The sequence below is a fragment of the Anguilla rostrata genome, chromosome 1, assembly GCF_018555375.3.
Source record: "Anguilla rostrata isolate EN2019 chromosome 1, ASM1855537v3, whole genome shotgun sequence".
In the NCBI taxonomy this organism is placed as follows: domain Eukaryota; kingdom Metazoa; phylum Chordata; class Actinopteri; order Anguilliformes; family Anguillidae; genus Anguilla; species Anguilla rostrata.
The window spans coordinates 22,019,753-22,091,841 of record NC_057933.1 but is presented as its reverse complement, the minus strand read 5'-3'; the positions used below and the strand labels follow the sequence as shown (position 1 = coordinate 22,091,841).

At 43.7% G+C, this 72,089-nt stretch overlaps 3 protein-coding genes across 3 annotated transcripts in view; 1 reads left to right on the top strand and 2 right to left on the bottom strand.

Moving 5' to 3' along the window:
• The window catches only part of arhgap5 (Rho GTPase activating protein 5), a 64,841-nt gene extending 48,375 nt beyond the window's left edge, over positions 1 to 16,466 (bottom strand). The window contains exons 1-2 of the mRNA XM_064330025.1: positions 16,152 to 16,466; positions 1,648 to 5,569 (exon numbers count right to left, since the gene is read on the bottom strand). Of these exons, the coding sequence (XP_064186095.1) occupies positions 1,648 to 5,355 (3,708 nt within the window). The 5' untranslated portion in view covers positions 5,356 to 5,569; positions 16,152 to 16,466. The remainder of the gene's footprint in view (positions 1 to 1,647; positions 5,570 to 16,151) is intronic.
• Positions 16,467 to 46,349: 29,883 nt separating this feature from the next.
• On the bottom strand, positions 46,350 to 68,954 carry nubpl (nucleotide binding protein-like). The gene is made up of 11 exons (XM_064329957.1): positions 68,814 to 68,954; positions 68,105 to 68,246; positions 66,951 to 66,985; positions 66,514 to 66,604; positions 65,963 to 66,002; positions 65,774 to 65,864; positions 64,899 to 64,992; positions 58,877 to 58,962; positions 52,005 to 52,125; positions 51,054 to 51,136; positions 46,350 to 48,439 (listed from the first exon to the last, which is right to left on the bottom strand). The coding sequence occupies exons 1-11, from the start codon at positions 68,952 to 68,954 to the stop codon at positions 48,377 to 48,379; spliced, it is 987 nt and encodes a 328-aa protein (XP_064186027.1). The 3' UTR covers positions 46,350 to 48,376.
• A 96-nt stretch (positions 68,955 to 69,050) lies between these two features.
• LOC135252167 (D-aminoacyl-tRNA deacylase 2-like) lies at positions 69,051 to 71,865 on the top strand. Its single transcript, XM_064329966.1, has 4 exons — positions 69,051 to 69,188; positions 69,303 to 69,427; positions 69,548 to 69,617; positions 70,343 to 71,865. The coding sequence occupies exons 2-4, from the start codon at positions 69,314 to 69,316 to the stop codon at positions 70,666 to 70,668; spliced, it is 510 nt and encodes a 169-aa protein (XP_064186036.1). The 5' UTR covers positions 69,051 to 69,188; positions 69,303 to 69,313; the 3' UTR covers positions 70,669 to 71,865.
• Positions 71,866 to 72,089: the final 224 nt, after the last annotated feature.

Genomic DNA, 72,089 nt, shown 5'->3' with positions numbered 1-72,089 from the left:
GCCCCGTTACAGAGAATATGAAATTCGGCAGACGCTCGGACGTGACGGCGAGGGAGGGGGGCTAATGGGGGGGGGGGGTCGGGGGAGGAGGCACCCCCAAAAGCAATTCCAAAGACTGCCTAACCTTGGCGTTAGTGCATGGCTGATTTTGTTCTGTTTTTTTTCTTGGTTGGTTTGCCTGCCAATATATTTCCTCAAATATTATTCCATGAGATAGATGTGGTCAGAACCCTTGAAACAATGTTTAAAGCAGAGTTCATGAAAGCAATAAAATAAACATACGACAATACGCGGTTCAGACAACACTTTTGATTCCTGTTCCCAGCAATAAACTGAGGGTGCCAGCCAAGAGAAAGAGAAGGGGAGGGAGTGAGACAAAGTGAGAGAGAGAGGGACAGTGAGTGACCACCCACCCCATATAAACATTGTACATATTTATTGATTTACTTCTGTTGCTGTCAATGCTGTTATTTGTATATATTGTTAAATTTACCATTATTATTTTAATATTATTATTACATATTATACATGTATGCTTTGGCAATAAGTATGTTTGTATTTCATGCCAATAAAGCAACTTTAATTGAAATTGAAATTGAGAGAGAGAGAGAGAGAGAGATCAACTCAGCAAACTGATCAGTGCCTCGGTGCACTTCCTCCATACCCTGGGAACACTGCTTCTAAACGCCTTAAACATCTGGACAGCTGCTGCCAGAGCCACCACACTCCGGGATACCCAGCCATTCCACAACTTTATAAATCTCCCCCCTTCCTCCATTTCTGATGACAGCGAATCCATTACCGACAGAATGCTGTGGATGCATTAACCCAGCACCAGACATAAATTGCCCCCCCCCCCCCCCCCGTTAAAATTGCTGTGGGATTAGCACTAGGGCTCTGAAGGTTTCTCGGGGGGGGAAATAATTGAGGACACGTAGTGGCGCTTTTTGAAATATGGGCGAGCCTTCCAGTCCAGGTGATTGTCATTACCAGTGTTCAAAGTGTCTGCACTCTGCCGGGTGGAGAAAACAGAAACCCAGAGGGCTGCGGTGTCCATTCCTGCTAATGCACTGCCAGAAGCAGGAATGTACCGGGAGTGCAAAGGAGGCCCAGACAGCTATCCAGCTATTTATCAACTGTAAACCGTAATGCTACAGTATAATGCTCACTGATTTAGTGCAGGGTCTAGAGGTTCGCCAAGACGACACCAACCCATCCAAAAGCTTACTAATCTAAAATGCTTAGATAAGCAATTTCTTTCCTGCAACAATAAATATAGTTTCTGTTCCACATTCTTCTCATATTTTCTAATGTCACTTTCAAGAAAAGGGGGAAGCGCAGGGCCATCACGCAGACGTTAGTGCTTGTATATCAGTTACTGAGAATTCCACAAAGCACAGATTTGCCATTTCAATTCTTCGGTGGATTTCAAAGCTTTTTAAATTTCACAAGCTGCACAGAATGTGTTTTGCCATCTGTGTTAAATTATCTCAATCTAAATTACAGTTCTCAGCACTGTGTACCTTTCCTCGGCTGTGCACCATATCCTTCACATTCCCGCATAACGAGGGTGTGAACATAAATAAAGCAAAGATAAAATAACAGAGAGAACAAAGGAGGAGACAAAATTGAGTAAAAATGACTGACCTTTTTGGGTTCCTTTGTCTTTGGTGGCTTCTTCTTCTTCGTCTTCTTGTCGTCCTGCTCGGGATCAGAAGTGATGGCGGGGTTGTCTATCCCTCCCTTCCAGGGGTCGACAGGGGACAGCAGGGGATCTTCCTCACTGCCCCGGTGGCCTCTGCCCTTCTTTTTCTTCTGTAGTGCAGGACCTGACTCATCATCGCTCACGTCCGAGTGGGCTCGCCGGTGGTAAGCTTTAGTCTTGCTGAAGAGGGTCTTGGAGCGGTGCTTGTATTTTGATGGCCTCCTGCCTCCCTGCAACTTGGATATGCGATCAAAGCCATTCTCCTCATCCCCGTGCGGACCGTGCACTCCACCAAACGAATTGCGCATCTTGAGGCGGCTTGGGGTGTCCTCCGGGACTGCGTAAATATCATCGTTGAAGCCCTTAGACTTGAGGAGTGTGTCGGCCGGTTCGGCGTAGTTGTCGGAGGCCTCCACGTCATCACCATGGCCACGTGCCCTTCGGGTGCTCCTCATGCCCGCTTCGATAGTCTTCAGTAGGTTGGGGTCAAGCTTTTTCACATTGGGCTTGGGGAGAACAGGTTTGGGCCTGACGGGAGGCGGCACTTTGTGGTTCCGCTCGTGGTCACCCACTGGTGTGCTGTGGATGGGGTACTCATTCCCTTCCAGATCAATCCGGTACTTTGTGCGTTCGCTCGGTGTGGGCAGAAGCTGCACGTCATCACCAATAGGACTATAGGGAGGCGGGGCCTCTGTGTCATCCTCCGAGTCAGGGTAATATGGGTAGGCAGGCGAGTGGCAGTGAGGAGACTGTGGGAAGACATCTTCACTAGCACAAGTGCCCTCACGGGTGCTGTCAAACATGAAGGAGCCTTCAATACTCAGCTTCTTTTCCAAAACTTCATTGAAAAATGGTGTGAATACCTCTGTCTGTCGGTGGTACTGGGATAGTGAATACAGTGCTGTGAATTTGGCTGTGATCTCTGTGGCAATGTGCTCCCCCTCAGTCATCAGCTCTTTGATGGCATCGTTTTCAAAGAAGTCAGCCTGGCTGTCAGTGATGGCTACCATTTGTACCGGGATGACGTCCTGGACCTCAGCCAAGAAGGCCCTCAACATAGCCATGGAGGACTTGCGCTTAGCTGAGTAGACAAGGATATAGCCATGGACCAGCTCATCTTTCCTGATTCCAATCGATGAGTGGTAGGAGAGGACCGTGACCTGTATCCGCCGGCGGCTGTCCCCAATGATCTTATCCAGGACCAGAGTATTGCTTTGACCAGGCTGGCCAGCACTGCAAGAATGGGAGTCCAGGAAAGGTGACAAAATGAGGTCCACACTGAATGGATCTCCACACATGGCACACATAACAATCCTCAAGTCAGTCTCGGACAAGTCTTTGATGGAGGGTAGAGGGCTCATTACATCAAAGTTGTGCTTAAGTCCCTCTAGTACTCCTCTAAGGGCCTGTTTTATCTGGGATTCATTAAACTTCCGTGGAAAGGTACCCGAGGGTATATCTACAAAGGTACACTGTAGCTTATTAGCTAGCTGTTGGCCCTGATGCCTCAAGATGGGCATGTTTTTGCAAACGCTGTCTCTCTGGTTAGCTAAGATTAAAATAAATGGCAAGGGCGGGGCATATCTGTCCCTCCTGTATTGACTAAGCTCAGCTCGGATCCTCCCCACACAATCACCGATAAAATTTAGGGACTCTATGGAGCTGAAGACACAGAAACAACCGTGAGGTTTGAAGGTCGATGCCCAAGAATGGGTCAAAAGCAACGGTGAATTGACATCAACGGGGAAGAGTTCCAGTTCGTAGATTTTCCCATCCAGCGTGTACTCGTCATCTGTTGACTGCGCTCTGATCTCATTTGCCAGCTCCTGTGCAAGACCTTCTCTGCCCAGGAGACACAGATTGACTTTATCAATGTTGGCACTATGGTGGTACAGATTAGATCGGCCATGGTCCAACTGCACCAGCCTGTTAGCAAGAATCTGCTCCACCTTCATGTCCACGCAGCTTTGGCCGCTAAGACAGGTCTCTTTAGTGGGGTGATAGACAAACCCAATGTGCTTAAGTAAGAGGGACTCTCTATCAGGAGCCAGCTTCTGCAAGGCTCTGTATCTGGGCTCCTCATTGAGCACTGTGTGGATCTCACTCATTTTGTCACAACTGGGGGTGGCATTCAAATCTAGGTCATAAAACAGCTCAGCATGCTCAAAAAGCATTTCCTGAAATTCCTCTTTGGCTCTTTCAACTATTTCCCGTTGGTGCCGACTGTAAACATCCCTGCGATCAGTTTCGCTGATATACTTGTAGGCCTCATCCTCCATGACAAAACACATGACCTCTTCCCAGGGCTGACCAGGGCTGATAAAATGCACCCGTTCCAGGGTCTTCTTGAACTTCTCCTTCATCTCCACCCTCCTTTTCTCAGAGATCAAATGCTGGACATGGTTTTGATAAATCCTCTCGCCTTCAACAGTTCTCAGGAGATCAAAGGGCACTCTTCGGTCATTGACTTTGTCAATGTGGTCCGTCTCGTCCCAGGGGGTGTGCTCCAGATCTACAAACCAGAACTGAAACTCAGCTCTGCTCTTTAGAAGGTTCTGAGCTTCAGACCAGCTCAGCTTCTCGATTTCCTCCAGGTTGTGGAGCAAGTTATTCAGAATTTTTGGCAGGTTGGAAAAATACTCGTCTCTCCTTTTCTTGATATGTTCCTGCTTCAGCTGTTCTATGTGCTTAGAGAAAGTGTTTCTGGCCTTCTTGGTGCCTTCCAAGTTGATGTAGTCCTCATAGTCTGGGTGGTTTTTTAACTTATTACTCACAGCTTTCCAGGTTGTGTGATAATCTTTGACCGTCTGCACAATGAGCTTCTCAAATTTGTCCGTGACTGTAGCCACCAGCTGTCTCTGAATCTTATACGCATCCAAATATGGAATGGTTTTGGGTTTGCCACGCGTTTTATCCATCTGCTGGGTCAGTGCCTGGAAGCACAGGTCCACGTTAATGCAGTACCTGGCAGATGTCTCCACCACTAACAAGTTCTTTTTGTTGGACGCATAGGCCTGGAGGTCCCTCAGATACTGCTCCACACATTCGTCACACTTTGTGGCAGCAATGATGATGGGCTTTTTTGACTTAGACATTTGTGAGTACAAGCTATTGACAAATTTCATCTGGTCATCAAATTTTCTATTGCAGCCCTTGCTGACATCTATGCATAGGACAAAGCCATCAATGTTCAGTTTCCCATCGGGCATCTGCTTCTGTTCAAAGTCCTGCTCCAAGCCCAGCTGGTCTGTGCAAATGTACATCAATTTCTCGGCGGACTGCAGCTTAGAGGCCGCCGCCCGTTTGGTGTAGGGTTGTAGATTTGTGCTCCGATGGGGCAGGAAAGTCTGATCATCGATAAATTCAGTCTGTTCGATGACCTGGATTTTGCATTCCAGGCCATCGTCGCCCCTGTGTTGCACGTCGCCCCAGTACAGGAAGTGGTCATTGTTCACCACACGCCCTCCAAAGTCTATTGTGCTCAACACGGAGGTGTGCTCCAGGTAATAATCGTCCGCCTTGGGACGCACGTACCTGTTGCACAGGCACGATTTGCCCACGCCACAGTTGCCCTTCTCCTTTTCAGTCCCTGAGAGCCCCACCACGCTCACAGCGTACGTCGGGGGGCGGGGTTCCTTGTTCTTTGCCATTATATCCCCCCTCTCATTGCTCTATCACATTCAGCAAAGTATTTTCCAGCAGGGCTATCGTTCTACTCCCATCTGGGCGGGAGAGAAAGGGGGGCTTGGTTAGAAGAGGTGTGCGCCCATGGCTTTCAGTGGACTGGCCGGTTCCCTTCTCTTCCTCTCCGCTGGATCCTCGCGCTGGGTTGGGGGCAGCTGCTACTCCCCTCTTATCACCTTCCTGCAAAACAATGCGAGTTTCATTAGAGATTTTTTAAAAAAGCATGCATCAATTACAGCAATGCATTCAGACAGCCTGCATGTAACCTAATCATGCTGCTTGGGCAGCTCAGACACTGCTTATCAAAGCAAAACATGAATCACTTGCTTATACAAATTATATCTATCTCAACATCCATCCCCTTGTGGCAAGACTGAAATTAAAAACAAGAACAAGAGATCCCGAAAAAAGAGACTCCCTATTGCAACAGCAACCTGATGTTTTAAGTAGCCTCTAAATGTCAAACTCAATAAAGGGAATATGATATTTAATGTAGGGTTATTGGTTCGAACTGAAGAGGGGGAAAAAATAATACATGGTCGGCCAGCTGTAGCATGATTATCCTGAAGGGAATGACATGATGGCTGAGGTTTTAAGTGTGGGCAGGTGTAAGGATATGTGCTAATTGCCCACAGCACTCTGGGGCCTGTGAAAGGCCCCATTGTCTACACAGCGGGTCTGTTCATTTTCTGAGGAAAGGAATACATTTCATGTTTTGTCTCCCTACTAACAGGCACAAGAACCGAGAATTTTATTGAATCCTGACGCAGCAAATATTTTAGCCATTTTGCTGGATCTGTTTTTTTTCAGGCCCAGGAGTACCATCCAGATATGAAATGCCCAGAAATTTAGATTAACTTTTTGTTGAAATTGTTGAAGTACCATTTCATGAAATGTTCAATTGATTTTGTCAGTTTAGTGAAAAAAGAGCTTCAGGGAAAGTAAAACTTGAAGTTGTACATCTAAAACTGGTTGACCACTAGTCCAATCAGACAAATGACACTCAGAAACTAATTCACAAGGCATTAAAATGTATTCAGATCTCCAGTTGGCACCACTAAGCTAGCACAGAAGCAAAGTCACATGTCAGAAATACCTCTGACACCAAGTCCAAATAGCTCAATAACGAAAACGAGAGCATTTAAAAGCACATTGGAACAATGGTTGCAAAGGGTTGGAAAATTTCCAGTGGAAACTTGTGGAAACTTTCCATGGGAAGTTACACTTGGGAATTTTGAAAATTTTGCCCAATTTCAATATAAAATGTTAGTTCATAAGAGTGAATATTCTTTTGGGGGGAAAAAACACAAATAGCCTACATATTTCTGTTAATTCCCATATATTCCTCTTAATTCCTGTTCATTCCCAAGGAAAGTTTCCACCCCTGAATATCCCGAAACTTGGCAAGCCAAGTTACCCAATAAATTATTTTCAATGTGTATTGTCCCCATTAAAAACATTTCATAAAGTTACTGAACATGAAATAAAATTGAACTACAACTTTCTCAGGCATCATAGCAAGTGTAGCACATTTGCAGTTCTGGTTGATTTCTTACCAACTTGTGCAAAAGGACAAGTGTGGAGAAAACCTTGACGTGGAACCATAGAACACATTTCTGTTTTACTGTTGCTCTTTTTGTGCACCTTTGGCACACATGCCAGTTTAAATTTAACCAGAAGTGTACGCATGGACAAAAACAGGAATACATTGGAGGGCATTACTGATAATCTCGGTGCTAATATGCATTTGAGAGGCAATCTGATAGCTTGGGTCAATATGGCCATGTTCTCCCAGATGAGCAAGATAATGTGACATTCATTTTCATCCATTTCTCTGTGTAAATTCAGCAGGGACGGGGATCGGATTGCTCTCATCGGAAAGGTAGCAACCTTTTGCTTCTTCTAGCTCGTCAAATTGTGTAAAATGTGCATCTGCACTTGAAAGACCACCAGTGCAATCTCTTAAATTTAGTTGTGAGGCCATTTTTTTGCCTCATCAGAGCTGATCAGAGTCTTTACCTGGAAGAAATTGCCTAATATTGAAAGGCTGAAAAATAGACTAATTTGATTCAGTGGAAACCATCAAACCACCATGCACCTTTGCCTTGCATGATTCAATATGGTCATCACAGTTTATATAGGCCGAACTATTTTTCTTCAATATTCCTGCATTCACAAACATTACATAGAAGAAAATGGAGAAATTAACCTTAGTTCTGTATTCTTTTTCACTGTCCTTCTCAAACATTATGAAAATAACTGCTAATTAAATCAATGGTTTAATCAGATTACTGCATTGCACTCCAGATTATGCAATATGTAATCCACAGAAAACTGCTCACAAGTTAACCAGTCAAATACTGACCTCTAAATGGCACAAGTCATATGATTTACATCAAACCTATGGGGCTGTGACTGCCAATATTTTAATCCCTCAATAGGCTTCAACATGACGCTGACTGGAGAATCAATACAGCTTTGTACCATTTCATGTGTGAGTGCATGAACATGCGGTTGCAAATGAATGATCACCAATGCAATGGCAATACAAAACCTATGGTATATGATAGCCTCAGAGGGCACAATAAAAGCCATCAGATTGAAGAAAATATTGATGGGTAAAATATCAACTAAACATTACCCTTTAACAAGTCACTGACTTTCACTCATGTAAGGGGTCAACCTGCTTCATGCCTGCGATCATGCCTGAGAATTAAGCATCTAAATCAGCCTAATTTAGTGATTCATCTCAGAAGAAAAACTGAATCAGCACCTTGGCTTGACTTAAATTCAAACCAACTGCAAAGTTTAATATATTTAACTTTTAAGGACCAAAATTTAAGTTTACATTTTTTGATCTTTACATAACATTTTTCATTCATTTAATCCAATGTCCAAGAAGCAATATTCTTAAGCAGTGAAAGTATGCAGAGATGAATGCAAATTATAAAACATTGCTGACTCCACACACAAGGAAAAAATGAATAAGCAAATAACCCAATTCCTTTATTTTCTAAATGTAGCCGAACAGAAGCCAAAAAACAAACTGATTCTATTGTTTTCAAACTATGTATTACTTTCAATTTGAAACAGAAATACCACAAGAAAATACAGTAGTTTGATCTAGACTGCCATGTTGAATACAGACAGGCAAGACATGACTTGTAGATGTTACAATCCATACATGTATCTTACATCACTAGTGATCTTGCCCCAACACTTAAAATTAACTCTCTGCTGTTTAAATGGATGACATCAATGAAATCATTAAATATCCAATTTTTATAGTTTGTTATAAAAGACTGACAAGTGGGCAAAACACACACGCTGCCAAAAAGACAATATAGTCACATAAAACCTGACATGCCGCAAAAAAACTGCAAAGGCCTAGAAGTAACGTGAACTGACACCATTTCAGAGAACATCCAAAAAAGATTTCAATTATCCACTGCACAAACCTCGTACCAGAGTTTCACTAGTGTTAGCACATTAAACTGCAAATGGCTAGCTCACTATTTAATGAATGCAAACTCAGAAGGGTTACAGCTTGGTTAACAGCTTGTTAATGGAGTTAAACTAGTTTGTACAACTCAGACAAAAACTGTGAAATTTCCCAGGACGTAGAGTGTACCATCTATTTTTCTTTGACCCAGTTACAACATCGGAAGAAGGTCTGTCTGTGTTTCACTTTATTCAATTTCACAAAATGTAACAAATGAAATTTACAGCCAATAGCTGCAAATGTGAATTGGTGTACATAACACTCTGTTAAATGAAGTTGCAGTTGCAGCTACATATCTCCAGATTCAAGCCTGTACTGGACTTTTATGTGATGTTCTATGACCAGACAGAACAGACTGTTTCTTATGAAACAGTTCACACAGTTTATCTTAATTCACCTGCCATCCCTACTATTTACACAACCGCACAACTTTAATACCCGCAAGTTTAAAATGTCATAAAAAGTGACTTTCAAAAATATCGACTAAGACAACATTTAACCTTTGCTCAACTAAATTTTGATAACATGGAAAATCAAACATAAAAAAATACAGGTCCAGAGGTTTAAGACTTGGACCAAACCAGTTTTATAGAAAAAGGAGAGAAAAATAACTTTGCCTTGGGACAGACCCAGTTCAGATCCTCCAGCTGATGAGAACAAGCCTCACACAGTCCCAGGTGCATTTGGGTAACATCGTATGGGGCGCACTGCAAACTGGAGTCAGCTATTCAATTAGAACCTTATTAAATTTTAAACACAACAGAAGGCGTCAGATCATTAAGTACTCCCCTCACCGTTTGTGGTTTGTTTATTGAATAGATCCCCTTTCAGAGGAAATGTTAACCTTCTGACATCTTTCTTGAGGGAGTTTTTACTGTGGCTGTGGAGAGGCTGCTTTACCTGCCCTTGAAAACACTTTGTCAAATCCTTTAATAAACCTCCAGCAGCAGCTTTTCTCACCGATAGGTGCTCTGCATAAAAAGGCCCACACTTCATATGCTGCACTGTGTGAGTAAACTGGTTTGGATCAATAGGCCACTGACCAATGTGGGCTTTAGCCAGGAACAGTTTGGAGGCGACCGCGTCCAACAAGAGAACCAGCGTGGCCAGTGGTTGCATCAATCCACGTTAGCGAACTCTCTCATCCGTCTGTGGTGCAGAATAATGAAAAGTGTATACTTCAGCATTCATCTTCTGCTGATGCCCCAGAATTAATTCTCTTTAGTATTCTACTCATCAATTACCCTTCAGAGACCAGTATTTTAAGCTAAAGAATTAATGTGCCCAGAGTTCCAGTCAGACACCCAAAGGGAGGCTGAAACACAGTGGAAGTTAATGAACACCAACTGAAGAGCAGATTCATTCCGTTACATGAAACCCTGTCCTAATGAAATGCCCTGATAATGGGAAGAACGGAATGCAGCTGACATCACCACACGATAATTCACACAGGTTGCAAAACCCAACTGCAATTTAAGCTTAAAAAATGTAGGCCTAATATTCAAAACATCACACCCTCAATGACCTCCTCAAACACATGACATATAGAGTGTCAAGGACTACAATCTGAAATAATAAAATTCTAATAAACTTAAGAATTATTATATGAGAATTATTCTATTAGAAGACAAAAACAAGAATAAACAAGGAAACATAAACCTATGGTCATAAACAGAGGCAATTTACAGTTAAGTGCAAAAAGTGACAGATTTTTGTTGTTTTGGCTCTGTACTCCAGCACAATGGATTTGAAATGAAGCAGAAAATACATTTCTGCACACTTAAAAATTCATCCTGATGCTGCCGTCAGCAGTTGCACCGTCAATGAAGACAGGACAGCCAGCTCCAGTGGAACCATACATGCTGAAGCCATAACGCTATCTCCACCATGATTCACAAATGAGGGGGATGCTTTGGATCATGACTAGTTCCTTTCTTTCTCCACACTTTCCTCTGTCCATCACGATGCTAGAGGTTAATACTCATCTCATCCACACCTAGAATCAACTCTAGCCCCTTTTGTTGGCTTTCTTATGCATGAACTAACAATGCAACGCCACACAGGTGGTAAAGAAACAGCCGAGTAACTGTCAAATTACTTTTGCCGCCATTTTTCTGGGGGACTATGTACCAAAAGGGCTGAAATTCCAACAGATATCACCAAATATGGATGTGAATACACTCAGATTAAAGTTCAGTCTATAATTTAACATCATTTTCATTGTTTTAAAACAACAAAAATTGTGTCACTGTCCCAACACTTCAGCATTTAACTGCATATCCAAGAAAAGTGTAGCCTAATATAAAGGCAAGATTCAAATGTATTGGCACAAAAATATAATATTTTTGTCTTTTTGGCAGGCACATTCACAGAGAAAACACCCATGGGTTAAGCTATGAATCCAGACTGCTTATGCAGCAAAAAAAAAAAGGTTTGCATTGGGTGAATCTCAGATCCACTTTTCAAAATGGCCCAAAAAGATATCACCATTATGACTGAAAATGAAGCTTCCATAGCACGACTACCTTGGAGGCTTCTCTTCCCAACGGCTATGATTTCACTGTTTGTGGTAGCACTGTTTTAAGCCCATTTAAACATACAGCTGTCTAAAAGAACTGAATCTTCCAAATTAATTACCATATTTCTCATTGCGAGAGGGACCCCGGCACTACAGCTCAACACTAGCAGGACCTGGGCTTTACTAACACTGCCCTCAATCGGCATTAAGAAATAACAAAAAACTGCAATGCAGTGATGAGGTTTTTTTTTTTTTTTGCTTTAATCTTCAATTATTTTCAACCCTTCAGACACTGTTGTTAGTGCATTTCAAAGGAATTCGTTCGTGAAATCATTAGGCCTACGTGCAACGTAGTTTCATTTAGAAAATAATTATATTCTTTAAATGACAAGGCTAGCCTTCTTTTTGTTTCTACTTGAGCATATAAATCCTGCATAGTTCTAGAACATTTCACATTTTCTCTATAGCTTTTAGGACCATGAATGGTAAAATCAAAGTCTGAAACCATTCGGCCACAATATTTACTTTCTGCAGGAGCTTAGCCTAAAGGATCCACACAATGTACATTCTCACTACCTTGGCTAATTATTTAACGGGTCCTTGTCGACCAAGATTCAGCAGTAGAATTGGAGAAACATTTCCATCCAACGTTCTTTCACAGCCACCTGGTATGTCAGGCCTGGATTTTGCGGAACTGACGCATCTCTCCTGTGGTTAGGTAATTGGGCTTGAATCCCATCTCCAGTTCGGCAGTAACCCACTCATAAACTGTGTCACCTTCAAAGTACTCTCAGCACCAAACTGCTGCTGGAAGTCAACAGGATGTCGTTTTCTACAATTAGCCACTAGCCACAAAAATAACACATTTGAAATGTGCAAGCGATGCATCTTAAATCCCCGGATGCCAGACGTCAAACGTGCACAATCTTTTCGGAGCCTTTACGCAAGCTGGCATCTACAAGAGGAGAAAATACTCGGCAGGCAACTTTGCACTTCCTCCCACTGTCATGCAGCAAGGGATCACAGCTGCCCCAGTTCCAATTACATCACCAGCAATCAGGAGGAGTGTTCAGCTCTGGGCTAACTGCACTTCAGGAGCATTTTCCAGGTCTTCTGGGTAATGTTTCATATGGCGTTTGAAACATTTTCACATTGCAGATTATGACCAGTGCACCTTTTATCGTCTCTCCTGCACTGAAAACATCCGCACGCATACACGTGTGGACACTGCAAACATTTTTTATATATCTCGCATATAAAATAAATTACCCTTATTCCTAGTAACTTGGATGCACTTTTAACCTATGGAACTTGCCTTATCTCAAAGTCTGACTATGTCCTGATGCATTAACACAAGTGAAGTGCCTTTTTATTCAAAACACCCTGCAATTTAGCAATGTCATAGCATTTCTAAATGCATAAAATGTAATTTCATGATTACAAATCTTGTATGGCTACATTTCCTTTGCTCAGACCCATGCATACCTCTTTATAGTTAGATGCTTAATTCATACTGCGATAAAGAAATCAATGCAGCATGTTATGACCATGAAAACAGCAACAGATACGTGATCATGACCGAAATGCTTCTAATTCCTAGTTTGCTATTAATGGACCCTTGCATGCACACTTGCAATTGCAGAGCAATTTGGCAAATACATTAAATCTAAATCGGAAGCTGCTGAGTATATAAATAACTTTTGTTTTGTGACAAGTGGCACATTGCTTTTTTTTATTTATTAAAAAAAACCTCTTCAACCTCTTCATGAGCATTCAGGTAAGGTCTACATATTCCACAGCTACAGCCATATCAAGATGTCACGTTACAAATATCAATTTTTTCCCCACACGATAGAATCAGTTGTATGTCCAATGCATCCATTTTGTGGTGTTTAAGTCAAGTCAGAGAGCCAATTTCTATTTGTAGTCCTATCAATCAGACATACCACTTGCATTAAACTATGAATAGGCGATCCATACAATACCATGCATGTTTATTGTGTGTAAGAATCATAGAATTATGATGCATATACAGCTGTAGTTAAGGCCACAAATGACCAGTAGGTAGTAATACATTTTATAACATTGTGGCAATGTTAATGCTAGAAGACAGACAGACCTTCCAACAAACGTTTACAAAGCAAAAAGAAATCAAGTGCGAATGGTGATAGCAGGCCAGTGTTTGATATCAAACAAAAAAACAGTGGATTGGCTAGAGCAGCTGCATCGAAGCATGACTTTGATGTCCGCCAGGAGTACATCTTAGTGCAATTTACTGTAATTGGTTTAATGTTGAGACCATTTTAGCGTAACTTGCTGCAATATGTTGAAAATTATCACGCGTAATTATTTTAGCGCCGAAAGTCAGTTTTAAAAGACAACTAGGCAACATGACAGACGAGCCCCTACCCACCTCGTGAAACAAGCAACCGCAGGCCACAAGCCTCACCAACGATTTACATGCCAGGTAAGCGCAAATACAGAAACAGACCAGGGCGGCTAAATCCGAATTCTGCACCAAGTAAACGACGTAGTTTCTGCATTCTATTTGATTTCGGTTGTGTTTCAAAAATCATGTTCTTTCGAAAACGCCGTGATGCTGCTGCTCTAGTCGGTATTTCGAGGTTTTAACGACGGGCATTTTTGCGTCGCGAGATTCCCGTAGGAGAGGTCGACATTCAGGGATATGGACCGCGGTTTTGGTTTACGATTGTATCACGCTCCTTGTGCACTGATCGTGTTTTCACTGAAAAGCACGTTTTCAAATATCGGGTATTTATTTTGCAGGTACTATAATACAATGACAAGCAGACGAAAGAACCCCAAAACCGTGACAAAAGGAGTAATAAACCCTACCACTTTCCCTTTGTGGCATTCTTGCGAAAACAACCTGGATCATTGGGCTTTGCCGAAGACAAAAAGTCGTCAGCCACAAAGCTAATTTATACGCGACAGATACTTCGTATAGTTTGTACATACAACCATTTTGTATATTATTTAAATAATACTGACGTCGTACTCAGTGGTATATTTTCTCCTTGGTGTTCACCTTTGCGAGGCCGAATGTGACCAACTCCGATATGGCTTTCGATTCAGGTTCACTCTTTTCCGGCTTAAATCCCAACTCTGCCCCAATCCTATCAAATCGGACGTAGACATAACATCTTTTCCAATCACCATTGAACTACAGAGGGACATGGTGTACTAAAACACTATTTAAGTAAGAGCAGCGTTCTAGTTATCTATCAAACCATATTGAATGGTTTGCTAGCTAACGAACTGGTGTAGGCGTGTTGGGAATCGGATTTACTAGCACCTAGCTAGACCAGCTAACAGTGATATTCAACTGGTAGCGAATTTTGAAGGAAGTAGTCAGGCGATGTTCATTTTCTTTTGGGAATCTTTCTACGTTAGCTAAAGTATAACTGATAACGTATTGCGATCCCTAATGCTGCATTTCTGATGGTTGTTGTCTTAGCTAGCTAACTTACCTGGCTAGTTTATCTATACTTGCACGCTAGATAGTCCTAATTTACGTAGCCAAGCTACCGATTTACACAGACCTGTGAATTTAAAACTGTTCGGTTTCAATATATCCACTGTGGGGTTCCTCGGCTCTGGTATCAACGTGAGGGTCTGACATAATGCTAGCTAGCTACACAAGAAGCATAACTAGATAGGAGCTACAAGCGACATAGCGCCTGTGAATATAATCTATTTGGAAGTACAATTTCGGAAACAAAATATCACCTGGCTAGCCATCTAACGACAACGTTAGCACCATATACAGTCTCAGTTGCTTTCACATGCGTCTCGAATAAATTGATCAACTGTTCTAGTTGTAGATAACACTGAAACGTTGGCTACACCTTCTACAGCAAAAGCGAGCTATCTTATACCTTCCAGATGTTAGAAGGCGAGCTAGTTACCCCAACGTTGCCACAGCGTTGTTATGGAGGGCACAAATTAATAACTAGCGATGCCGATGTATTTCGCTTGCAATGTTCTTAATCTTAATTTTCTTTATATTTTTCAAATTGTGGTAGCTAGTTGACAGCAAACGCTAGCTAGTACATCAAAACTAAATGAGTTGCCTGGAGCTTGCTGCGAAAAACGACATGAACAAGCCAAATCATTCAAATTGTAGCAACTGACCACCTTTCTTCTCTATAAACAGCCAACGATGGCCAATACTAAACAAATATAAGTTATGACACGTCATTTAAAACGCAGGCTAGTTCAGCAATATTCTGACATTAACGTTACCTTAGTCTACTATGCTAGAAACGAAGCTAGTTTTCCCGCAGCTAAGTTAGCCAGCTAGCCATAGACTGCCCATACGGGAACAGTCTTTTACTGTTAAGTACAATAGTAGAAGATGACTACAAAGCAAACTATTGGTCCGCGTCGAGGTATGCGTTGTCATTAATTACCCCAATCTAGGAAAAAATTGTATTGTGAAACACTCGCTAAATGACGGAGCGGGCCTCACACCATCACCTGCCCGGACAAGGCACAATCCCACCCCCACCCCCGATTCCTTTGGAAATCATAAGGACGCACTTGAACAATACATTCCTGAGAAATATACTGCACAAACCCGGCAGTGGTTTGTGTAAAATGTATATTAAGGACCTTGTCCTCTTGCTCCGACTTGTAAAAGCAAGTAAAACAAGGCACTCTTAGTTATCCTATCCAGAGTACGAAAGTCGGAGCAGTTTACTCCAAATACATTCCCCTACCTAACATGGTTGCTCCCAGCTCCCGACACCACGAAAAAGCGGTAGCATTCTTGTGTCTTCTTTTCAAATTATATTCTCCAGGATTCGATCGCGTCTTGGAAACGGGCGTACTTTTCAACCGTTTGTGCCGCAACCCAACATAAAACAAATCCTCTGAGATTCCAAAAAATGCTGTTTTTATTTATTTTTTCGTGTTTTAGCGTGGTATGTAATCCGAGCCGCGCTCCCTCCCCTCTCACTCCAGTCAGTAATGGCGACGGATGGATCCTGCTCTACTCAGTCACTCTCTCCCCCCGTAACTTTTCCATTCGGCTGTGTGCGGGGGCGCGACGCGCGTGCATATTTGCTGGAATCATGCGCGCACTTGTACTCATCTACTATAATAAGATCGTTATTTAAGGAACGGTTGTAAACGGAAGTTAATTGTATGAAGTTTCATTTAACATGAATAACACAATAGATGGATGCTATGACTTCACAACAGACAACATAATGTTTCTGAGTTTGACTAGCCATTCTCCCACTCTCTCAGTAATATTTTGAATGTAGCCTACTCAATTACTTTTTTGGCAGTAGCCCTTATCCGCGGCCACTCACAGTCATCTGCACAACAGCCATACCACACCTGGAAACCAACCCCTTAAAAAGGGTTACCGGAATTCCCTTATCACTCATTGGCACATATTGTGTTAATTAATATATTTTTAATTACTCAATCAAAAAGAAGAGCAGCTTGGCAAATAAACTGTTTAAATAAAATTTTGATCACATAATTCTTTTTATTTTTTTCAAATTCTGAAATTTGGTGTTTAAGATCAAATTATGGACAAATCTACATAAATAATTCTGTGCAAGTGAAAAATACATTAATATCACTTTTTAATGTCACAACAGACATTATTATACTTGTATAATATTTACGTATTTTAATATAGCCTATATTTTTTTTATTTAGATTTGTATTTTTAGATGTTGTCTGGTAAACAATCATTTTGCTTGATTGTTAACAGGTAACGAGAATAACAATGATGTGATAATGAGTTTTAGGTACAACTGTCCCTACCTTAGACAGGAGCCATCGGGATTTGTTTCATACATATTTTATTGGGCCTCCATCATTTAACTATCTTCTGAAGTCACTCAAATCTCCATTGTCTGTGGTGCTTCCTTTGTAACACCCTACTCCCTTTTCCAAAGGAAAAAGGCAGTATACTGACCTGCAAACATATGTTGCATTTTATTCTGCAAACCGATTACAGAGATTTCCTTCTTCCAGACGTGTTACCGTACCCTACAAACACACAGTTCTACAGACCATTTAAGAACTCCACCCTCAATTTCTTTTACAAGTCATTCATCTTTTCTTTGAGCTTTGATTAATAAACCTAACCTATATCTTGTTGCAATGGCTATATATCTACCCACTGTAGTCACATAAAACATTATTCACAGCAAAAACATTCAGAAATGTACAATAACACATACCATGCCAGTATCAACATGAACTTTATTTGCATCATGCGATAGCTGGTGTCACTGTTGCTCATTACAAGATTTTACATCTGTTCCTTTTAAAACAGTTTAACATGTTTAAGAGGCCAGAAAAGCTCCAGCTCTACCAAATAATGTGAATTATGTGAATCAAAATCTTTCTGCGCTTGGTTACGATTATGAAGGTTTGTCATCACAATTTGTTGTATCATTAGTATTCCAGACTTACACATTCAAAGAACCTACTTTTTATGAACGCAATGGCCTGTCAACAAAATGAGACTGTATAATAGTGATTTTGAGGATATGAGGATCTTGAGGATCATTAAACTGCTACCACCATAGTCTCTGACCCATTTTAATCACTGATTCTGAAGCACTCAGTCTTAGCTGAACACTACTGAAACGAAAATGTGGCTTCAACAATCAACAACTCATGAAATATACTAAATGTGTAAAATATATATTGAAACCTATTAATTTGCCGAATAGAATAATGACCATTGGAATCTTGGATTGAATGGGATACGTTTTCACCAAAGGGTGTAGTTGGAAGGGGAAGTGTGTAATGACCACTGCAATCCTGCTGGTAAGGTTTACATTTATGTCCTCAGATTGATTATTCATTTGTCAGAAGTGATCTCAGCGATATTACATGTCTGTTTCGTTTCATATGACAGATAAATATGTCAGATCATCACCAATGGAGATTAAATAGCTTTCTGGAACAATGCCACAGCAGTTTCCTGTGTCTCACCTCACCCTGAGGCTCTCACTGTCAAGACTCAGCAAGTGGATTTTAAGCAGCTTTACTTAACATCATATGCTAAGCTTCAGAAATCATGTATTTGGGGGGAAGGGGGGGGGGGCAGCACACAGATATTTGACACATTCATTGAATCACACAGATTTGTTCTCTGCAGTCTTTTAGTGTTAAACATACTTCGACAAAGTTACCAGTTTCCACACACTATTTTGAAGCAGCTGATATTCTTATAAAATTACAGCTTAATAGTTCCCACAAAGACGGAAATACATTAATGCACAGCTCTTTAGCCAGAAGCATTCAGAAACATTTCAGAATAGAAACATAAATCGACATACAAGTATCCTCACAGTACAGAGAGGGGAAGTTGACCAGGATTTGACCCCAGCTTGTGCTGTAGACAAATGGTCAATAACATTCAGCAAAACAACAGGATGTCAACAGCTCCTTTAGGCAACATTATACTTTTTGCAAATCAATGAACATGTGACTGCTTCTGAAAAGATCTATAAAGTGGTACATTTTAGTCATAGTTTTCATCTAGGGGATAACATGGATAAATATCAAATATTTGGATATTAAATATTATTATAATAGAATTTTTGGATTGCCTAACAGATTTATACATTGTTGCTTCAGTCTAACTCTATGGCAGTATAATGTTCTCAAGGAATCAGCCTAATCATATGGGGAGCACTCTAGTGCCTTTCCAGTCTTACTTTCTGACCAACAAGCCTCTTCTGTAGATATTTTTATTTTGTGTTGACACAGCCATTAAATTTTAATCTCTCTCTCTCTCTCTCTCTCTCTCTCTCTCTCTCTCTCTCTCTCTCTCTCTCTCTCTCTCTCTCTCTCTCTCCCTCCCTCTCCCTCTCCCTCTCTCTCTCTGTCTAACCAATCAAAACATTGCAAAACAGTAAGATGTGATCAGATCAGTGAGTCACAGATGATGCACGTGAGCTCAGTCCATTTGTGGGTTCTCTTTCCCATAGCTAGTCTGACGATGGCCTCAGTGTTTCTGGGCCCTTCCCAGAAACACCATATGTGAAACAGCAGCAGAGCGCAGCAGGGTTTCCGAGCGCTAGCCCCGTCTCCGGCTCAAATGTTTGTTTTGTGGTTGTTGCAGAGTTGTGGGAATGTTTTCTCCTCGGAAGCCCTTCATCCAGGTATTCAGAATCAGTTGCTTCTTGGGGGGCAGAAGCAGGGACAGCCAGAGGATATTAATCACAGGATGAAGGCCTCCACTCTGTGCAATATAAACAAGGGCCTTGGTCACTGACACCGGCACTTCACTTAAATCTGCTGAGATTCAATTGCAATTCCTCAATAAAAAAGGATGAAAGTCACACTCACTCACACCCATTGAGCCAATTCAAATGTGGAAGTACACCAGATGCCTCACACACACACACACACACACACACACACACACACAGTGCTTTCGTCCTTTAATAAGAGGCCTAACAGGTGGCGCAGCAGATCTATGTGTCCAGAATACTTTTCACAAGCAGTTTAATGTGACTGTACAATGTCTCTCCCATATTTTCAGTATTTGCTGAATGTTGATTTGTTCCTGTATGGAAAGTGATCGTGCGTGTCATGATGAGGATGTGGCTCCCTCAACAGCCTTTTGAACTTTGACCTTGTGTTTGCTCTGGGAGAGAGGACGCGGCGAGGGTGGGGCTGGCAGTACGGCAGATACAGACACAATGGAACTCTGAGCAAACAGAGGTCATCAGCTGACTGAGAAAGGACAGCTCACTGGGGAGGGTTTATCAAGCACAGCTGTACTTTTACAAAGCGAGGGACACACCCAGCATTCTGGCACAAGCATTCTAGGCTTAGGAATATTTCAGTGTACACTCACATGCACACACACGCACACACACACACACACATGCACATGTACACGCACAAACACATTCAATATGAAGTACAGAAACCATTATTAGCAGAAAATATGTAAACAATTACACTGCTCTGCAAACATTCACCATATTGTTTGGTAGGGTTGCCATTAGTCCCATATTAGCCAGGACATTTCTTATTTCATCCAAGACTGGTGCGGCATATGGGATATTGTATCATTTTGAATTTGGCTGCTAACTGTTTAGTAAATGCCATAAATGTAATTGAACCCATAAAATGCCGTAAGTAAATGATTTCCAAAACATTACACATTACGCCACTCCCCACCCAATCATAATGGTTTCTTACAATCCAAGTGAATAAATTGACTTCCTTTTTTCTCCCCCCTTCTTCATTTGTTGTTGATTCACATCAAGTTCCCCTTTAAAGAGACATCCCCCACCCCCCACCAAGCATTTTTGAGGACATTGCCCCTTTTGTTTGGGAATTCCAGTTAATCACAGAAGAAAAAGCTTGCTTTTCAGTTATTTCACTTTCAAATTCAGCCTGACAGTGTATTACTGTATTATCATGTGAGGGGCCTTCACCCAAGGGCCTCTGTCTTCGATGATGACTCAAGGCTTTTTCAGACAGGGTGAAAGAGAAGGCTAGTTTTCTTTTTGGGTTTCAGGGAACTGGTCAAAGTGCAATTCAAAAGCTGTGCTGGATTCATGCCCCTAGACTGGAAAAAAACAGTTGCTACTATGTGACTTGTTACACCTGTGCCTTTTATCTGATGAATTAGGAGTCAAGGTCAGCAGTTCTTGCTGAGCAGTAAAAAATGAAGTGTATTGGCGGTAGTGGCCGTGATGTTGGGGGGAGGGGGGTGGTTAGTTACCTAATCTCACGAAAACCAAAATAAATATGTTGTTCTAATCTGTCTGTACAGTTATAAATGCCCGTCTGTTAGTGCAGAAACAGAGCAGAAGAGAGGCTGAGCTAAATATGAAGCAGAGTAGGTTTCATGTACCAAACTGCTCAACCCACTACCCTTTGTATCTGTTTATTTCTATTATTTTTGTTTGCTTTCTCGTCTGAAGCTGGATATAGCGGCTCCATTGTTCCAGACTCCTTCAGGCACGTCAGTTGAAGAGGTGCAGCGACACCGCTGGAGGTCCTTTCTCCCCCAGAACACACAATAAAAATTTATGCACCATTATATTGATATAGCAATAATGTTCTGCTTCCCAGTTGCATTAGTCAGCATATGCAGACTCTTCCTTTCTATTCAGACTCAGTATGATTATTCATTTTAATTTCCTTTTTAACTTTTGAATTGAATAAAGCACATGTATTTGACCTCTGATTTTTGATCATTTCTGGTGCTGTACACTCAGTGATTTATACAGAGGTAGTGTCACTATGAACAGGGCAGAGGGAAGTGCCGTCAAATCAGATACGCTGCTTGTAACTGAGCCTGTTCTAGGCTTAATAACAGTAAACGAGCAAAACCAATGAGAGCTGTAGCAATTCTCTATCAAAAGCACTTCCTTCGAAAACAACAATTGTCTGACCATATAAATAGCATGTGTTTACTCGAAATCAAGCTGTGGGAGTGTTCTGCGAAGGGACGGAAGAAAAATTTGGAAATGGATAGTGTTTTAATGAATGCAGCACATCCCACACCCCTTCATGAGCGTGGTGCAGCATTATGGACTGGTCCAAGAAATTGCATTTGAGGAGCAAAAGGGCCATTGTTGCAGAACAAAGCAGCAATAGAGTGGTTTAAAGGCTCTTAATACCGAAGAGGAGATCAATGCTAACCGCATGTCATTTTTCTCATAACACAATGCGGGGTCAGCCCAATGAATGTCAGGTCTGAAAAACAGGCCGTCTCCTTCGATTCAAAATTCATAGCGTTCACAAATGTATACGTTTTTAAATTCACAGTCGCTCCAAATGCAGGCCTGGTTTGTGCACGCCCCCCTCCCCCCACCCCTTGGAGTAACAGCTGAGTGTAAAGGTGGCTTCCCAAAAGCATACTATAAAGGAGGCACCCCCCCCCCCCCCAAAAAAAAAATAAATAAATAAATAAATTGCCTGATTCAAAAGAATGTTTGGGTTGAGGAAGTAGATGGCGAAGCGAGAACAGTCCCCACATCTTGGCCCCCCAGTCTGCCACCCCCCCCCCCCCCACAATACAGTGCTCATAGTCACACAAAAACTTTAATGCAGATACCTACTACACACTGCGAGCGGGGAGTAGGAAAAACCACGGCAGTGCGCTGTCATTTCCAATGGCCCGTGCTCCTAAAGTATGTGGAAATTAACAGATAAAGCCGCTTTCCAGATAAGAGCCCAAATCACTCCACTGACCCCGATGGGCTGGAAAACCGCAACAGCAGGGGCAGCAATTTACTGCAGCCGATCTGGGAAACGTGCCCCCACAGACCTCTCGGGCTGCGGCCAAGTCTCCTCCCTCCCTCTCTCCCTCTCTCCCTCTCTCCCTCCCTCCCTCCCTCCCATCGCTCTGCAGGCCGGACTCAAACAACCGGTTCAGAATAAACAGAGGGAGCGCTTTCAACAGCCGCAGCCGACAGAGCAGCAGTGTGCAAGCGGAGCACGCCAAGTTATGAGACTTTGTCACACAGGAATGTGGTGATAAAAAACCCCTTGACAGGAGAGTTGTGTTACTAGCACTTACATGATGCATATCATGCACGCACGTGCCACACACACACACAGACACACACACATACAGTATACACATATATATATATATATATATATATATATATATATATATATATATATATATATATATATATATATATATATATATATATACACACTTAAAAAGAAACAGTCGCACTGCTCTCTTCATTTCCATAACCAAGTTAGCCCCATTCACCTCAACCAGCTAGTGGTCATACCTTGACTTAGTGGACACACTCCAAACACTTCATCTTCAGAGAGTTACAGTTATGCACCCTCCAGGGGAGTAGAAGTGCTCCTAACAGCTTTGTCTGCTTGAAGAACACCAGCTGGGGCAGCTCCATCACCCCCCCCCCCCAACAAGTAAATAATTTTCCCGCCAGAGACCACCCCCTCAGAATTCCCTGGCAGAAGTGAAAGCCTCCTTTCACAGTGCTTGCAGCACAATCAGAGGTTCTCACAACAAAACAAAACGAGAATAAAGTGTTTTTTTTTTATTGTAAAACTTTGAAATTCTGTGAAACTGCAATCAGAGTGCTAGCAGTGGCGGTCACTGCACCCTATGAAACTAAAATAAATTCAGCTATTTGTCTACAATGAGCTATCACAATTCAGCTACAGTGAGCTCCATAATGTTTAGGACAAAGGCATATTTTTTCTTGAGTTGACTCAGTACTCCCCAATTAAAAAAAAAAACAAAAGTACAGCAGTACAAGTACAGATTCTCAGCTTTTATTAAAGGGCATTTTTTTAAAATTGATTTTGGTTTCACCATGTAGAAATTACAGAAATTTTCATCTATAGTTCCCCCACCATTTCAGGGTACCATAATGTTTGGAACAAATGGCTTCACAGGTGTTTCTTAAGTCAGGTGTGTTCATTTGTTTCCTTAGTGCAGGTATATAACAGCTTTCTGCATCTAGCCTTGATTCTAGGCTTTTGATTGTCTTTGTCAACAGAATGACCAGAATTGTGCCAATTTAATTTAAGGTAGCCATTATGAGGCTGAGAAAATAAGAAAGATGGAAAATCTCTACTGTTTATGACTGAAGAGTTCTCACCATAATGAAGAAAAATCCTCATATACCTGTCTGACAGGAGGCAGGTGTGGATGTGTCAGTGACTATTGCCCACAGAAGACTTCACAAACAGAACTACTGAGACTACACAGCAAGATGGAAACCACTAGTTAGCTGCAGAAACAGGATGGCCAGGTTTGCTAAGAAGTTATGTTCCCATAGTTCCTAGCTATGGGAAAGAGAACCCAAAGTGTACAGAAACATCTTATCTGCTCAGGTTAAACCAAATGCCTCCAAACTCATTGGATGATGCTTCTACAGCAAGGCAGTGATCCCAAACATACTGCTAAAGAAATAAACTCAAAACCTGAAAATCTGTATCCATTTGAACATTATGAACTTATAATTATAATGTAATGTAATGTAATAATTAATGCAACTACCCCATAAACTAGCAAGAGTTGAAGATGGCTGCAGTACAGGCCTGGCAGAACATCACCAGAGAATCTATTCAGCACCTGGTGATGTCTATGGGTCACAGACTTCAAGCAGTCATTGCATGCTAAGGATATGTGACAAAGTACAAACCTGACTACTTTAATTCACATTAATATGTCCCAAACATTATGGTGCCCTGAAAATGTATACTTTAACCACATGTGAATTGTTTGATTACAAATTATTTACAAACTAGTGCCCACATGAGTCCATTATTCGGCACTCTTCAAATGTCCTTTGTTGGTAAGAGCTTGTTAGTCTGGGGTGTCTTTGTACATAAGAGGACTGTACAAATGGAAACGTGGATGGTTTCAGGCTATAAGATGCTAATTTTAAATGCATTAACAGAAATTAAGTACAAGTATAAACAACAGCCATGGATTTAACAGCCATAGTTCTTGCTCCCATGTTTGGAATAATAATCCCAATTCATCGGTTAGGGATTTCATAACATTAGAAGAATATGCTTTTATGAATGTCACCATTCTGCTTTATAGCATTGTCAATATTTTGCCTAAGGCCACTTGACCAAACCAGCCATTACTGTTTTATCTCTACTCTCAGGTGAAAGCTATTCTCATCTCCAGTATGTGTCTGAATGCATCTATTAAATCTGTGTTTGCTCCGTTAGAACTAAAGTAATCTGATAAGACAGGAATCGCTTTCCACCTATTTCATATCATGCACACAGGACAAAGGAAAATAGTTGGACATCTAAACTATTACAGTGATGCTATGGCACAATATTATGGAGACATGCCTGGAAGTGATTAAACTGCACTCGGAAGATTTTCAGCTTTGGCCTAAGTGCTATAGTGGACTACTACTAGCATACCCATTCCAACATGTATATGTCTGTATCTTATTTTTGGCTGGACCACAACAGCGGGGCAAGCCCTACAAATGCAAATGTTTGTGACTGAGTGACTGAGTGAGTGATGAAGTTACACCATTGGTCGGCCGAGTTATGTAGTTACACCATTGGTCGGCCGGATCACGTGTGTTAGGTCCAGCCATATACTAGGTTTTAACCTGGTCTTGTTTCTAGTCAGTGGAAACCATGTTGCTAGTACCAGACAATCCATTATACCACAACAGGGCTTTCCTGGGATCCCTAAGGAGAAGTAGACCCAGATCAGCATATTATAAATCATACCCTGAGGACATTCTGGGCCAAACCACTTTAATTACCTACACTCAACTTCTACTGTGCAGAGATGCTCACTTCAGTCAGATGCACTGCAGGACCATATGGTATCTGAGTACCTAGAGATCTGAAAATCAAAACTAGAGTACAGCCCATAGCAATAGGAATACCTGCAAGAGTGAAACAAAGGAAAAGCTCATCAAATGAGCTTGGCGTGCATCTGGGAACAAAATAAATCTTTATCTAACTACAGCATAGGAAACAGTTGACTTCTGATGTGGACAATTTCTTCTGCCTTTATACATCAGCAGACTGCAACTAGGGAATCACATTAAGTGCAGTGATGTCACTTCCTTTCCATGCCTAAAGCTCTAAACATACCAAACTTATACCAAAGTAACTGATAAGACAGTACTTGTAATACTTGGGGTCAAATAACCATTGTGCTATGCTAGGTTAATTAGAACTGATGTCCCTTTCCTGAATCCACAGTGAGCCTGTATAAATAGAGCAAAATAAACATTCCAGAAAGCAAGAATGCAATTTTTTTGCTCTAACCTTTACCACCAGGGTAAATAAATAAGTTAAGGTTCATATACTTCACAGTCTGTCAGCAGTAAATGCAATACTGATTACAATGTGCTGCTAGAAGTCTTTCTGAATGTAGCTCAAAGAGGCCTGTTTCACCATATAATTTACAGCATGCACCTAACCATTTGCTTGTGTTTGTGTTTATGGTTGCTTTGATGGGCTCTTTACCGCAGATAATGGTTGCTTCCGTTCACTTTTGGGGAGCATGCTTTTGGAATTCATCTGATGTGAATTCAATAAACTCATGGTTAAGGAACCTTTCACCAGAGCTTATTTAGATCTCAGAAGTTTTTTTAATTGAGTTAGAACAGAATTCTCTTTTACAGTGATGCTCTGAGGAAAAAATTGCATTATGAATGGAATGGAATTGTGTAACCAATCAGATGTAGGGGATGATTCGGTAGCCAGATGTAGAGAGCCTGTTTTTGTGGGAATTTAGCCAGGATACCAGGGTTAACACCCTTACTCTTTCGGAAAAAAGTGCCTTGAGATCTTAAATGACTGTAGTGTGTTTGGACCTCAGTTTAACATCTCATCCAAGGGGTCAACAAACCTCAAGCTCTAGCTCTAGGCTCAACATTAGTTGAGATGTTCCAGAAGACTTTCAGATCCCAGATCTGTTGTTTTGAGTCATGCATAACAAACATGACAATCTGGATGAAGAACCCACCCACACACTTATTTTCTCCCCTACAGCATTTTGGGTGCAAAGTTAGCTCACTCGCAGCACACATCCCATTCACAGGAAACAAATCCCATGGGTCTCTCTGGACATTCAGTCACAGTTAAGCCACAATGGTTTCTACTCTTTTTGGCTGTCAACAGTAAGTGTTCCTAGCACTCTCCTCTGCTCTGAGGAAGTAGTATTTTCATATTTGCAGAAGTGTTTTCAAAGGGGAAATAAGTCTGAATTTGTGGTGTGCATTTTAATGACTGGGATTCTTTCATAATTTTCTGGTCAGTTTTGCATTTTTCCTTCAGAGTTGTCTGCTCAGAATGCAGTATGGAAAATGGTTCTGAAGCACTAACAATATTTAGTGGACTGCTGTGGTAACACCTATTAGTGCTGTCTCCAAAAACTTATATATAACTTATATAGGGAATACGTATATTCTCTATTCCATAGGGAACATAGAATGTAGCTGCTTATATATGGAGAAGAGCAACAACTGATATTATAATGCTGTCTACGTTGTAATAAGTGATCTAATTACCAGTGGATTCTGTGCTTACTCAGATAAGGGGTATGGGGGATTTGTAATCATTGCCCATTAAACGATTAATAAATGACAAAATTAATAAAATCCTCTATCTCTTAGCTCGAAAAGTAAAAAACTCCTTCATCTCTAACAATTTTCCACTGAAATAAGAAGCCTTATTCCCCTTTGCCATAAACAACTTAAATTATAAATTGGGCACAATTGTGTGAGGAAAGGTTCCTTAAGTTAATATAGCATCATTAGGTGTTATTAAATCACTGAGGTCATAAGATAAACTCACTTCAGGTTTTCTCTTTCATACATCTGGGTGTGCACTTAGACAAAAATAATCCTATTTGTTAGTTTACAACAGACTGAATTGTCATCCTGTCACATCCCAATGGCTCACATGGGTAAACAAAACACATTTTGTTCTTGTTTTTGTCAATTGGTTGGTATAACTGTATTTTATTGTTTTTTTCCAGGAAAAGTTCTCATATTAGTGACATAAACAAGCAAACCAAAACAGAAATACCAACACAAGTACAAATACCTGAAAGGAAACTTAGTTCAACACAGAACAGAGAAATAATGTCAGTCTTAAATGCACATAATTGTACATTTGTAAATGAAATCCCCAAGAGACTAGATTCAGAATTACCTGAAAAATGCACATTCATATTGCAAACCATGACAGCATGATTCTAATTTATTTCTCTCTGATATCCTTCTTCTAAAACACTGAGTCAAAATTTCTGAATTATGTGCATTGAGTCTAGATGGTGTGATGTAGAGCTGGAGAATATAGTCTGCATCTAGAGTGGTTTTTAATAGTGGTCTATGATAAATGGTGGCCATTCATGACTGGAATCATTGTGATTAGGCTTGGTGGTGACTGACCTGAATCACCCTCCTCTTCACTACAAGGCTCTGTGAGTGACAGCCAAGTAGCGGACCTGGCTGAGCTGTTTTCCAGGAGTGAAGTGGAGCACTCCACAGCACTCTGAGTGTGGCGGGGAGGCCAGCAGGGCATTATTACACATAGCATCATCTGAAAAGGGAGGGTTTCAGTGCAACTCAGCACTCAGGATAGCGATTCAGCAAACCTCCCAACCTTACTGCTCACCAGTGACTCGCAGTTGGGTGCCTGCATGAGTTTCAGAGCACATATGTGAGTTTGTAGCCACCCCAAATTGATGGATAGCATGGTAGAAACTGGGCATGCCTGCTGTCCTGAATAGGCATTTCAAATTTGGGTGAAAAATGTGAGTTAAAAAATGCTTTCAGCACTCACATGCTACTCATCGTCATTATAATTATCATTGTCACAAAGCTGCTGTGGTCTTTCGAATGATTCAGCTTCCTCTAGAGCTGAGTTCTGCCACCACATTTAGAGAAATATGATTTGGTCTAAACCAGTTTTCATTTCCTGTAAGATGAATTGCATTATTTATTTATTTTTATCAAAAAGGCTGATCCTGAAGAAAAAAAACATTTCTCTATCCTCCCTCCATAAAGCTCATTATGTGCAGATTTCATTTCTGGCAGAGAGACTTGAGCTAATGCCAGAAAGACATTACACAGTTGGGGGGGGGGAAAACACCCCGAAAGGAACGAATCCCCGCCTGCTTGCCATTGCCCCGTCTGTCATACGCGTAAGTAATTGGCAGCTAAGTTTTAGCGCATGCCGCAAAATGAACCACTCTCGTGGACACCCACAGGGCCTGTTCTCACCAATCAAACAATGCCTCCAGCGATCTCATCCAGCTCTGTGCCACTACCAGATCCATCACAGGCATTTCATTCTTGTCCCTAGCAACCTGCGCCTCAAATGGCTCAAAATAGACTGCTGGATTAGCCCCCCCCACCCCACTCGCCCCCACCACCCTGGCGCCTGAATCTGGAATTGGCAAAAGTGAGTCAGACTGGGGACTGCCGGCAGGCTGAACACCCGAGCCGGCCCTCTCAAGTGAAGGAGATTAAAGAAAGCTTATATGAGGTGTCCCTTGATGCAATTTCCCCAACGTGGCCGTGACTGGCCGCACCAGGCACAGGCAAACCGCTGCTTCCTCCCTCGCTCAGTTGCGGGGAGCACCCTGCTAAATTATTGTCTCTGGAACCCCGCCCGGCAAACGGTTCTCCATCGGTGCCAAAAGGAAGGATTTCAAAAACACGCATTTCCGGCGCTGGGTTTTCAGCAAGGCCAAGTCTATCACTCGAACCCTTATCTCCACGCTTGGCAGAGCAGAAGATTGCCTCTGCACTCTCTGGCAGTTGTCAAGGTTAGCTTCACTTAAGGAAGATGCTGGAATGCTAATGCAGGCTGTAGCCTCTTTTTAGAAGACTGGGAGCAAGTGTTACGAAGGAGGAAAGCTTGTGGGCTCGCAGTCCCCCAGGTAAAGTACCCTGGGGATGGTTGTGAGGGGTTTCATGAAGATGAAGTTTCCGTGCTTTGCAGGTTGACGTTGCTGGGCCTGAAACAAATGGCTACAATTGCTGCCAAGAAGAACAGGTTGAGTGGAGGTCTTGGGGGATAGAAATGGCAGCCTATTATGCACTGCAACCAGACTGAGCAGAGAATTTTCAACCAACATTCTCCTGAAGTCACGTCTAATAAATTCATATTTTTTCTTTATCCTTCAACATAAAAAAAGAATAAATCCATTAAGCAGGGCTAGAAGATCATTTATGTAACACCGTAGCTGTCGTTTTTTGGAAAAAGTTACATGCTAAAAATTCATAAGATTCACCATGACATCAACAACACTGTCACAGAAAGCACCATAAATTGAAATCTACCATTTTCGAAATAATAACCTGCATGGAACCTGCATGATTATGCAAATGATTACATGCAGGGAGATAAAGAAGCTAACGGACCATGAACGGTTGCTTCCTGATGGCGATAGGCGGAGCTTACTGCAGCAAAGGTACCTGAAGAGATCGACCGTAACGCTCTCGAAACACCACCAGGAGAATGCCATTAGTAGAGCACAGCCTGGGTAATCCCATCTCAATGCTGTCACTCGTGGAGACTGGCACGAGCACGCACTCACACACGCTCAAACTCTCACGTTCAGAAAAAAAGCACTATTGGCACGGCAACAATATATATGGCTTGCCACTACAACAAAGCAGACTGCAGTCGACGAGCACAATGCATTAGCTCTGGCCTCAAGCCCTGTGCTGTGTCCAATGTCACACCCAGTCACAGGCGGTGCTGGCACCTCCCTGTCGTCACCGCTTGCCTGGTGACTCATCAGCTGGAGCAATGATCTGGCAGGATCCAGGAAGGTGGTTATATATAGTCTCTCCATCGCAAGGCCAAATCTGATCTGCGGGGAATCAAGCTGAAATCCGCTACGAGGGTTCTCGCTCTGTGCCCCCGATGGCTTTGATCTCCGAATCGTGATATTTGTGTATTCATAATTAGGGGATATCCGCTGACACTAAATATTATGCGAGAGTTCTTTTTTTTTTTTTACCACCAGGCTCACAATAACATGAATAGGTTTTCACTGGAGGCTTCGGTTTGGCAGCAGAATTCAAAGGAACCGTTTTGTTTGGGAGCAGCAGACCTTTATTTGCATCATGAAATATGAAACATGTACTTTACCATGCAAACCACCATTCAATTCCAAACCATATTCTCCTCCAGGTTTCTATTTGTTTTTTTCCCCCCCATTTCCTGCTTGGGTGCGAAGTCAGGTAAACCCTGAACTGCTACCATGAACTCCTGACAGCCGTCTCTGTTTGCGATACATTTTGCAGTTTGCCACGGAGACGTAGCCGAGTACGCGGCGGCAAGTGCGGTGAGCTAAGGGCAGAGACTTCACTACCGATTCCCCCGCAGCCGCGATCTCCGGACCGTGATCACCTGGAAGAAAATGGGCTGTCATCTCCGGTTGGTCGCAACGCGGCCATTTCGCACGCCGAGCAGCCAAGCCGCGCTCCGCCTGTCACGTCCGGGCGTCCTTTCGCCATTCGCCGCTGAGGGCCGTGGCGAGCAGCTTTACAAAACACAGCATCCAATCACCTGGTTCAATGGAGCATGTTCTGGAATGAACAACTGCTCGCTCGTACCCTGAGAGAAGGGCACCTGTGGGAATTCCAGACTGGTCCTACGGTATGTGATCCGCACAACCAGCATGGAGGTTGTTTATCCAAACAAGCGTCCACCTGGACCAGGCTGAATGCGTTTCCTTCAGAGTGTGCTGCGCCGTTCGGAGGAAAGAAGTGAACGTATCCATTCGATATATCAGCACAGCATTTAAGGCGTTAAGGTGGTATAGCATGAGTCTGATAATGATGGACATTCATGGTTTCTCCATGCCGACATCAAATCACAGGTCAGCATTCGTAATGAGATGAATGAGGCCTGTGTAATAAGGCGTGGGCCCATGTACAGGAGATCAGGCTGGAAGTGCTTGAGAATGTGTAGGTGCGCAAGGTGTGTAGGCATGGGCACGAGCACGTGGGTGAGAAGTATGGCAACGCGTGAAGGCACTTGTGATGGCATGGAAATTTATGTGAAATTAGTGTGTGCCTACGGACTCACTAAGTGCATAAGTGCACGAGTGGGCCAACTTCAGAGAGAGTGGGAGCATTTGGGTGAGGTAAGGCTGAGTCCAAAATGAATGTTGGCGGCGTGTGTAGCTACGGTTTCCCCTCGGGGATTATAGCGGTTCCTTATTAAAGCTGGTCTCTGGCGTTCCCCCCGCAGACTCGAACGCTCCTCACCCATAGAGAACCCGCTCCTCTGAAGTTACAGTGTCAGCCCATCGCTATGGCAACTCCAGCTTTATGTTTAATTGAACCCCGAGGCGAGCGCAGTCAGCACGCCTCCCCGTCTTCCCGCTCAGAGCTCCCCGCCTCAACCGCTTTCCCTGAACCGGGGGGGGGGGGGCGGGGGGCGGGGGACAGGCTGGGAGGGAAGGGGGGGAGGGAGGGAGAGAGGGAAGGGGGGGGGCTGTTTCTGTGAGACTCGTGCACCCAAGTGTCATCAAAGCCCGTTCTTCAAACCACACCCAGACATCAGACGCACAGCGGAGGGGCCGCAACATGTTTTCCTTCTCCTTCCTGTCTGTCTGCCCGTTCTTTCACTTCTCTCCTTTCTTCTTCTTTATTGTAAATTATTTACCTCATCCCCCCCTCCCCCTACATAAATGTCACCGGCAGTTGAAATGTACAGGCTCTTGTCCACGAGCGCCCCTCTGTCAGCGGGTCTGTCCTTTCGCAGGTGCCTTTCCCCCCGACCCGGGCATGTGCCGAAGACCTCCAGCGTCCCACAGTCCCACGCTGCAGCGGCGGGAGGCTAATGAGGTGCCAGTGGTGCGACACAAAGAGAGATCCTGCCTTTGCTGTTTTTTTTACCAGAGGTTTCATCACCGCGCCCGGGCGCCGTTCCGCAGTCATTACCGTACTCGGGTGACAATGCAGACGCAGCCTGCATCCCACATCTCTTCTGTGTGAGGGAAGCCCAGACCCGAGAAGGGCCAGGTTGCCCGGCGTCTGCGACGCCCCCCCCCACCCCACCCCCCGGTCTGACGGCACAGAACAGGAATGGGAGGAATAACAACACCACCACCGCCCCCCCTCCTCCCCCCACGCTCCGGGCTTCGCTCTCTCTCTCCCCCACACAAGAGGGCCCTCCCGGAGGCACGCTGCAATTGAAACCAGCTGCCTCTGTTTGCCCTGCGCAGCTCCGCAGCTCTGTCGGCATGGCAACGGGGCCACGCTCCCCCCCCTCGTCGGGCGGGGCCGGGTCCCCGGGGTCAAGGTGGAGGGGGCCAGAAAATGTAGATGTGTCCAGTCGCCCTCCTGAACACAGGCACACACACACACACACCTATGCACTCACACACACACACACACACACACACACTCCCGCCTTTCGGTTCTATACATCCTCAGTGTCTGAGTATTGAATATTGAAACAGGATTTCAACTCTGGTGCAGGTTTCATTGGAGGCTGGTGGGAAAATAGCCTTAAGTTCATAACCACACAAGCACAGGAGAAAAAGCTAAAGATTTTTTTCCTCCTCGAAATGCTAGCTTTTCCACTCAGCATTCAGGTGGAGAATCTATATCGACAGCATAACGGTTTGCAGATGGCTGGATGGTTGGCCTGTTTCGGTTTTTGGACTCATTCTTCTCTAATTTGAGAATTCAGGATGTGGCTTTCATGACAATAGAGAAGGAATGTTTCAGTTAGCTGACAATGGTGAAGAGAGGGGAGGGAGTGGAGCTCAGCTTCATTCATGGGAGTATTGAAACTGAAAGCGTTTTTTTTAATGCACAGATATTTGGGCCTCACACTTTTTTTTTATATCAGGCTCGCCTGTGCTGGCGCTTTTCTTCTCAGTGTTTACAATACAGGCTCTCGTTCTCCCCCGTAATGACTCTGTAATTGCTTCCGCTAACAAATGGACATTTAGCTCAGCGAATGTACGTATGAGTCTAATCCTTTTCAGAGCAGAAGTAGATCTCATTTCTCTCACTGTTCACGAGTGACAACTGCCTTTGAACAACATGCACCACAAATGCCTGGCCTTCTGCGAGTGAAAATGAGTTGACGCATGAATATGTTTCCCCGCACTCTCCCACAGCAATAGGAGGTTACAAGAGTAATTAAAGAAGTGGACCCTACGGCTCAGTCCGTTGGCGCAAAAGGCCAATGAAGTTGTCATTTATTCAACGCGAACACCGGCGGGGCGACGGAGACGATGTCGTCCCGCGGATGATGGACAGGTGGGGAGTGTCGTTGCCAAGGGAGCGCACGGCAGGCGGCCCCACGGTGTCACACGACTCAGACAGGGGTCCTCACCGCCATGATGGGTCTGGCCCCCGTTTCCAAGGCGCCCATTCAGAATGTCGTTTTGAGACAGGACTTTGAAATTAAAATATTTCGGCAGGTTTAGTAATTCTACATCGGATGCCAGTGGCTCTTATTCGAGTGCTGCAGACCGGCAACGCAGAGCTTATTCCTCCATCAGCTGAAGCAGTAGGAAATGCTCAGCCGCACTTTCAGCAGCTGCTTTTAATTCATTTAATGTGCGGAGCGGGAGGCTAGTTACCTGCATTGGCAGTCAACCAAAGAGGCACATTATGTTTAAATGGAGTGTGTACACACTGATAAATAATGTTGGATGCTTTACATTTTCCCAATGCACTCACATTTTATTTATTTATTTACTTCTTTATATAAATTTATATATTTGGCACCCAATGTGGGGCTGAGCATGTCCAAGTCCCACCCCAATCGGCTGCAACTGCCGATTTGGGAGAGCGTAGACCTCCATGGTTCTCTGAAATACGCAGTGTCGCTAGCTAAGCTTGCATGGTGCAAAATCAGAGGAAGACCTTTCATACATGGTTTTGATATGCAAGTCACGAGTGCCCGATCGACCAGCAGGGGTTGCTAGATAGTGACGAACGTGGATCCGTAACCCATTGAACCCTCCCATACCTTGTGCAAATCGGCCATTGCACATTTCCCTATGGAGCTGCCAGAAACAGTGCGCACTGCCATTGTCTGGATTTGATCAGAGGCTGTTAGGTTGATCCATGCACCACAGCCCTCACCCCATTTTCTATCTGCCCCTCTTGAAAATGTCAGTTGTTCTACTCTCTTGCCACGCCACCCACACCTGTGCATGCTATTCCATTTCACATATCTATGAGTCCATCTTTCACTCAACAGGCACCACGTCGTTCTACAGGAGAGCTAGTGCGACGAAGAGTATCCATCGCTGGAAGCCTCTTATGTTGATGCCACTTATGTTGGGTGGCAGTGTAGTATAATGGTTCGATTCCCAGGTAGGACACTGCCGTTGTACCCTTGAGCAAGGGTTACTTAAGGTACCTGTATTGCTTCAGCATATATCCAGCTGTATAAATGGATGCAATGTGAAAGCTATGTAAAAAGTTGTGTAAGTCGCTCTGGATAAGAGTGTCTGCTAAATGCCTGTAATGTAATGTAATGTTACGTACCCAGAGAAACCCTGGCTGACCTCAACCCACCCTACACTGGCGGTATAATCCCATTTGTGTCCTTGTGTTGCACCCCCTGACTACTCTGCTTGTTTTGTTATCAGCAGAGTGACTCACAAGTTATTTATCACATCTATATGCAAAGCTTTAAAAAAACAACAAAGTAGTGACCTATTATGAGGGAGGAGGGCATCTATTACAGTTTATCTTAGGTATACTTCAGAAATGTGAAGCCTGACGCAAATAATCTTGCAAAATCCTGAAAGGTCAATTAGAGTTTAAGAGCATCTCTATTGTAATTCCCTGGGGAATTGTCAAAACATAACAGTGCCAAAAACAGATCTCTTCTACTCTCACATGCTGAGACTAAGACTAAGTTCTGGACCAGGACCAGAACAAACAGTCCAAAAAAATTGTTGTTTCTCTTCCAGCAGCCACTAGTGGTATTTCTTATTAATTTTTTTTTTTAGCAGCGCTGTCTCCAGCATGACATATTTCACTGCGGCAATGCTGTATAAAATAGTTGTGGGATGACAAACATTCATCTGAAATTCAGTTTCAACAGAAGCAATAGTTTGATTATTCTGTTGGTTCTGGTCTAGCAGTCACACTGGAAGTGCATTTCCGAGCGGCACCATTTCCATCATGGTCTACCTCACTGCCGCAATGCTGCATAAAATTGCTCCGAAACCCATCGTTCCGGTGCCGAATGAGGCCGGCAGGCCCGCAAGGCAACACGCAATTGGCTCCGGCGTCGGCCAGGGATGAATAAGTTACAGTTTGCTGGCATAACAGCGGCTCCTCACGCACCAGTAACCGTCGTTGGTCGATCGGGCTCCAGGAAGTCCACCTGTTGAGCTGCACGTGACGTGTCCCCCTCCAACTCACGTCCGCGAGAGTCGGACTCGCTAAATGCGGTGTGATTAGAAGCAGAGGCTGACATTACCTGCTTCGGAAGAGAAAATCCTGATTGTCTCTGGTCTTCCGAATCAATAGCAGAGGTTACGGTGATGAAAGTATGAAGTAAGAAGACTGGGCATTTTCAAACTAGCAGGAATAAGGCAGTAAATGCATTAAAAAAAGCTCCCCATCACCTGCGCAATGTGACAGGCCTGTGCTTTGACTGCATGGTCTCAAAACAAATAAAGACAATGAGACCAAGACATTTTTAATATCTTTTAGTAGCCAGTGAGCCTACTGAATGAACTGTATGCAATAATAATAATAATAATAATAATAATAATAATAATAATAATAAACTCCAGAGCAGACCAGTTCAGTGCAACAGAGAAACTGGAACTATTCATAAACTGGACCTGTAATCAGATGGTTGCCAATTTTATTGTTAAAAGGGGCACTATTGAGCCCTGCAGTGACATACTCAACCAGGCCTGCACTCATTCAGTAGATAATAAACAGTAAATTAATTCAATGTGAAAAGAGAAAATGCAAACCGTGCAAGTTACCCTTAATAAGAGCACCCACAAAGCAAATACATAGTGATGCACGGTGCCCACTGACAATTTATGTACGCCATTTAGTCCTTATAAATGGTGCATATTGAATGCATATTGAATGCTGGAAGGTGAAAAAGAGCTTGGCTTGGTAGGGGGAGGTTATTTTCTGCTTCGGAGGAGTTATGGATTAGCCCAAATTTCATTGCGTGGATCTGGCTATTACTCTCATGGCTAATGCCCCTGTTTGTGCCAATAATACCTGCTTGGATAATATCCCACTTCACAGTGATACAAGGAAGGCAGCTTCCTCTGACTCACTGTTGGTGGTTGCAATCACCACCACTCTGTTTTGCACTGTGCTGTGACAAGAGGATTTAGTGTATGAAATGGTGAGACTAATGCAAGTATTGATGCGCTCCTGGTTATTTCCTTTTGTATCTCCAGTCAAACTAATGTCATAACATTTCTCTCAATTTACTATCACAAGTGGGTCTTAGAAAGTTCATTAAGTTGTTGACAAGCACTGAAGTGTACATTACATAAAGTAAATTAATTTAAGGAAAAACAGCCATTGGAAATTATCAGGAAAAGACAAAACGAAGTAGCAGGCAGTTATCTCGCTGGATGGCGAGTTTGATGACTATCTGCTTCACTTCCCTGAAACACAAACATTAGCACCCCTCCTTTCTGAATGATAAGTCTGAACCTGATAATGGAAGAGCTCTGCTATTCAATTTTCTACATTTCAAGCAAAGAGTTTTATATTTTGGGGAAATTACCACTAAGCCTCACTTGTTGTGCTAGTTGTAGCCCTTGTATCATTTCACTTCAAGATCCTACAAATTGTCAAAGATGTTTAACTTGCAATTTATTTTCATGTCAAATCCCAGAAGCCGCCACCTAATCAAGAGAGGCACTTCTAATCTAATTTAGTTTTTCTTTACTTCTTGACCAAATCAACTTTCAAATCAAAAAGTGATATTTAATTCCCTCTTCAATGAAGTGATTTAAAGATGCCATGAAGTTCTTTAATGATGTGGGTGTGGGGGGCAAACTGCCAAGCATAACAACACAAACACTTCACAGTAGTTTCAGCACAGCAAAGATTTATTTGCTTTGCTGCAGTTCTGTATTAGAAAAGGAAAAATGACTAGGGATAGCAATATAAGATTAATCACCCCTGTTGGCTTCAAATCAATTTGAATGTAATCAATTGGAATGAGTCTGTATGAACTCATAATACGAAAAAGACCAAAAGGGGCCACAGATACACTGCCCTGGTCTCTACAGACAGGTGCTGCTGTCTCCTGAAAAAAAAAAAAACAACAAAAAAAAAACATCCAAGGACTACATTCCCACAATAACTCCCACATGTTTTCTTACAATCCCCCACCTTGTTTTTCCTCTGCTACTTCCCATTTCATTGTTGTGTTTTCCTCTGTCTTCCCCAGCGGACCCACGCAAGGAGATCATAGTAAAAATAACCGCTTTACATCCACGGCTTCAATCGGCCATTTGAGAACCTGAGACGCGTGATGCAAACAAAGGTTAAACTGGATGACACAACAATGTATTCATGTAGTTTAATAATACAGAGCTCAGCTGTTATGGCAACCGGGCATGTTCTGGCCAGCCAGGCCTGCGGTTTTGTAACCCCTGACTTAGCCAAGCCTTTTCCGTCCGGCGTGACTAGAAAAAGATGTTCTGACCCAACGACCTCTGTGATGTTCCTCTCAAACACAAAGCACCAAACCCACCATTTTCTCCCATTTCCCATTTGAGCCTCTCATTCACAGGGACTGGGAGTTTTTGATCTTTGATCACAACCACACAATACAGCTGACACGTGACACCCTACAGAAGTGCATTTTTATTTATTTTTTAAGTAGCACAGTCCACCCTCCATATATACTTTTTATATTTAATTTATTATATTTATAATTTATTCAGACAGGAAAAAAGAGAGTAGCTGATTGAGTTGGGGATCACAGTGAAGAGGGCGCCATGGTGGGGACTCAAACAGCACCGGGGGGTGGGGGGGAGGGGGGGGCGGTTGGGATATTGGTAGCTGCCCTGTGGATAGCGCCATATGAAAGGTCATTTCAAGGGAATACACATTGAAACTTAAAACAGCGCATTACCTCATAGGCCCAATTAAGCCAGGGTAATTGGTTCAGACAAAAAAAAAAACCTGCTCATAACGAGTGAGCTAAGCATTCCGGTCCTTTAATGTCATCTCACCCCTGGAGAACCTGCGGTGACGCTCGAGGGCGGGGAGGAGAGCAGGGGCGGGTTCAGGCAGCGTCAGTCCACCGGGAGACTCGGGTGCCTGCGGCGAAAACCCCGTTCGCCCGCATCCCGGGACGACTGCGCTCAAGGTCACGGGAAGCCGACGCCCGCGGAGAGAAGCCCCTCTCGCTCCGACGCAGGCCGCCGAGCTCGCCGGACGCCGCACGGGCCTGCGCAGGAAGGCCCCGAACCGCCCCCTGCCCTCGCTAGCGCCCCCCCCGGCACAACTCCACGGGGAAGTAGGCCAAGGCCGTCCCACATAGACACATACACACCAGCACACACACACGCAGCCATTATCCGGGTCTTATGCAAGGACAAAAATTCAGCTGAGTGTTTAGTAATACTTTAAAATGAAAAAGAAGTGTTTATCTTTTTCCTAATTAACCTTGAAGAATGCGCTCCGTCTATACTTCAGCTCAATCGTGTCATTTTAAATTCTTGAAAATGCACCTTCAGTGACCCAGTGCATTTAAACAAGATTGTTTAAATATCTGCTGTAAAAAAGAAAAGAAAAATGAAATTACCCACTAATGAGACAGAAATGTTACTGGTGTTAAATGAAAAATCTGCACCACCGTGGTAAATCGGAGAGTTTCTAACACATCTGTCCTTAGTAAAAAAATCTAACAATGAATATCTATGCTAATACAACCGCGCCAAATACCAATGAATTTAGTTTCTTTCTCCTGTGCCAGATGCTGTGACAGATGCAGCCCTGTATATTTTCCGAAGACACTGCAACCTCTGTGCAACGTTAGCCGAAAGTGACGGCCTCTGCAGCAGGCATTTAAGAAGGCTAAGTGGTTCCATGCAGACGTATTACACAATGAGCGCTTCTCTTTCCCCGCCTTTCTTCTCTCTTGTAGCTCGCTTCAGTTTAACAAAAACCGATTAGATGAGCCTCGCTAGGATCAGTGTGTCAGAACAGTGTGCGATACAAGGAAAGCACTTTAAAAAAATGCAGAAAATGAGCTTAGTTATCTGCATGAATAATATGTACAGTACGTAAAATGTGTGCACGCGCACGTATACGATGATCACGGTTTTTACCATGGTTACGTGCAGCTGTAAGGGCGGTCCTTCAACCCCTTTGGTTCTTTAGGCTTTTCATTCGTCTCTGTCCCATCAGTACAAGGGCGTCCCCTTCACCAGTAACCGCCTCCTCACCAAGCTCTCCCTCCGCTTACTCATTGCTTTATTTGTTGAGCAGAAGGCTCGTTTCCAAGCGGAATTGAACTCGCAGCCTGCAAGCCCGTTCCTGGCCACCCCACACCGAACCCCGCCATCCAGAGTATCTATCCCTCGGTGGCAGCCTGGAATGTTGGGGTCCCCTCTCATCTAGTGGCGGTCCTGGCTGCTCCAGAATCTGCCTCATCTGAGAGTGGAGGAAAACCACGCTCATTATCGCCGTTCTGTAATCGGAAATCGCCTAAGGAAGAAACCTAGCCGCTGCAATGTATGGGTGCGTAAACTAATTTTAGTGGATTGATATCTGACCACCATACATGCGTCTGGTTACTTTGGTCAACTTCTGTCAACGATATTAAAATAGGCAGAGGAGTTCACAGCTATGCACCGGCATGCCGGTGGAAATCAGGCTGTGCAGTACACAGTAAAATGTCTAGTGTTAATTCAACCCTTAACAGTGTTAATTCAACACTTAATAGATAACATTTGGTCACATATTCCAGAGTAAGACCAAATGTTATCAGTTAAGAGTTAAATTAACACCGGACATTTAACTATGTAAAAAACAAGGAAAGACATAGCTACAGTAAAATTTTGCAGCAGATACAGTAGGTGACTGCATACTAGGGGACAACACAGATGGCAAATAGGCTTACTGATACCCTTGCTGTTACAGCAAAACAATTCACTTTGCCCCTGGCAACGAAAGCTCACCAACAAGCCGTCATGCCTCTACTAGCCCCAAATGTAGTATTTACATTTTTTATTTATTTATCAGGAACTCGATTTTACTGGCTGAAGGCAAATAACATGTAAATGGCACTCCTTACAGAATCTCTGCAATGCCCATCATTACAGAGATCCTTATTGTTTTTAATGAAACACAGACGGACAATAATCGTTAAGCTGTTGCTCTTAATCGGGTCACACCACCCGCTGAATTCCACTGTAATATCTGCCCCGGAATAAGGGACCTATGAAATCACAAAGCGCGTTGGTAAAACAGTCTTTCCCTATGTCTGGAGCTTCATTTCCTCTTCTTCAAGAAAATGTGCCAAATTCAAAATTCCGTCTCGCAAGGGAAAGAAAGAAAAAGGGGAGAAAGGGGAAAATGTAAATTGTAACCAGAGGGCAGGAATTCCCAAACAATTAAAATGCCTTAAACCTGAATTAGACCAGTAAACAGCACAATGAATGAAAATAAACAACCGTTGATATTGATGATATGTACAGGCTTTAGAGCTATGACTGACAGTTCATCTAGATCAGTGGTGACCAACCCTGATCCTGGAGATCTACCGTCCTGTTTGTTTTCATTCCAGCCCCAACAAAGCACACATCAAAAGCTAGAGATCTCATTGAGCTGCTAATTAGTAGAGTCAGGCATGCCAAATTAGGGTTTAAATGAAAACCTGCAGGACGGTAGATCTCCAGGATCAGGGTTGGTCACCACTGATCTAGATGAACTGCTCCCCAACCACTGGTCCAGAATTAGCAATCACCTTTTATCCAATATATTCTGGGTTTCAGACAAAAGGCATGCAGACTCATCTGGGTTAAGCCTGTTGGAGCAGGAAGTACCCAGTTGTGGGACGCTGGGGACTGAAAGTGCAAAAAAAAAAAAAAGCATTCACGGTGACAGTACTTGTCTATTTTTGGTTTACTGAATAAAAATTGAATTGGGTGCAAGCCAAAAGCGACTGGATGAAGTGGAACAAGATGAAATGAAACACCTGCGCCAGTGTCCAACACAAACAGCCCTGGTCTGTACACTGAGGACTGGGCGGTGCCCGTGTGGGCCGACGAGTGATTGATGGATTGATGTGCAAGCAGATTCGGTCGCAGGCGGAAGGAAACAATTAATTCATCAAACCAACAAGAGACGGGCCCTCTTCCTGTTTTCCTGACCGTCGGTGACCACTGCGAGCGACAGATTCAGCCGTTCGGGTTTGGTATCTGAACAGACAGGACGCATCCGCGTTAGCGCTCAAAACATGAGCTTAAGAGAGGCTACGGGCGGGTGCAATAAAAAGCAGCGGGAAGCCAGCTTTATGAGTTCACGCGCCTGGAGTTGCTCCTCCCTTAGCAAGCAAAAAGTCAGAGGCTTTTCACGGGCCCATCTCTGCATTTCTTGTTTGGTAGGTTTTCCTTGTGCTTAATAAAAATTACACTGCACCGGAACTGGGGGGCAGGCTGCTATCACTGTAAGCAGTCATAAAAACACAATGTGATGTCAGTTCAAGAGATAGTGACATCATGCCCCGACAGAAATGGTTTAACACTTTTAGGTGTTACTATTTACATTGTGAAGATAATACAAAAAATACTCAATAATACTTAAAACGAACAATGTTCATAATAAAATAATACGTGCTATTATGGATATCCTGAAAAAAATGTGAATCTACTAGTTTCCACACATAGGAGTAATTGCCAACATGAAAGTTTAATGGCCATGGTCTTTGTTCAGGGTACATTTACAGTAGTTATATTTCAACTGTCATTTTTAAGCTGCTGTTTATGTGCTTTGTGAAGGGCATTAACATTGATAAATTGCACTGTAGACAACATATTTACTGGAGAAACTGAACAAGAACAATGATAGAGGGATTGTTTTTATTTCTTTTCTCTCTGACTTTAACATCCCATTTTGAAGAGGACTCGAGGAGCTCAGTTTTATCTAGCGGCGTGAAGGGCTGCTCTCTTTTCACTCCTGTCTCAGGCCATTAACGCGGACAGTCGCTGCGCAACGGCACTGTTTGCAAAACTCCCAGCCCCACTGCTGATGCGTTGTGAGCATCCTGGTGCAAAATGGCTGCTGTGCATCACCCAGGTGGGTGAGTTAGCATCTTTACATGTAAAGCTATTTGAGATAATTAGATAAAAAATAAAAAATAACTAAAATTATTATTATTATTATGAATAATAATAATAATAATAATAATAAAGGACACAGATGACAGCAGACAAGCCAGATTCCAGTAAAAAAGGAATGGCCGTACTTCAGAGAAGCTGCTGTGAGCTTTCACCCTCGTCTCAGATTTGCTGTTTGTCTTTTCCCAACTGAGTCACACTCCACGTGACTGCAAACCTTACTCTGAGCACAAGTGATGATTTGGTTGTGACATCACAGTGTATCATTGCAGGGTGTGTCAGCCTGTGTTTATCATCGATGATCACCGGAATTTACAGCGGGGAATTCTGAGATAATTTAATCTCAGCACAAAGATTCAATGACTAAACGGAACGTGGGCGGTTTTATGATGTTTAATTGCACAATGTAGAGCGTGGATGTCCCTAGAAACAATTTTCGGTTCAACAAGGTTCAATTTTCGGTGTATATTTTGACTATATACTTTGTATCATATTTTGCACGCATAATCTTTTCAAGTATTCATTCCATATATGAACACTAAACCTTTCCAGTGAAAATGTATTCACGTGAGAAAGTCTTAAAACGACAAAATGTTGTTTTATTTGTTTTTATACATAAGAGGCAATATGTATAGTATAAGGCAGCAGCGTTTCTACCACCTCTGCTCCACTGAAAGAGTTTTTTTCTTCATTGTTAACCATGGTGTTTCGACTCACCAGGACTTGAACCCGTCTTTAACTTACTCCACAGAAAAGGAATACAAGTACAGCACATTTCTGACATTTTCCAGCATCTACAGATTCCACATCTACTAAGAAAAATAGAGAACATAACTCTATTAAACAATGAGATAAAGAATGTATGACCCAACGGCACCTGGGGAAACTGATTCCAGAACACAGGCTTGAATTTCATTGCCTGGCAACCTCTCCCAATCTGTTGTCCAACGTGTATCTGTGGAATATGTACAAGTGGACCATGGGGATAATGGTACTTAGGGTAAGCTAGACCTCTCTATTTTAGTCCAGAACTTTGCGTGCACTCAAAACAAACCACAAAGTGTCAGAACCAGTCCCAAAACAGGACCAAGATTCATTTGTCAACAGAATATACACTATTTAAAAACTAGGTTCCACGGCATGGATTCCACCAAACAATCTTTCCAGGCCTCTTACATAATGCTGGCCAGTTCACAACAAAGCATGTTTTAGCTCAAAGCCATAATTAAATACAGAGGACCAGTGTCTGGCGTCCCAGAATGCGGAGGCCAGAGCGAGTAATTAAGTCACTGCTCTGCACGGGGCCAAACGCAACGGGACTTACGTAAATGTGACAGGCCTCCAGGGGCCCGGGAACACGCAGCCACAGAGAGAGGCGGCACCACATGTGGCCCGGGCCCAGGCCCTCCCCTCTAATGGGGTCCATCTGAGCCGAAGCGCGGCTCATCTGCACCCCGAGCGACCCCGGCTTGTGGCCTAACCCCCCCCACACACACCCACCCCCCTCGGAGGGGAGGACGAAAACCAGAGAGAACGTTTTGGACGACTCTCGAGAGTGACTCACCGGCCACAGCGGCGGGCGTCCAATGAGACGCGGGCTGCGGGCGTGATGGAGGGGGTCCCCCGCCCCGATTTTTTCAGACTTGTTGACCCAGCGGATTGCGGGGCCGTCTGGCTTTCCCTCCGCGGCAGCTGGAAACGAAACAGCTGCCGGGGCCGGAGTCGAGGGACCGCGGCAAAAATGCAGGAAGCAGCCCTGTTTGCACAAGTCGCGGGAGTCCCGTCCCACACAGGCCGGGCAAATAAATAATTACGCCGCCCGCCATCGCCTGCGACTGCCACGCAGCGCCACCTGGTGGCTGCGCAGTGTAATACATCTCCTCCTGTTGTACCCTGTGGGTCATCCCAACAAGATTATCAAGCCATAATCATTCCAGCGTTTAATGTCCTCCGCAGAACTACGGTTCCCCCAGGACTGTGCTGGGGGATGACTGAGGATCAGTCTGTACCGTGTAGCAGTAGCGCCAGTATGCCACCTGCTATCAATCTTCAGGCTTCAAAGCCTCGAGGCTACTTGCTGAGCATCTCAACATGGTGTGAACAGGAGGTCAAATGCAATTGACTACAGTTCTACTCAAGGTACAAACTCCAGGCAACTGAGACCATAAGAACCTAAAATTCTACTGGGCAACAAGACCAAAAAAAGGACAAATTCTTTCATCTTTTCAATTTGCAGAAAAGTGCAAAACACATAAGCACTACTGTTTTGTCATCATCATTACCATCATCATCATCATCATCATAAGGACCACTCGACTAAGGGAGCATTATGAACACCGCCAGAAATAACAAGGTATTGAGAGCCCTTTGAATGAAACAAATAAGACACGGGCCCCCACAAACCCAGCCGATCAAAGTCAACGTCGTCATATTGAAAGATTACGTTGCGGATGCGCGCAGAATGCCGACGGCAGAGTCGCAGAACGGGAGAGCAAGCGCTCCGCCGACCCCGCCGAAACCGCGGTGATCGTTTGCGCAGCCGGCGACGCGTGACTAACGGCTCCCGTCTCGGCCTCGGCGGATTGGATACGGCAAATACGGGAGCCTAATGGGGACAAGGGGACAAATGGGTTTGCTTCAGATCCCTTCAGATCTCGAGAGACAAATGGTCCCCCCCACTCCCAGAGACGCATAAACCCCAAACCCCACCACCCTACCCCACCACACTCGTGTACAGGAATCCGCAAGAGTGCCATCTTCCTGCCGATAATGCATATACTGGAAAGCCCATTAAACCCGGAGGCTGCCTCTGCTTCCAGTCCGGATGAAACGCTGCAGTGGCCACGCTCTGCATTAAGGGTAAGCGGCACTCATAAGTGACAGCTTGGAAAATGCTATTTGTACAGCTTCGTCAAATAAAACAAATGTTGTTTTTTTCGTAATTCTGCATAATTTTCCACTTTACCACATAAATCTCACGTAAAATTTGAAAAAACAAAAGCCACGTAAAATAGCAAAGCATACTTTCCGTTTCCGTTAAACCGCTCATTATGTCACTTGCCTGGTATGTGATGTCTGTCACTACTGGCTGGCGTGTGAAAAACAAGACAGTAACAACGACAACAGTGCATCCGCTGTCTTTAATAAGCACTAAAGACAGAGCAAAACAATATCCTCATGTAAGCAAACTTACACTCATGCATTCAAAGATTTGTTCAAAAGTTAAGATTTGGGTTTTGAACTATTTTTAGATTCTGCAATGTCCAATGAGACACACACACACACACACACACATGCCCACATGTACGCACACATACAGAACATGGATAGAAAACATGGTGGTATTGTGGGGAATTACATCTTCATGTGCAAAATCTTTAAGCTTTGAAGTTCTTTAACTGAAGTGGAAATTCATGTTTATGAATGTCAAAATTTGTAACGCTCAGTGAGACACAAAAATAAATAATTATTCTGTGCATACTGTCATGCAGTGCTATTTTTAATTTTGTAAATATAAATAAGTAAATATTGTGACAAATGAAAAAATCTGTTTTTGGCACATTATTCTGGAAATTATCGCCACCAGAGTTCCAGAGGACTGCTCCACCTCAATCGTTTCTGTGAACAGTGCTCTTTTTGTTGGGGGTCGGGGGAAAGATAAGAGAGATTCTGCGGAGGGGTGGCAGTGGAGATGCAGGAGTACAGAGTGCAAACAGTCAGAGATAATGACTCTCAGCCAGGAGGAAGTTACATCACACCTGGGACCTGACAGGGGAGGGAGGGCTGACCTGGTGGAGAAGTGCTTCAGCGAACATGATGCCCTCAGTGGCTCTCTCAGAGCACAGCTGGGCTTGGACCCTACACAGTGCAGGCTTGGTGCCCAGGTAAAGCCCTGCTGTTGTAACCCTAGAACAAAGTACAAAACTGGATTTTTCCCCCCTATCCCTCTGTGAATATTATGGATAACTATGCAAGTTATTTAAGTCTCTGTGGAAAAGTGACTGGCAAGAAAATAAATAATTCAATGTAGTGACTATGATCAAAGACCTCTTTGTCTCTTTCTCTCTCTCAGTCTCCCCCCTAGACGGACAGACACACCAGTGAGCATCTTCACAGAGCACACAAACAAAAAGCACAAATGTCTTCAAAGGAACGACTTGGAACAGATTCAGACAGAGTGTTTGAGGCCATTTTCTGGACATCTCTGGGTGAGGTAATTCAGTCACGACGTGGTGTGTCAGAGGGGCCGCTCTGTTTCCAGACAACGAGTGAAATTCTGTGTGTCAGAGAACCGAGACAGGCTCACTCTCTCGCATGCACAAAAGCTGCCTCTGGTGCGGGAAAGAAAGGAAAAAAAAAACACTCATGACATCATCATCATCTTCAAAGCACGCCTCTTTATTCCTGCTCATCCTGTTCACAGTGTCGTTTTTTTTTTGTTCGTTTCAGGGTGACCCTGGAACGTAGGCGAGCGACAGAGAGGGTGCTGGTTATTCTGCAGTGAGGGGATCGGGGCGGGGCGAGGTTGTCCTCTGGGGCGAGCAGGGCAGGGGCAGAAGACGTAAATTTTCCACCAGCCGGGCCCGAAAGCCGGCTCACAAAGCTGGACCGACCGTGCGTAATCTTCTCAGACCCGCGGCCCAGCGCCTCTAAGGCCGAGGGTAATCCCCCCGCCCGGCGAACCGCTGCCGGTGGCAGACGCGGCGCGATCCGTGACCTACGCGCCAGTCCGTCGGCAAGCGCAGGAAACCCGCCGTCGAAACCCGACGCGTGCCCTCGCAGCAGATGACCCCGGGAGCTTTACGCTGGCCGATAACGTCCACAGCGGCGGCAGCAGCTCGTGTGAACAAGATACGCTTAAATGTTCTGAAGAAGATAATATGACACCCACAATGTAATAATGTCAATACTGTGATTCAGTGTAGTAAACCGTGCCAGTCGGGGGAGGTGCTTGGGATCCTTTCAGTGCATTTGCTGGATGAATCATAGATGGCAGGGGTAGTCATACTTTAGCTGGAGGACCTGCAGTGGACCTCACTGACGCTGCGCTTTGTGCACGCGGTGCGAGTGACGGACGGTGCGGCGTTCGCCGGTTGCGAGCGGGACAGGCGCCTCCCGCCCCGCTGGCTCCGCCCGTGCCACCTGCTGTCAGTCAGAGAGGGCCGCCAGGCGCTGGACCACCGCAGAGGCCACCTTTCTGTAGGCTTCAGCCTGGAAAAACACACACGCGCACGCGTGCAATCTCAGTAAATAAAAACATCTCTGCTCTCCTTTCATTCTAAAATTCATTTCGGCCACAGTGACTCCTACAAAACAAGAATCCAAACTGTTTTCTAGATCCTGAGTTTTTAACAGGTGGAGGTCCTTGAAGGTAATGTTAGGGGTTCCTGGAAAGACTTGATGTGCAATGACTATATACAGATTTGAAAATACGTTTCAAAACGTAAAACCTTTTTTTAAATTTTAAATATAACCCTTTTTAACTTATGATGCCTTTGCGCCTGGTGGGGGCCCCTAGATCAGAAAACCTCCATTCTAGAACAAACAGTAACGTCAAAACCTTTAGAAAAGTATAGAGCATTACTTGGCGTATTTAATAATAAACCTTTATGGATCATCAGTGCCATCAAATGCACACTGACAAAAAGCAGTGAGCTTTCCCTTTAAGAGAAACAGCACGCGCCGAGGCTCCGCCCTCTTAAACTTTAATATGGGATCTGTGGTGCTGTACTCACATCTGCGGCCACCTCAACATTAACGAGGCAGGAAGTCGTTTTCTAATTCACCGCTTTTCAAATTTGGAGGTATAATGTCCTGTTCTGCATCTGTTGGTGTCCTCTTTGCCACTTGTGAATGATTACTATGCAGATTTTGAAAGAAAAAAATTAAGGGTCCCCTCAAAAACAGCACTCGACGCCACGGATTTGACGCTACTTGAGAAGGTATTCAGTTCTGAATTACGCCGAGGATTCATTTAGCGTCGGCAAGGGTCGGGAATTAGCCGGCAAACGCTCTTCTTAAAAACCCCTTTCTGCGCAGCAATGACAGCTCTTCACTGCGTGATGGGAAAAGTGAAGGGCTCGCGTTCACACTCCCATTTCCACGGTGATTCAGCCCGGGCTCTCCTGCTCCGTGGTGGCCCTTGCTTACAGTCTGCACTTTATTTGTGGTGGGGTGCTTGACTAATGTTCACAGAAAGACACTGAGGCAAGTGGGCTGTGCAAGCTGCTGACGGTGCAGTCTTTAAATTCCGACTGGACAGAGGATGGGCGCGCGTATACGCGTCTGGCCAGAGTCACGTGGTCACCCAGGGTCACCCGAGCGTTATTTACACCGCCGTGACGGTCACGTGGTCCTGTCCGTACAAGCTGGCAGGGGGAGGCCTTCGGAGGAGGTACAGTGCAGGGGCTGAACTAGACCTGTAGGTTAGGTTCCCAGATGGGGTACTACCATTGCACCCTTGAGCTAAGCGCCGAATGCGAAATTTGCAGCTAATGTCCAGCGTATAAATAGCTAATATGTAGCACGGGAGCTATGTAGCTCACCCAGGGTAAGGAAGGCCGCTAGGCAAATACATAAATAATCAGGGAGAATAATATTACAGATCCCGAATGCCTTTAACAAGGTACCCAGTAACCCAGAGGTGTTGTGAAACAGTAACGTACGAACTAAATACAGACAGAGGCAGCTCATCTGCGAGCTTTGGCATGGGGCGTCCGTTTGAAACGCGTTGGCAGCTGAGGGCTCTGAGGCCCTCACGAAAAGCATGAAAAGCGGTGCTATGGCGACCGCCGCGCGGGTCAACTGCTGGGATGCGTCTGACCCCGAGCTCCGCGTGCTCGGAGCTGAACGCGCAACCCGGCCATTACTGGCTAATGGTTGGCAGGAGAAGCTCCAAGCGCCGCGAATGGCGGGTAATTTGCGGTGAACGGCCGGCAGGAGACCAGCGCTTAGTGTTTGGAGTGGGGCTTTTCTCCGCCCCCCCCCCCCCTTTCTGTTTTCATTCGTGGTTGGGGGCTGGTGGTGGGGAGTGGGGAGTGGGGGGGGGGGGAGCAAATCTCATTTTCCCCTCAGATAACACTTTGCTAAGTTGCAGCATGGCATTCTTGCTTCATTAGCTGCATGGAAAAGGTGTGGAGGGTGCGCTTTTTTTTTTTCCTGTAGAGCTTGTTCATTTTCCAGACTGTCAACTCAAAAATGAAGCGAATCAATAACTAGAGTGCGCGAGCACAGATATGGCCTTTATTTGCATAATGCTGACCCACCCTCTGCCCTTGAATGCAGCTGAAATAAGGCTGTACCAATGAATGCAGGCTCTTCAGCCTGACCTTGGTGACTCCCAAGGTGTTCTCATGGGAAAACTGATTCAGTGCATTCACAGCGAAGGATTTCTCTATGTGTAGTGTGTGTGTGTGTGTGTGTGTGTATATAGACGGTGGATATGTGGATGTCTGTCTCCTGGTGAGCCAAAGTTTATCTAGTAAATACACGTTTGAGTGAGTGAGTGAGTGCGAGAGACAAATTCAATGCGTTAACAGAGCCCGTATGAGATTGTGTGAGTGTGAGTGACTCTGGCAGAGGGAGTGTTCAGTCTGAGGTATAGCTGACGGAATGAGTTTGAGCGAGTGCATATTACGTGAGACCAACAGGGAGACCGTGTGAGTGTGTGTGTGTGTGTGTATGTGGCAGAGACTGCAGATTTGTGCTAGCTCGTGATTTCTGCATCTAAAGGAAAGCATTTGTGAGTACAGGGTGTGTGGGACACAATTCCTTCACCCAAGGCAGAAGTGGGGGAATGGGCCAGTGAACGGGGTGCAGAATTTACCTCCGGACTGTCCGGCGAGGACACCACCACGGGCTGGCCCCTGTCTGACATCTCCCGAATGTTCAGGTGCAGCGGGACGTCCCCTAGCAGAGAGAAGGCATGCGTTACAGGACGGGCCCCTCCACAGATGCTCCACCAGAAAGCCTGCAGTGCCGAGGAACCCAAATCTTGGTAATCCTCTCATCAACGAAAAAGGTCATCACGTTTACATAAAAACCAACATGTCCACCTAGGACTCTATTTTTCATTTCAGCTCAGTGCCCTTAGAGAAAACACACATCTTCAGTTTTTCAGCAAAACCCCTTCACGGGTCTTACGGGTCTTAATCTGTATTTGGGATTAAACACTAGACAGCAGGTGCAAAGTACAGTTCTATTTTTAGCACGAATGGGCAGCTGCTGTGCCAATCAGCTGCACTAGATGTTAGTCTTGGTAAACAGCGATCACTGGGGCGAATCTGCAGAACGTGTGTATGCCAGCGGTGGGCATGGAGGGCCAAGTCATTTCTGGATTTCATGCTAACTTCTGCTTTTAAACATCAAACTAGCCCGATCGTTCATGCGACCTTACATTTTGTTAAAATTATTGATAAGTTCATCAATGACGGCTGAAGACGGCTGTTCTTCTTTGCCTATCTGAAACTTCTTACTGTGATCAAACCTGTGAATGAACCGGTGCTGCTGTGTGTAGCTAATTAGCTACTTCACCATGGTAGCTGATGAAAACAGAAACCTACCAGCCAAACCTTGCCTTTAAACAGGGTCTGCTGCGTTCTCATCTCACATTAAAATGAGTGACTGGTTGAGACCCAGGATACCAGCTGAGGTGAGCTGTGTAATAAACTGCTTGGATTAATGGGTTACATGTGGAGTTACACCAAAAGCCAGCAGGGCGTGCAGGACCCCCCGCCACACGTGTTTTCTTGCTTCCCTCTTGTCGACAGGGACTTACCCAGGACGTCCACTCCCAGGGTGCGGGCCAATTCCCTCGCCCCGTCCTCCCCAAAAATGTGGGTCTGGTGCTGGCAGTTTGGGCACTGGAACACGCTCATGTTTTGGACCAGCCCCAGGACCTGTGGCGACACACGGCAGGACCGGTCATTTCCGCCGCTGCGCACAGCCGAGCGTCCGCTAGAAACCCCGCGGCCATGTTGGACAGCCTCCAATTTACGGCGCTTTCACAACGTATGGGTGCCCGTTGTCAAAGACACAGATTGAACAAGACCGCAGTCTTACTGGAAGCCCCATTCATTTTTAATGGCCACTTCCATCACTGCCCATATAAGGGAGCCTCCATCAATCCCTATATTCTTTGTGAGAATTCGATTACAGTGCAGAAGTGCGCTGGGTGCAGTAAAACAAGCTGTTGAACTGTGCGGTTTAAAAACACCGGGCGGAGTAGTGAGATCGATGGAGGCTTGCAGCGCGACTGCCATTCTAGGGGAGCTGAATCTCTTCTCATTCTATTCTCTTTGCCGTTCTAGATCTATAATTCCGTGGCCGTGACGTCACGCAGACAGATAATACCGTTTCAGCGAGTGACTCATTCAGGGCTCTTTGTGCAACAGGGACATTCGACAATTGCCAGACAGCCCTGCCAACGTGCGCTGCGCTGGCACCAAATTATATAGTAACCTTTCACAACCTGAAGAACAGAGTGTTGCACATCAGCAACGTATACATTTTATTCTTTCATTCATAATCTTAATTATTTAACAGGCTTACAATTCATTGTGGCTTCATGCAGTTAACCAAGGTCAAATTTGTTTTATAGATGTATTTTTAACCGACAACCATGACCTGAGAACTGAATTTGTAATAACAGATTTGCAATGCAAACAAGAATTTGTGACTGTGTTTTGGCAACACGAACGTGTGTGTCACGCTCAGTGTATATCCGCTCGATTCGATCGGCGTGACTCATAGCCCGCCTTCTTCTTCATCCTTTATGAACGGAGCCTAGCATCTGCTGCTCAGCGAAACACGAGTCCTACACAGGGACACGTTTCTGAATGCAAATAGCGTGTGTCTACAAGTCTCCAGTCTTACTGGCCGTGACTTCAGACTTCCAGTAAACAAAGCATTGAGCTTTGTGGTGACAACGAACAAAGATGGTTACCAAGTGACTCACTGTCAAAACGGCAGTTAGTCCATCGCTGTGTGGTCATTTGAATTGTGACCCTATAAAAGAGGAACTGGCCTGAAATTGAACCAGACAAGACATTGTGCTGCAGCCCAAGAGACCAGAGGGGAATCCACCAGGACAAACACTGAGATACCGAGGCCAGCTGGATCCTTTTCTTCCTCTAATGGCTTCCGTGAACTGTAGTTAAGATGAACTCAAATTAGCTCCCAGACGGCATGTCCAGTAAGTGCTAGCTTTCAGGGCTATGCTCTTTCGTCTCACAGCCTCAGCAAAGGAGACAGAATAACCACACATTCATTTAATGCACATCAATAACTACTTATCAGATAACTAAACCAATTGCTTAGTAGCTTATCATTCTCAGACCAGAGTTCATACATTTTCTTTAGTAATGTTCAATTATATAACTGCATAATTACCAACAGCTTTTTAATCATCTCATCCTATAAACCTAAAGTCTACCCCCCACCACTTCATATCAATAAACTATGTCAGTTCTCGGCCCTGGCAGTTCATCTATAAGCCCTTAAAAGAAAGTGAGATGAGCATTAGGTTGGGATGTCATTCATGTAACACTCCTACCATTAACAGGAACAGTTGAGTTATGGTTCAGAATCTGGCAAGCTGACAGAGGCCAAGGCACTATGCTACAAAACACTTCCGCTGTCAGGGATGAGACCAGTTAAAAGCCATAGTTACTCTGTAGATGGAAAGTGATGTAACTCTGACAGCCAATAGGTGCTTTATAGGGACAATTAGATACATGAGACTGGCCTGGTTCTGGTGCAAAGGCTGGAGTTGACGTTATAAAGATACATTAATATAAATGGCTGGGCTGAAGATGCAGTCGCATGCAGAGACGGGCGAGTCACGCTGAGAAATATGGGAGACCACCCAGCTGAGGCTGCAGCCCAATCAGAATGTGCTGATTAAGAACAGAGGAGGAGTCTGAGAGAGTATGGCAACTCCGGATACTGATGTCAAATTACATCTCTAACCAGTAAGCCATTACATTACAGCCCTTCAGTGAATTGAATGAAATATGAATATACTAACACATCTGTACACATGTGTATCCATTCAATCCATCCATCATCTATATCCGCTTATCCTGGGCCATTCAATGTAAACATCATATTTCCATAATACAAACAAACACACGCAGGTTGCCTCAATCACGTGACAAGGGACAAAACTAGTCTCAATCACATGACAGGGGACAAGACTAGTCTCCTGTGTCTCAACCTGATTTCAACAGCCCATAGACTAGAGGCTCTCGAGGCTTCCCATGGGCCCTGCACCCCCGCCCCATCAGGGGAGACGGGAGCTGATGCGTGACCTCCCCAACCCGTCACACCGCGCGGCACGCTTGTCCTCTCAACGCTAGACGTCCACTGCGCCTGCTGTTCTGCTGTCAGCGTCTCGCCTCTTTAATCACGACCTTGTTGCCCAGCGACAGCCCGTTTGAAATCAATGACCTATCGACGATCGTCAAGCTTGGGATCGTTGGAGGCGTCGCCACATTATTATCTTCCGTGTCCAAAGCCATTAACAGGACACCTGGTAATCATTGCCCAGAACAATACCCTGGTTTTGGTCCAGGCAAGTGACTAAACGGAATAGATTAGAAAGCCAATTCCCGCCTCACACGAGAATTACAGTTTTACAAGAGTTCTGAATTAACTCCAGTAAAAAACAAACCAATAGGTGCCCTGTTGAGGAATTACAGCTCAATTGGGTGTTCATCCCATATGGATACAAGTGTATTTTTAGATCAGGCATTCACACTTACAAATGAAAGTTCTGTGTTGAGCCAGATGCAAATGAAGATTCAAACCATTCCAAAATGTAGGCACTTTCAGCATGGGTGCCCAAAGTAATTTACAAAACACTCAGAAAGTTTTGATGAGGTGAATAATCAAACCCATTTCCTGGAAAAGAAATGTCTTTCTAAAGTTGTGTAAAACTACCATTTTTCATGTCCATTTGCAGGGGATGATTGCAATATTGTTGTATGTAATGCAAAAATGCACTATTTTGTAGGACAAGCTGAATGGTGCTGCCCAAGATAGAAACACGTACACAGGGGTGCATGGGCCCATTTGGCTTTTTATGTTCGGACAACAACAGAAGAGTTAAACGAGATCCAACCAGGAGCAAAGAAACACGAGCAAAATCTCCATTTTCATTGTGCCAGTAGCACTAAAAACAGGGCCCTGATAATGAGCCTTGGAAAGACCTGTACTCTCTGAAAGACTTCAGCCACACTAGGTGACACCACCATCTGAACAATCGCTCTTTCAGCAGTAAAACAAGAACCCCTAATGCTCTCCTGTCGACATATTAAATACAATATTTTGAAAACACGAGCACTTTACAAAATAGAAATGTAACTCTGGAGTTTCGAATTTGTAGACCTTGCGCTTAGCCTTGTTAAACTGAAAGCTGGCGGTTCGGAGCTCTCCTAAATTGCTTTGGCAGCAGCCGGTACAGACGTCAGCAAAACGTCGGTTCGCTGGATCGAGTGCTCGGAGCGCACAGCAATGCTCCGTGTGTGCCTGCATGCATACAGATCTCCTCGGGAGGCATTTAACCAGATTGTTTCAGGGTCTGCACCACTTTTTATCCCTTGCTGATCTGGGGACTGACAGGCGGTAGGCCCTGCGTTAGCGAATAAATTAACTAAATGTCAGGTAGCTAGACAAACAAGAGGCGAGGGGAACACTGGGAAGTATTTAGCAAAGCCTGCGGAAGGGGGGAGAGATTTCATTTAAAAGTCTGTTCCACTGCAGCATCCTCTGAAGCCTGAGACCAGCCACAGCTTCCTTACACTCCTGCAGCAAACCAGTTTAGCTGTACGGCTATAGTCACAAACCTGGGAGAGGGTGACTGCAGCTGCCCAGTGTGCTAAGGAGTTGCTAATGTGCAATGAACTGAGGAATAACCCGACTAACACAAAACGTTCACACAACGTTGCTGCCACGTAGTAGCAATGTTATAACATTGACAAAAACCTTCCAGTAACATTGTGAAAACACTTTGTATTAGCTGGGAAGCCGCTGAATAGAACTCTGGGAAGAGTAGTTTTGTACTACGCGTGGTACTATGCAAAGTAAGAACTACACAAACCCGGAAAACACAAGCAAATTATTCCATGTTGGAAGGAGTGGGCAACCCTAAACAGTAGAGAGGGCAGTTCGCTTAGCCCTCTTCTAGCTTGATCCAATGATTGCGATGTGTGGAACACGCAGTAAATTAGGATTAGCGGCACCGCTGGGACGAGAGCGGTTGTACCATTTGGCCGCGTGCCGGTCGTAAAACAAACAGACAGGTTGACTGCGGGGAGGCATGGACTTGCTTAAATCGGCCAGGGCAGCGTGGTGCTTTACTGCTTCCAGTCCGAATGCCACAGTCCTGTGTGATGCAGCCAATCGACTACATCCAAGAGAGGCACACTGTTCCTGGAGGAGGAACTTCAGCATCACACCCTATGGGCTGTCCTGCACTTACAGAGAGACAGGGGGTGAGGCCGGCTCTCACCCAGGGCTGCTGTCAGGAAGGACAACCGGGTATGTTGTCCTGGACCCTGGGTGGGGGGCAATGGACTATGAACTGGTGGTAAATATTATTTCACCCAGCAGACCTGCCCTCACTACAACCCCACTGAACCGTGATAATTTACTTCAATATATGTACACAGCAATGATCAAGCAAAACAGTATAGAAAATTATATTCTGCATCAGTGGTGACTCTCAAGGGTCCTGCCAACTATGAACATGCTTTCTCAAGGGTCCTGCCAACTATGAACATGCTTTCTCAAGGGTCCTGCCAACTATGAACATGGTTTCTCAAGGGTCCTGCCAACTATGAACATGCTTTCTCGAGGGTCCTGCCAACTATGAACATGCTTTCTCGAAGGTCCTGCCTGCTATGAACATGCTTTGCTGGTACAGATGAAGGACAACCCTCTCAATGTGTTGCCCTTTCATTGAGGTTGAAAGCCAGGGAGTTTGGGGGGAAAAAAGCCATGTCTAAACTGCTGAGCAAGACTTTTAGCCTGAATTAGTTCAGGAAACATCCAGCTGGATAAACAGATTATATGCACAGATTCAGGCAACCCATTTTCTCAGCAGATGCCCTGGATAAAAGTAATTGCAAAACAAATTGCTACCATTGCTAACATTAATATTGATGTTTACACCAACGGCAATATTTCATTTCCACACATAACATCAACTTCTGCACCCTTGCTACAGTCCTGGAAACTGGTTTTCTGACTTCAGTTCGACCTGTTTGTTTTTCTTTGTGATACAGTGATCCATACACACATAAGCCCTTTATCTGTTAAGAGGAATATGAACTGGTGTAAGCTCTATCTCGTAAACACGAATATCCCAGGAAAAGACAAACTTAACCTCTCTGGGGACTCATTTATTCCGACGGCCGAGCGGACCTGCCACAGCCGCGGCCTCCGATTGTCCTCGCCCCTAGCGTCCCGGCAACAGTGCGCCTGCAGGTGCGTGGGCGTCGGGGGCCGCTCGGCCTCCAGCGGGACCGGCGGGCCGCGCTTCTCCTCGGAGCGCCCGTCGTTTGTTCGCGCCCGTCTCTGGCACGGACTGGCAGCGCCGGCGTCATGCCCAAACAACAGTCTCTCACAGTCGCTCCTCAGCTGGACTTGTGCCCGCACGTGCCCGCGCGATCGTGTGGGTATGTGCGTACGTGCGCGCGTCGTTGTATTTAAAAAAAAAGCCATTTCCCAAGAGAGGCATCAATATACCGAAGTGACTGCATCTATGGTACTGAGCGGCACGCTACTCAACACTACTCAACACTATGGCTATGCTTGCTAAAATAATATGGCGTACTTACTTGAGCCATGTTTTTAAACAAGTGGTCAAGAGCTGTCAACAGGCTGGGAAATTATCACTGGGCAATTACCTAGCTGCAGAAAATTCTCGAAGTCCTCGAAATATGTATTAAAATACAATAACAAACTTGTCAACATTGATGTAAGCGCGCTAACAGTTCGGCATCTTTTCGATGGCTTTTTAATGCGTAACCACCATTCTTATCTCAACAGATTCATTTCGCTGCTATTACCATAACTGTTTATTCAATGTAATTTATTGCCATTTTCTCTACTTAGTATGCGGTTTTTCTTATGGTCTTTTTCTTGTGAAGTGTTTTACGGTTATAGCTGCCCCGGGACTGTAGAAGAAAATAAGTTTGTTGCTAATTTAGTGTTATTATTTTTTAATGCTTCTGGACCTTTTTTTCCCCTCCAAATCTGGAGTGTCCAACCGTGCTCATGCTGCAATGCTCACTGAAACCTCCGTTGTCAATTTGGGATGGCTGAAGACTTAAGTATATGCCCTCCTCCAGAGCACGTGATGTCATCAAAGCTTATTTTCCACAAGTTGGGCTCGTACAGACCTGGAGGAAAATGCCGTAACAGGCGTAACTGCGAGTGTCCGGTCGACCAGTAGGGGTCGCTGCTGCACGGCAAGCCATCGTCATCGCGACAGATTGAAATCCTCCCTGCCTGGCTCTGCATTATAAATGAACCCACTGCAGCAGATTCATCCAACTATAAGTGCCATCAGTGTCACCCCCTTTATGTTTACTCTGAATATTTCTAATTATTATTTTTAAAAATGCAGGAGCTGGGAGTGCTTACCGGCACGTTGACCTTGCGGAACATCTCTGCCCCCCTCCGCGCGTCCAGCAGAGCGATGTCCTGAGGTGTGGACACGATCACCGCCCCTAGAAAACACGACCGCGAGGCGGGGGTTAGCCTCAGCAGGTGAGGTGAGGAGCACTTCCTGTGGACGTTAGAGGACCGCGGAGCTGCAGCTGCCAGCTGGGAGCCAGCAGGACCGCACTGCCAGCCCATACTTTCCCAGCCAGAGACTGAAGCGTGTTCACTAGCGCACGCTCAAGGAGAGAAAATAACCGCGGCCTCAAATGAAACTGAGGGAGCATCAAAGGCCGCAATCAACGACAGGAGACACGGGGTGGCCACAAAGCCTGTCTGCGTACGAACTTGCATACAAGAGACAAGGTGCTCTCCCCGATCTATAGCCACATTTTCACTGACCTGTCCATGGTGTTGGTCACCTAGCTGTATCTCAGGGGAGCAAACACACCCAGGCTGACGCATGCTGACCAACCTGACATGACGCTAGGTTGGCCTACAGCCTGAGTTTATGACACAGACGTGAGCATGTTTATCCTGCTGAAAACTCTGAAGCCAGAAAGTATTTTCGGTGCTCACTTGCTCAGCCAAATCTTTTTCACACATCATCTATCGTTCACATGAGAAAGCAGCCATTTTCTCTCCAAAGCTGTACCGAAGGCCAAATCTGCATATAATCAGCATATAATCAGCATCATTCAATGCAAGCCTACTCGTTCAAAAAAACAATACATTCAAGGTTAAGACTGCACAAGAAAAGGCTGGCTCTAAAGATGTAGTGGGGTCTACAAAAAGAGATAATGGGACTCCATCATGGCTTTGGAACACCACCGGCCCCACACAGTAACATAGTGCCAGCCCATAGCCACAGTGCCTAGTTTCAGAGAGCCTGTATTAAATCTGCTGCCAAAGCTAATAGTCTTTGATGTGGCCCTTAAACCTGAGAAGTCTGGACTCTTTGGGCTGTGTCCCGATAATTGGGTCACTGTGCTTGGACCAGTGGGAAGCTCCAGATGTTAATGGACTCATCCACCAGAGGGGCACAATTCAGCAAATTAGAAAACCAATTAACTTGTTGATTGCCCTCTTTGACCCCAGCAGCCTCCTTCAGAAACACAGTTACAGAGCCCTGAGGACTGTATAGTAGGATTAATTAGTTGTACCACTAGGCGGTGCTATATTTGACGCGAACTGAAAAGGTTCTCGTTGGAAGTGAGGTCAGATAAAAAGAAAAACAGACATTTAGTCCTTAAAATCTTCAATCTTCGAATCTTCAAAGCACGAGATTAAAAACATTTCATACAATTTCATTTAATTAGTCACAGAATTAATGAGGGAAAACAAATATCAAACGGAAAGGGTTTTCTGAGGTAGAAATATTCTAGGTCACCTTGATAAGGGAAAACATTCTCAGCATTAATAATTCATATTTAGACAGGATGCATCAACATGTAGGTGCAAAGACAGAACTTGTATTTTCAGAAAGACCCTTTTGAATTTGGAAACTACACAGCGAACAACATAAAACATAAAACAAAAAACAACACTTAAAATGAATTAAAAATGTTAAAATGAAAAATGACGAAAACGGAAAAAAACCATGCGGCCAAAAAAACTTAACACTTAAACTAAACTTAACAAGTAACTTAACATGCGAGTTATTAGACTGATTGCCTTTATAAAATGCCTCACATGAAGAGAAGGGAGTCCCTGAATTTTATGAGAAAATAGAGGACCATATAATGCCAGCTTAAATTCTAACAGTAATATTGTGCTAGCACTTCTTACAGCAACACTGGCGCTATGCCCAAAAACATAAAAAATAAGCCTCCTCCAGAAACAAGCGATGAGCCCAGCAAAAGTAACACTGCCCTAACAAATCCCTCAGGCTGCCAAAACCAACTTACACAGCAGTTCATGAAGCTAATTAGCTAGGTAAGCCTGCTTTCACTGATGTTCTGAAAACATAAACACTGCTATTAAAATAAAGTGCAATTGTCTTGATGGAATAAACAATTAAAGCTATGCATGGAAATATTTAAAATATATTGGACATAGCAAAGCAAACAGCACATTAACTGATATGAGTATGGATCATGTCAGCCATTGTGTAGTTATTTACACAAAACATTATTACTAGACTTGATACATGAACTTGCACATGAACTAAATTTAATTAACAAACACAGTTATTTGAATTGTCAAACCATAATAACCGGCTCCAATAACTGAAGCAAACAGAGCCAAAAGAACATCTCTCATAAGAATCACACAGGCTAGAAAGTTCTTCATGGGGCTGTTGGATGGCTCATTAAGGCACCATGCTGTGGTGCAAGGATTAGCCACGGACTGAATTTGAACCGTACCACAGTGGCTGGTAGCTCCACTGAACCCCATGCACTATTGGGAGGCTCAGTCGGTTAGGGTTTCATCACTCTCCAGCACCCCCTGCTGGTTGATTGGGTGCCCGTGGACATGTCAAAACCGCATATGAAAGGTCTTCCTCCGACTCTGCTCTGTACAAGCTTTGTTGTAGTCTGTGGTATGAAAAGACGCAGCTGGCAGCACCACATTCTGGAAGTGTACTGCAGATGTGTTGCCCGAATCACACACAAATGCGGTTGCTGTTGGAGATAACTGCATATTCCAAATTATGATGGGAATTGGACATGTTCAGCACAAGTGCTAAAATAAAAATTTTGAAAAGTAAAAAAAAATAAAATAAAATAAAAATGTAATTTTTTTTTTACTTCGTTTATTTTCACGGACAGAGGACAATATGTTTTTGCCAGCAATAAAGCGTACATGAAATTACAACTCATTAGTACAACATCAACAACGCGCTAAAAGAAGACACGGGCTATAAAGCAAGCCAACATACTGTATAAGCCCTTGCGCCAACACTGATGTGCACATAGCTGCTTAAAAAGTATCATTTCCATAAGCCAGACAACTACAACCGAATAATGGAGCACTGTGAATTCTGTGAGAACGTAAGAGACTCACTTACACAGCTACTGCATGTGTACACTGTACATGCCTAATATGCCCAACATGCTTGGGTGATGAAGACATCACACTGTTTCAAATGAAGTTTTGCAGACTGAGCAGCACTGAAGTGACTGAACAGGCCTTTGGGAGCTGACACTCATACATTCTATTGATACTCTATTGATGACCTCATGTGGGGAGATCAATACAGTCTTCGCTGTAGAGTAGAAAATTTTACATTTCCTCAATTTCAATTTCTTCAATAACTGCTAAATGAACATTGCCACCCCAACACACTGTTAAAACGAGCTCAAGCTCCATATTTAGGTCGGCAGTGTAGCATAATGGTTAGAGAATGGGGCTTGAAACTGAAGTACCCATGAGCAAGGAACTTTAGCTCAATTGCTTCAGCAAAATATCCAGCTGTGGCTTATATGAAAAAAAGGGGGGGAAAGTCATTGATGTAAGACTCTCTGCATTAGAGTGCCTGCTAAACGCCTAAATGTAATGCAATGAGAGCTTTAACACTGTTCCCACAGGGTGCAGCAGGCTGGTCTCAGACATGAACACCCATGGGGAGGGAAGGACGTAACAAAAACTTTCAGGAACTGGGTTGAGTCTTCTGCCAGGGTTTGGTACCCCTCAAAAATGACAGGCTGGGCTCTATAAGGCCCGAACGCAGAATGCATCCCAGAATTCTATTCACGTACGAGGAACCACAGCATTTTCAGCAGAAGGAACTTCAGGATATCTGTCTTGTTTTACAGGCCGATTCAAGCGCACAAACAAAGAAGAGAGTTATTAAAACTCTTCCAGTGTGTGAAAGGCACCTTTTTTTTTGGCTCGGCGGCCAAGCCTCCGGTCGCTGCCGGGAAGACGGCAGGTTTTTTGTGCTGAGACAGGAGGGGCGCAGTCGGGGCGGACCTTTACATGCCCGCGCTGGGGGGGGGGGGCACTGTCGTCTGCTGGTTCCCGGCCAGAGGTATTTGCATGTTTGAATGTCATTCTGTCCTGGATGGTGCTTTGCCACTTCCTGGAAACTGCAGGACGGGGGGAGTGGCTACTCTGCCGTTCTGCCCTCTTCTGGACAGACACGGTAACTGCTAACGATTTGGAAAGGGTTTCATTCTGCCTCAATGATGGGTCTTATTTTTTTACTTTATAGATGATGTCACATACGTTGAAGCCGAAGCCTGATTATTAAGTGTATACATGAAAAAATGCAGACCTGTGAATTTGTATAGAAGTGTTGTCGTGTATGTACACCAATAGTTACATCAGAGGCATTATTATTAGGATTATATTTGTTCTCACTATGATAAACGCATTCCTTGCCTATGCTGCTTGCATTAAGGTAACGTGTTTGCCAACAGTGCCATTGTATTATGAGTCCTAGCAACTACTGTAGCAAAACGCTGTTTCAATGACTGGTAAATTACAGTGATTTCTGGTGTTACACATTTAAAGCCTCCTCATAATACTTTTAAACGAACCGAGTCTCTATTGAAGGAGGCTCGCCTCTTCCAAAATCTCTTATGTTTTCAAAACCCTTAATTCATGCCATGGTCAATTTTAATCAGAACTGAAGGCATGCAGCCAGGCCTTTGTAAGGACATCTGAGTCTGACTCAATTTGAATGGAAATTTGTTAACAAGGATTTTTAAACAGTGAATGCGAGCGACAAGCATGCGGTTCTTTCAGTGCACTTAAATTATAGGCTGCTCCAACGCAACAAAGGAGATCTAATTCAGGGCCTGAAATGGAAAGTTCTGTTTTATGTTTCCTCATTCTTCTCTGCGTGCCAAGTGCTTTTACACCCCCACACCCCTGTCACACTACACCAGACATCAATAATAATCAAATCCCAGCAGTCTTAACCATTCCTACGCTTGTGACCTTGTGATTAAGCACAGCATTTCAACGAAACCGGCTATTGGAGCAAGATTTAACATTTAACCTTATTGCTTGGTATAACTCCAATATGCTTTGTCAGTTTTTGGGGAAAAAAAGAAAGACCTTTTCTTTGAGTCTGCTTTGCTGCATATTATCTGTAGCATTGCTGTGACTACACTGCAGCCTCCCTCACTGCACCGGGGCATGTATTTTACTTCATGCAGGGAGAACACTGCCCCCTGCTGGTCTACCAACACCACCTGCAACAGAAACCTGGTTTTCCCAGCAGGTCTGTTTCCCAAATGCTAACCAAAACCCTGCCCCAGATACATTTTAATAAGAGTGCTAGTGGCCCAGGAAATCCAATTCAAATCCCATTCAAACAAGTGACATTTTTTTTTCTTTTTCCTTCTCTTTTCACTCAAGTGTACTTCTGCAGTTAAAATGTACACAAATAATATGTCGGGTAAACGTCGGCTCTGTGTCTATGACTCAACGGTAGCCGAGCATATCAGAGCCCTTGAAGCGTCTACACTGTAATCCTGCAGCTCTCAAACCTCCCTAATCTGGCCAGAACCACCAGGGAGAAACCCCAGCCATTCCTGCTTTCTGGAAACATCTTAAAATAGAGCCAGTAAATGTCAAGGTGCTGATTATTTTTTCATTATAAATTTGGCGCCCAAAGTGAGGCTGTGCATGTCGCTTCCCACAATTCCCACCCTAATTTGGAACGTTCAATTATCAGCAACTGCAGCTGCGTTCACGCAGAAACCAAACCCCACTGCCGATTTGCGAGAGCGCAAACACGAAACTGGGTGTTGCCAGCTGCTTCTTTTCACACCGCAGACTACAGCTAACCTCGCATAGAGTGCAGCTGGAGGAAGACCTTCCATATGCGGCTTTGGTCAGCGGGGGATGCTAGAGAGTAATGAACCGCGGACCGCTATTCAACTGAATCCTCCCATACCCAGGGCGAATCAATCGCCGATTGCCCATCGCCCTGTGGAGCTACCGGACACGGTTGGCACTGGCACGGTCTGGGTTCGTGGCTCGTCCTGGCACCCAAGGGGCTGATGTTAAGCCGAGCGAATGACTCATCATTCCGGGCCGGGCTGCTCACCTGCGACAGGGATGTTCTGTGTAATGGTCAGCTGGACGTCTCCGGTACCGGGCGGCATGTCCACCACCAGGTAGTCCAGGTGACCCCAGTCCACCTACACGGACGAAATTACACCACAGGGAACGCGGTATGTGGATGTCAGATTTCAAAATGAAACCAAAATGGATAATTATTGCTATCACAATGCAAACCACTGATAAAACTCGCATCCATCCGAGGCAATGTTTTCCAATTAGCTGAACAAACAAGTATGTGTAAACAAAATGTACTGATAAATTACAGGCATGCTTTCTTAATATAACATCAGTCAACAAAGGCATAATACTTGTTTGTTTTTTTATGAGTTGCTCTTCAAGCTCAGTAGTTTAAAAGAATGAAGGGTATATTTTAACATTGACACTGTAACACTGTAAATGAACAATTCCACTCACACAGAAAAAACTCAAGATTTGTAACACTTATTTTACTAGCTCATTTAATTGATGATAAAGAAATGATTACATGGCATTAATTAATTGTGCCTTCTGTGAATATTCATGTTTTGATGGAGCTGAAAATCAATCTTGTTGATTGAAATGGTGTCATTCTGCAGTTTTTGAGCATTGCATCTGGGTTATTCCAACATCTGATATGCTTACAAATGGCTTGCACAATATTAAGGTTTGCTTTTGAACAACTTTTGCTTATGCCAATACAGCAGCCGCCATATATTCTTGCCCATTATGGTTGTATAAAGAATACACATACACAACAAAAAGACAATGCTGATAAATTTTCAGTGCTAAATTATTTTAAAATGCTAAACAAAATTGCCCATCAGCCACGTGAATGTGAAAGATGCCCATCTTCAGACATTAATAATCAAATATACCAACCTGTCTCAGCAGCTTCTCAATGGCAGACATCACCATCAGACCTCGCCAAACGATAGGAGCTGTCTCCTCCACCAGGAAGCCCATTGACATGCTGGACACAGCACGGACAGAGCACCAATCAGGACTCTCCATTATCACTAACCAGCCCATCAGACTCATCCCAGCAAACCGAAAACACAATATACTCACCATGGTATCCCAAAATTCATCAGCGGCCTCATTAAGTTTTCTACAAAAGAGGAAGACCATAATTGTCATCAACAGTAAGGTTTCAAGCAAACAGAAAAAACTCACTAAAATCCAAAAACTTCTGATTTTCTCTAATCAACAGATTGACAACTCTTGATGAATTGTAAAATATAATTACACTGCAGCACATTCAATACCTGTGAAACGGCAACATGAGCTACAAAATTATTTTAAATAATCAAAAACACAAGAGCACAGGAGTTTGAGCAGATGCAAGTGCATTTTGCTCTAGAATGACTCACAATAGGAATGTATTGCAGTCGTTGTAGCTGCAGTCATTCTGAATAAAAACACATGCTAGACATTCCAACTTCATAATGTTTGAGAAGGAAGAAGAGAGCGAAAGAAAACGAGAGAAAGTGACAGGGTGGCAGAAAGTCTCAGCTCAAGACCTCAGAAGCAGTGACAAAAAGACTCTTATTAAAGAAAACATAATCTTTAGCATGAGTGACTGTGAGACATCCAATCAAAGGCCTAGAGATTAAACCTACTCTCTGTCAACTCGGGGTTCCCTTTCAAGTTCATCAGCTTAGGAATAGAGGGTCCAAAAACGTCAGCATCCAGAAGTCCCACCGATTTTGTCTACCGAAGAGAAAGACCTAGAATTAAGCACCAAAGCTATTGGAGCCCTTATCATAATTTCAAGTCTCAATCTATAAATCAAATGTGTCATCAATAGTAAAAATAATAATAATAATATATTATATATATATATATATATATATATATATATATATCAGTTTAAAACAGTCATTCCCCGACAAAGCTAAAATGAGGGGATTGACTCCCAGAGGAAATTGTCTGAATATTAATCTATCACACTTTGCACGGTGAGCAGTGCTGTGTCCCGCTCGGCTAAGCACTTAATTTAGGCCCCTTCGCAAAATGTCTTGAGACATGTCAGAAATAAAATATGATAGCAAATGACCTGATCGTTCGCAGAAATCCCCAGAGCCAAGTTAACTGAAAAGAGCAAATAGAACAGAGTTAAATATCCTCATAACAACAAATTTAACCACATTTATTTTCATTCATTCATTCATTAATTAATTAATTCATTCTCCTCCAAGGTAACAGAGAAAGGAGAAGGGAACCACTAGCATCTACCCTGCCATTGAGCTGGAATTAATGACCCTGGTAGAAACCCAAGGCTAATGGGTAATGAAAATTCTAATTCAGCTGCTGGATGTTTATGTTTGCAGAGTCTCAGACAGCCATAAATGAAAGCAACAATTAATCAATTAATTTTTACTGAGGAGTATAATTTGCAAGCCTGGCTGATTTTTATATGCAATGCCTGATATTCTGTCTGTTGGAGGTAAAACAAAAGTACTGAAACCAATCATCTAGTTTTAAATGTGCATTATGAAAATAAGAATAAGCACATTCAGTGCCACTGTTATAACGTATAAATGAAACAATTTCTTCGGAAAAATGTGTTCTTGTGAAATGGCTTATGTTTCAAAGAAAATATACACTTTAAATTGTACCTAAGAATTTCAATGCAGGTATAAACTGTTTAAGTATACACTTTTAACATATACTGAAAGATGTACTCTGTTAGGATCACACTATGTCAGAAGCTTCTAGGCATGCAATAAAGAATACATGTCACATACTCACATCCCTGAACTATGAATCAGCCAGATCAACTAAGGCTTTCTTTTCTGGCATTTAGCATTCTTATCCAGAGCAGCTAACACAACTCACATTATTCGTTTACTTTCTGTATTGTGGCAAGTCACAAATGATTCCTTCAGAAAGAGGCTTCTCCAATTATAGACAAAGGTTAAAACAACCTGATTATAACTGTGGAAAGTGTGGGAATGTGATCACTCAGAATACAAAGAGTTCAATGAGAATGCAAATGGAAACAAATGACAAAAAACAGCATACAGAATTGATATTGAAAACCCTCATTTCACTCACTTTACAGGTAAATATCAAATATGAAATGACAAGTTCCGTTGTCACATTGCACGACTGTGTGCAATGTAACTCTTGGATATCAAAGTTAAACTGAATGTGCTCCAAGAGGTTCACGCATTTGATTAGTGGCAAATGTGTATGAAAAAAAGGTACCTGCAGTGGTCGACTTCCCCACACCGCCCTTCCCTGAAGCAACCACGATGACTTGCTTGACTCCTGCTACAGGTTTCTGTTTGGGCAGACCTCTTGCCATGTGTTGTCTCTGCTTCTCCTTTCTGTCAACAGCCTCTGACGACTGAGCAACAAAGCGCTTTGCAACCATCAACCAAGACGACGGCGTTCATGCATTATGACATTACATATAAGCAAGCCTACACGTGTTACTGCATATAGTACACACCATAGACATACATGTATATATGTCTATGGTACACACTACTGACTTAACTAGTTTGCTTCTTAGATCATATTACCCCGACAGTTAACGAGACAGAAGAGATAGATGATGCATCTGAGATGCCTGGTGGCTGATTTGACTACCGCTAATGAAATAGCTTTTCATTTTTTGTTTAGCTAACTTAGCTGGTTTGAAGTGACTACTCTTCCCTGTTAGCCAGTCTGATTTTACTTGCTAGATGGCAAAGTAAAACCTTGTTAACAGGCTAACTACCTACTTTGACAACAGGCCAGTAAACTATGGTTAAAAAGCTAAATTACTGAACTAGCTGTGGATCATTTGTTCAAAGTCACTTAACTGCGTTAGTTGGCCATCTGTCAATCTATTAAATAACTTAGGTCAGTAGCCCAAAGCTTCGTTATTTGGTTTTTCATTTCAGTGCTAGATTTTAAAACGTCAACTTACCTTGAAACGTGCAGAATGTTTAGGACATGCTAACACGGCCATGCCATTATCTCCGAGACCGACACGGGACAATATATTTGCGCTGTTACCAAAAATGAACTTGTGCACATGTAGCAACCGACAATAGGTAGTAAGTGCCATTTTTCTATACCGCAGTTGTGTTATTATCGAAAGGATAACGTGTTGGGATGTTAGATTTTTTAAATCAACGCAGTGGAAATCAATTGGACACGTAGTATCATAACAGGTTTCTACTCCAATAAACAACAAGACAATGTTGTTAAATTAAACAGTTTAACACAATGAATACTGGCGATTTCTGATGACGTCTTCCTTATAACACCGTCCTCTATCCTGAAGTAAGCGGAAGTGAAGGTAACTAGAATTTATTGAATTCTGTAACATGGGGCAGCCGGTGTTGTAATGTAGCCTAAGTTTTACTTTCGTTAAGCGGTTAATTTATTGGAAGGTATTTTGTTTATTGTACAGGTGCGGTAAAAATGACCGACGGAAAGGTTTCTCCTGTTCTTGCAAGAACTGTACTACAACAATGTCTCCACGCCAGACTTCAGGTTAAACCACCGGAGGGAGAGTCCCAGGCTGAATGGGTGGAGGTATTCTACTTTTCGCTACATTTCAGATTATGTTTCTTTGGTATTTCGAATGTTAAATCCACCACAACTCGTATTTTAAACACCTGCAAAATGACTTCCTTTACAATTTCCCCCCCATAGATTCAAAGGGGAATGGTGATTTACATCTGTTTTTTCAAGGGGGCCACGGAAGATATTATCGAAAAAATAGGTATGTCACATATCCTGAAGCTGTTTTTCAGTTTCCAGCTGAAACGGTATTTGTCACAGCACATTTGTGTAAAGCGCCCTTCTGTTGGTTAATTCCACTGTGGCTGTCAGTCAGCAGTTTAGTGATCATCTCAACTGAATTAGACATCAGTTATAGTTATTGTCAAGATATTGTGGTGGGATCATAACAATTTTGTCATCTTCACACAAAATACATTAGCTATTTGTATGTAAACCAGGATTCATAGCTGTGATTGAGACCACGTGCAAACCAAAGTTCATTTCTGATATGGTCGTCTAACCCAGTCATTGTTTTGCAATGTGCTACGAGAAGCATAATCTCTGCTAAGCCAGAGAGCATCAGAAAATACTACCACAACTCAAAATTCACATTATCTAAACTACTTTAACAAATAACTCATTCCTATGCATTCCTGTTGTCACTCCAACAATCATCTGTCATCATAATAAACCATATGCTCTTTTCTGTGTGTGAAATGCTGATTGCCTCTGGTAAAAACATGTTTCAGGTTTGATCCTACAGTTACTTGATTCGTCTGATCGCATAAAATCATAATGCAATTATCACGTTGATTGAACCCAGGCTGCTTTCTTAATTTGGACTACATGTAGTTTTGTGAGAGCAGGAGAAAAGAAATAGTGGACAACAACTAGTTGAATGTACTTTTTGAGCAGAATGTCAATGAGACCTCTGAATTTTCACAGTGAACACCCTGTTGCAAGTGAAGCTGTGTGAAGCTGACTCGGGGAAGCACATGTCTGTGCTGGAGCTACCTGGAAACGTGCTTATCGTCCCCCAGGCTACACTGGGAGGGAAGGCCAAAGGGCGGAGCATGCAGTATCATGGCAACATTGGGAAAGAGGAGGGGCTACAGCTCTATACCAGCTTTGTGTCCGAGTGTGAAAAGCAACTGTCCTCATCCAGCAAGTGCACCGAAGCTGGGGTAGCTGTTAAACATGGCACCTACGGAAACAGACAAGTGCTGAAACTGGACACCAATGGACCCTACACACATATGTTGGAGTTTTAATCATTGTCACCTTTTGTACTTCTCACAGCAGTTATTTAATTTTGCCTTCTCTTAGGCCAGTCTGAAAGGGAAACAACATAGTATGTGTGTTCATATAAAACCCACCCTAAACAATGATGTTACCCAGGTATAATGCCTCTCCTTTTTTCCAGTTGTAGAGAATGCATTCAGAAATGTTAGTACAGACTGCAGTTCAGATTAAACTAAAACAAGACTTCAAAAATATCTAGAGAGCAGTAGATTTGGTGCCATCACATAGTATTCTCCAAATCATAAAATGCACACATCCACTTAAATGGTAAGAAGAATTCTGTCCCAATGGCATTTTCATTTCAAATTGCATTCTGCAGATATAGATGAAAGATTTATTTGATTTTGACACATGAAATACACACCAGTTATTCTGAGAGTAAAGCAGAACATATCAAATTATGTATCGTATATAGGGTTCTATTTCCCTTTTAATGCGTTCACACTACACACCATTTACTAGCTTAGGGGTGTCCAGTCATATCCTAAAAGGGTCGGTGTGGGTGCAGTTTCTTGTTTTGGCCCAGCATTACGACACCCGATTTAGCTAATTAACTATTCATGGTCTTCAATCTAGAGCCTTGATAATTAGAATAAACTGTCTTAGTGCTGGGCTTAAACAAAAACCTAAACTCACACTGGGCCTTTTTGAATAAGAATGGACACCCCTTCCTTAGGTGATGGGCATTTACCAAACTCTGGGATCAATCCACTTACAACATAGCTCGTCGACTGGTGTAATTAAAGGGACCTTTCAAAATGTGATTTATGACTATTGTCCTGTTTGTTTTTTGCTTATGAATTTCTGTCATATTTATATGCAGTTCAATAATTATGTTTTGCCTGTATGCAGTATATGGGGGACAAATGAGGGGAAATGATTCAAAAGCACCTAGAGTGTGCATGAAATGTAAGACTAATGAAATGCATGGTTTGGGCAGGATTTGATTTTTTCAACTAATTCTGTTGATATGTGCTGTAGTCACACAAACGGTATTGAGAGACTGCTGCCACTCTTTGTTAACAGATTCATTTTTGCTTGGATGTCCATTTTATGACAAAGGGGTCATGCTGTGCAATTTTGTGACAATTCCGCATTGGGTGATTCAGAGTATTCACCATGCTATCTATTATAGCTGATACACAAATAAAGACCTGCAAAAACTGCTCAGGATATTAATCTGCAGGACATTCTGAAATGGGACCATTGTTCATGTGAGAAAAATATCTGACCTCAATCAGAGCTCACAACAGAGGTCACACAACCTCTGCATAAAAAGTATTAAAAAGTTTATGTGAAATCCCTCTTCAAAACAAGGAGTCTAAGTAGTGCAAAGGGGATGTGTATTATTCATACCCTATTTTGTATGAATCGGTGTTCATTATTGGTT

Bases quoted from the DNA above. Each gene is read 5' to 3' on its own strand.
- nubpl (XM_064329957.1), bottom strand. From the start codon at position 68,954: ATGGCACTTACTACCTATTGTCGGTTGCTACATGTGCACAAGTTCATT. The intron at 66,986-68,104 runs GTACCTTTTTTT...TGCTCTTTTCAG, and splicing joins GGGGAAGTCGACCACTGCAG to TTAACTTGGCTCTGGGGATT. The intron at 48,440-51,053 runs GTAAATTCTGCA...GTGTTTTTCCAG, and splicing joins CCTCGCCGGACAGTCCGGAG to GCTGAAGCCTACAGAAAGGT.
- LOC135252167 (XM_064329966.1), top strand. From the start codon at position 69,314: ATGACCGACGGAAAGGTTTCTCCTGTTCTTGCAAGAACTGTACTACAA. The intron at 69,428-69,547 runs GTATTCTACTTT...TCCCCCCCATAG, and splicing joins CCCAGGCTGAATGGGTGGAG to ATTCAAAGGGGAATGGTGAT. The intron at 69,618-70,342 runs GTATGTCACATA...GAATTTTCACAG, and splicing joins AGATATTATCGAAAAAATAG to TGAACACCCTGTTGCAAGTG.